Below are 68,882 nucleotides of genomic sequence, written 5' to 3'. Positions count from 1 at the left end.
AAAGAACTCAAAGCGAAGACAAAGACTCGAGGATGAAAATACCAACACAAATGGTGAAAATATCGAGGATGAAAATAGTAACATAAATGGTGAAAAAGACTTGAGAATGAAAATATAAGTGAAAATATCGATATGTAAATTTATAAAAATATTAATGCATACATTGATATCGTTGCATGTAATAGAAATTATGGATATTTGCTACAGATTGGTATATCAACTTATTCAGACTCAGTTAAAATTAGGGAATTTTTTTTTAAAAATAAATTCAAAAGTTTGAAATCTACAATAAGTTCAAGACAAAATTTCTATAGCGAATTGGTAGATATCGATATTCATTCATTTTTCCATATCTTGCTAATATAGGGTGAGATTTGCATTTAAATCTTTTTTACATTGATCCTAAATTTTTGGGATATTTCGATAGATGCAATTTCATGAATTTTTTAAGGGAATTTTAACGAAAAGCTTCTGGTACTATTCATTTTAACGAAAAATCACATTTTTACACTAAAAAGTCAATCATTGTACTATTCACTTTACTCTTTATTTTGTCCTTATCGTTAAAACTCAAAATTTTCAAGTTTTTTTCATTAATTTTCCTATTGTTAAAACATGGCTTGTCATGGACCGCTTCAAGTTGAAGACATTGAATTTTTAAGGAAATAATTAATTTACGTACGCACAACTCCCCTCCCTGTAAGTTAAGTAACCAACTAGCTAAATCCCATTCCCAACATTAATTTGTAGATCATGCTTATCACCTAGAACCATAGGCTTGGTCAACCACTTCGATAATATTTGTGGCTACAAAACTATTTAACTAAAGTCCAATAATTAACGTCAAATCATTTTGCTAATCCGGTCCAGCCGGCCAAATATAAACTAATTAGCTTCCTCAAATTAATATTTTGTACCTAAATATTTTGAAGACTAAAACTTAAAAAAGAACCGGCCAACTCCACTACTTGGAAACATTAAGGCTTACATTTCTATTTTGTGTTTGAACAAATAATATTATCTACATTAAGAAGTTGAGGGAGTGAGATAATCCTCACATTAAGCTGACCATAATAATGAGATTCAAATTATTCTTTAACGAAAATTGAATCTTAAGATCTCTCACTTACAAATAAAGAAGAATAATACTAAATATTAATATTAAGTGACAATTAAGATTTCTTTTATATCTTGATTATGATCAACATTAAAATGTAAAGACCAAACTCTGGAACGCTATCGGCTTCGTTGATCGCGGGTGCCGCTGCCACCCATAACCCTAACTCCACAATCACCTTTTGGCTGGTTGGCAACAACACAGCCCATCCTTCGTCCCTACGGTGTACAGACCTCACCCCAACACCTATGATAAAATTAGGGTCCCACATTCAGAGAGATTTTTTAATGTGTTAAGAATACAAATCGATACATCAAGTATCATAACACTAATATTTAAATATTTAATAAAAAATAATCACGAGATGGTGGCCAAGTAATAAAGGGCAGATTGCGAGACTTCTTCAAACTAAAAACTAGAGGTCTTGCATTCGAAACTTGTTGCAGGTGGGGAAGCCAGACTTTATTGCTGGAATCCTAAAAACTTTGGGAAAATTAATGAAAAATGTTTGAAAACTTACCGTTTTAACGATAAGAACAACTTAAAGGATAAAATAAATAGTATTAGGATTAACTTTTTAATATAAAAATGTAATTTTTTATTAAAATGAATCTAGAAGTTTTTCTTTAAAGTCCTTAAAAACTTTTTCCACGTCCCCACTCTACTTATGTAAGTTTTGCGGTAGTTTTCTACTTTCTACTTTCAGAAGGAGCCCAAGCAGGAGGAGGAGACACGTAGGTCCTACCACGGTGAAAGTAAAAGGAAATGGATTCTCTCCGAATTACTTCCATTTCCAAAAGTAATGGACACGAGTGGTCGACATCACTCCTTGAGATCCACGTCACTTCCCAACTTAATCCACCCTTTTGTATTAATTTAGATTAGGAGGGCGGCCGGGGCCTCTGTGGTTTAGGGTTTAAAAAGATTACTGGTACCACCCCACTACGCCACATACAATACAAGTCCACAACTACAAATACAGCTACAACTATATATTTTCAATTGATTGATACTGTTATTGCCTCTTTGAACAGTCGACTTCAAAAAAATGTCACGCCTGCCAGGACTTTCACGAATTTAAATTTAATTTTTCCGGTTCGTTTCTTTTTCTCCTTATACATGTCAAATATAGATTCATTACGTTATCGAGGTGTGAATTAAAAAATTTATTTAGTGAGATCATGCTAGAATGCGCTATTAAATTCGTAACTTATCTAAATAACGTGTCAGATATTTAATGAGAAATCATGACATATAGTTTACGCATTCAATATGTTTACATACATACATACATATATATATATATATATATATATATATAATGGATTAGAAAGAATGCAAGTTTCATGCTTGGATGCGAAATATTCTCCTACATGAGAAGGTCAAGAACGATATATATATATAATGGATTAGAAAGAATGCAAGTTTCATGCTTGGATGCGAAATATTCTCCTACATGAGAAGGTCAAGAACGTTACGATGATTTTTATGGAGCTGAGCTATTTTTTTCGTTCAAATTGTTTTTAGACTTGGAACCTCAACTTTCGTCAACCAGAAATTAGATGACAAAGAAAAATGAAAAAAAAATATTTAGGCACGGTGATTAATTAGTTTTTACATATCATCAACAAAACCCAATCGCTTTGTAGTTTACGTTTTTGAGATTATAATAATTAATCACAGGAAACTTTTGGTTTTTACGTTTTTGGTTCTGTTTTCTTTTGGTTTGATCTGGACGTTTCTACGTTCCTTATGCGACCACAAATCTCCGTTTCTCTAGATTCTTTCCCTGGTATTTTTCCAAAAGAGTTATGATTAAGTTCTGCTTATCCGTTTAATCACAGGAAAACTAATGAAAAGGGCTTGAAAACTTTGAGTTTTAATGATAAGGACAAAATAAAAGGTAAAGTGAATAGTACCAGGATTGACTTTTTAGTGTAAAAATATGATTTTTTATTAAAGTGAACAGTAACAGGTGCTTTTCGTTAAACTTCCCTTTAATCACCTTAATTAGGGGCGTCCAATGATTCAGTCAATACATAAATGTCCAAATACGAGTGCCAAATATTTGACTTCGGAATTGAGATTCTGAGACCTACACCACGCACCAGAATGCTGCATTAATTTATTCCGTGCCACGTGATTATTGCTCGATGTGTTGTTACTAGAAAGCCGCCAACTAAAACCACAATTCTGATCTCCACCTGCTTACTGAGAGTAGAAAGATAGTTTGTTTAAGAAAAAAAAAAAACAACGATTCCTGTTTCAAATTGTATTGTTTTCTGGTGGTGTAAAAACAAGAGAAAATTGTCCAACGCCATATGACGTCTTGGTCTAAGTTACATAGATAAAAATTTAAACATAACATTATATTATTAGATCGAATAATAACGTTCACGATGAATTCATTACATATATGTAAGTTCTTAACTCAGGAGTAAAAATAAATGCGAAATTGTTGTACATGCAGGGTGAAAGTGTGAAAACATGGGCATTGACTTGACATGAGAATAGCAGCAGCTCTAAGGTGTAATCATGTAAATGGCCGTGCACGGAGGAATGGGGATTGTGTCTACGATTTTTGCCGTAGGCATTTAGTTTTGTTGCAGTTTTACGGCGCTGTTGCTGTTTCCAAAGGGTGGTGGGAGAGACTGTTAGGCTTAGCTTGTGATTGATAAATTCTAAAAAAAACACTTTTAAGTTCTTTTGGAATCTAAAAAAATATTCTCTGAAAACGTTTTCAATCATTTTAATATCACTTATGTAGTTATAATTTGTCTATATTCAGTTCCTCACGTAATTTGTTTGTATTTTTTTCTTAGCACTTGCAACCATCTCAAGATAAAGCAAATGCATTCACAAACATTTTCGAAAAAGCACTTTTAATAAAAAAAAATTTATTAAATTCTAAAAGAATTTAAAATGCTTCATACAAACATCAAGTATATATCTTTTCATCTTCAGTGAATAAGTTTTGGGTAAGTCGGATAAATGTCAGCAACTGTGTCTCATTGTCTTGGAAAAACAATATCTAAAATGGAAGATATTTGTAACGCAAGCAAAACAACAAAGAAAACGCACGTCAACCAAAAAAATAAAAAAATCGAAAAAAGAAGAAGAGATAATTCCGCAAAGCAAAAAAGACAAGTAAAACAAAAGAAGAGTAACTGAACCTGTGCGAGTGCTGATTCATACGTTTGACCTTCGTTTGGCCGGGTCTTCTACGAGTGCGCAAATTTTGCTACCTGAGTTTGTTGAAACGATCACGTTCACCACCACACGCACACCCAACGCGTCCCTCTGACGCTTCTAAAAACAAAGAAATAATGGTTGTGTGGGGGTAAAAACTTAAAACCAACGCGCGAGTTTAGCGTTTTAACATCGGGTGAAATTTGAAAATAACGGAAGATTAACCAAGTTTAGATGTTTTTACCGGTAACAAAATTAACTGCCTATGTAATGACTCGGAAGATAAATATGTATTTTTAGGAGTGAAAAAAAAATACGAACAAACAGTTAGAAAAGAGATAGAGAGGGGAGAAGGCTCTCTCTCTCCTCTCATCGGGTTCGGGTCGGGTTTCGAATACTTTTAATTTTGTGCGTTTAACAGCGGAGAGGGACTGAAAAGCCAAAACGAACCGAGTCCCGACGGGGGACAGACGAACGGATCTGGGTCAACCCTGTTTGACCGTAAATAAAGTAAAGTCCAGGGGCGAGAAGTTGTAAAAAGGACGTTATGTTTTTTATTAAATGTGTGATTTAGTGGTCGCTTGAGAAATATATATTAATTTGTTGGAGAGCATTTGGCTGTGTGTCTCTTCCTCTTCGCTTTTCCCTCTCTCTTCGTATATAAGACCCTCACTCGGCTTTTTATTCATTTGTGAGAGAAAATTATGAGGACCAGGGGCGGCGTTTGTTATCCGACAGTAGGCGGAGGTGATGTGTGTTGTCAGAGGAAGAGGAAGAAGGAATTTTCCGGAGGAGAGCGGACGGTCTGCCGGAAAAGGAATAGATTCTCGCCGGGCACGACGACGACGACCTCGTCGGCTCCCGATTCGTTCGACGCTTTGCCGGACGACCTCCTCATTCTTATCCTCTCGAAACTCAGCGCCACCGCCAACTCGCCGGCCGATTTCATCAACGTCTTGATAACGTACGCTCTAATTTCCATTAATTTTTATTTAAATTTGATTAATTTGTGTAAGTTTGGAGGTTAATCGGTTAGTTAGAGAAACGTGGTTGGAGTGTGTTTTGAAATCCAACGGAACTGACGATTTGATTGGATGGATAATTAACAGATGCAAGCGGTTGAACGGCTTAGCTCTCCATTCTCCAGTGCTCTCCAAGGCTAATCCGAAAACGTTTATCCTGAAAGCCAAGAACTGGTCCGAGTCGGCTCACCGATTCCTCAAGCTCTGCGCCGACGCTGGCAATACCGAGGCCTGCTACACTCTTGGCATGGTCAGTTCACTCCGAAACCCCCATAATTCTCATTCAAATTTTGTTAATTTCATTTGATTACTTGTTTAATCACGTTTTTATGAACGTTTCGCGGCATTATTATTTATTAATTGTTCTTATTCGTTTGTCTCTGCAGATTCGCTTCTATTGTTTGCAAAACAGAGGAAGCGGAGCCTCGCTCATGGCCAAGGCGGCGATTGGCTCGCACGCGCAGGCGCTCTACTCTCTCGCCGTGATTCAGTTCAACGGCAGCGGAGGCTCCAAAAACGATAAGGACCTCCGGGCCGGAGTGGCGCTATGCGCGCGTGCCGCGTTTCTCGGCCACATCGACGCGCTGAGAGAGCTTGGGCACTGCCTCCAGGACGGTTACGGAGTTCGTCAGAACATAACGGAAGGGCGACGGTTTCTAGTGCAGGCCAACGCACGTGAACTCGCGGCGGTTTTATCCTCTGCGGCGGTTTCGGGAGTCCCCATGCGCCAGTTACTGACGTGGACTCCACTCCCTCACCCGCACCCTCATCCTCATCCGCAGCTGCGGCACCTGACGGGGACGGGCTGCCCGCTGCTCAGCGACTTCGGGTGCAACGTTCCCGCTCCGGAGGTGCATCCGGCGAACCGGTTTTTGGGAGAGTGGTTCGCTGCTCGGGACGGTTCGCCTGGATCGGGTTTGAGGCTTTGCTCGCACGTGGGATGTGGGAGGCCTGAGACGAGGAGACACGAGTTTCGTCGGTGTTCGGTGTGCGGGGCCGTCAATTACTGTTCACGCGCGTGCCAGGCGCTTGATTGGAAGCTAAGCCACAAGGCTGAGTGTACTGCCGTTGAGCGGTAGGGGGATGAGGAGGGTGAGGTTGCGGACGATGACGGAGCTGCCAATGGGGGTGATGACGTTATGGCCGAGAGTTAAGAATTAGACGGTGACGGTAACGGCAGGAAAATGTGAATTAAGACCGAACGGAAAAAGGAAAAGGGGAAACGGGGCCGTTTTGTGGAAATATATGTTAAGATAATCATGGCCGTTGGAAATTTTGTTCACCTTTTTTTATCACAGAGGAGGGTCTTTTGAAGGGAGCATTTTCTTTTTTCTGTTTTTTTTGTACTATAGAGCAACTTTAGCTTTAATTTCGGTAAAAAAAAATTCCAAATTTATGAAATTCAAATGTTCTTTCCTCTCTTGTTCTTTTTTCCGTACATTTTTTTCCCTATTTCCACACAAAATTCAAATGTTCTGGTTTCGTATGCAAGTTGGTGGCCACAGTCGAGACTAACTGGCTTAATCTGCGTATGCAAGATACATTTGGCTTAATCTACGTATGCAAGCATTGATTTTTTTCTTTCTAAATGATATTCACGTATGCAAAATACATAGTTGGTTTTTTAAATGATATTACACAATTGTCTTCTGGGTAGGTGCCAAATAGGTCATTTGTCTTTGGGAATGTTAAATTTTCAAATTCTTTAATTTACGAAGATGTAAATGAAATTTGTATGCATGCTATTTTAGCCAACTTAATTAAGTTTATACGTGCAGAATTTCCAGTCTTTGAGTAACTGGTCATGTGACATATACCATTTCTAAGTTTTGATATGAACACACAACAAATCTCATTTATGCTTAGAAAAAGTTTGAAAAATCTATTATTTGGGCATAGATTGGTAGAAAATGTGATTTTATGGGGGTGAGGAATTGGCTTGACTTTAAGGTAAAGTTAAAGATGTTCCTTATCTTGATGTCAAATAAAGAAAAGAGGAATGCCAGTTTTTTTATTATTATTATTTTTTTAATCTTTTCTTTCTGCTTTTTTTCACTATTTTTTCACATGTAAAATACACTTAAACATTAAGCTAAAAAATTAAGGAAAACTAAGGAAAAGGATTTGAAAACTTTGAGTTTTAACGATAAAAACAAAATAAAGGATAAAGTGAATAGTACTAAGATTGACTTTTTAGTGTAAAAATGTGATTTTTCATTAAAGTGAACAGTAACAGTAGGTTTTCGTTAAAGTTCCCAAAAAATTAATGTTCTTAAAAAATTAAAAACATAAAAAAAATTTTGAATAAAAGATATTATCTATATTAAGGGGAAAGAGTGCTAGCTTAGCCTTACAATGGATTACAAATAATGTTGTTTAAAATCGCTTTTGGCGATAATTGAACCTAATACCTCTCTCTTACAAGTGAAGAGGAATACAAATAGACCGTAAAACTAAATAACAAAACACAATAATATATTAAAACCCAAACAAAATCCAAATCGACATGGGTATTGCACGTAAATATCGGATAGATAGCCCAATTGACGACATGAGCATGCATTCATGTTTGAAGTCGTGATTGTTTGAGGTGAAAACTTGGGGTTTAGAGATAAGGATTTGGAAGTGGATGACAGGCTAAGTCCAGGAGGCGGAGGGATTGGCAGGCGGCGATGAAGGGGAGTCGAAGGTGGCGTCTGAGGGAAGGTTGAGGGTTTGGATTTGGAGACTGAAAGAGCGCAAGCAATGAGCAATTTGTGCGGCAGACACCAAAAGGATGTGTTGATCATCGCACTTGCTTTTAGGTGGTAAAACGGGGTCAGAACACACATTTAAGTGATTGGCAAAGAACAATAGGAAAGGAAAGTAAAAGTAACAAAAAGCTATTAGAATTACTATGTTGTTATATTGTTTTTTTAATAATATTTGGCTACCCAAAGATGAATAAAAGTTTCCGCTAAAAGATTTTTATTGTTGATTTTTATAACTTCGTGTTTATGATCAAAATCATTCATATTATAAATCACTCTATAAATATCATTTCTGAAAAGAAAAAAATCAATTAAAATTAAGGTCGTTTAGTTATCGAACTGTATAAAAACATATGAACGGAATTGGTAAAAGTATTACGAATCATCTATATATTTGCTACAATAAATTGACTAAAAGACTTATTTTTAATTTATTTTTTGCATATATGATCTTTACAGAGTGATTCATAATATGAACGGTTTTAATCATATGCATGAAACTCTGTGGTTCGAACACGAAGAATTTTGAGTACGAGTTCCTACTTATTCTTAAGTAGTCAAGTGTTGTTTTTTTTTTGGTACTATAATTAAGGAGGTGTTAGGTTTGACTTCAGTATATGACTACAAGTTAATAAGACTAACATATTGTGTGACTTAATTTAATCCGTTTTTAGATTGTTTTAGTGGGAAAAAATGAGAAGAAGAAAAGGGGAATAGAAGTAGTGGTAGTGGGGAAAAAAATGTGAAATTTGGAAGTGGTGGGCATTGTTGTTTTTAGGGAGGAGTCAATTATGTTCACAAAACCAAATCAAGTGGTGAAAATAACAACACAAAATTAAAACAGCATCTCTCTCCTGGTGGGAGCGCACTTGTTCTTCTCTTTAACACTTTTTATTTTATTTTCCTTTTTTCAGAGAAAATAAAATCATTGTTGTTGATATTATTAATTGGATAATGTTGAGGAAACTCTCTCAAAGTGAAATTTTTTATTGACACCTCTCAGTTTAACGTCAATTTATGTGGTAACATTATAAAATATTATGTTAAAAACATGACGTGACAGAGAATCTACAAATAATTTCAATTTTGAAAGAGTCGCTTTTAAAATTTATGTTATTCATTTGATGTTGAGTTATGGTGGTCCAAGCCCAAATCATTAAACACATTAGTTGTGATCAGATGGGCGTGAAATTATAGCTCAGCAGCTCCATTTACTCTTTACAAACCCAACTGCAACTGTAGCCCAAATATTTTGACTATTTTTCATTTTTCTACACCCAACCAGAATGTTGCCAATAGAGTTTGACCACAACTATTGTCTAGGTAGTGATATTTATTTTCAATCTGTAAATGAGAAATTTTAAGTTCGACTCACATTAAACTAACAATTTACACATCAGATCGAAGTGTGGAACGATGAATTTTAAACTAGGTGGGCTACGTAGTTTTCATAACATGGCTAGTTGAATGCTAACATTAATATTGACGCCAAAGCAAGAGAAATTGGAAAGTCTAAGCGTTAAAACTAAAAATTAGAGCGGCAAATGTTTTACTCAAAGATTGTGTTAATTGAGTAACCAAATATCTCTAAGACGCCCAGTGACATACAAACTTGAGTTGATAAAGAGTTATTGAGCTTAATTTGGGTGGGATATTAGGCTTAATTAGGATGCAGTTCGACTTTGGGTCTGATTGTCGACACAAAACTTGTAGCTAAAGTGGTTAAGAGTACTTACGCTTATACTTACAGTTTTGTTTCTTTAGTTGTAAATTGTAACTTGTAAGTCAATAGTCACATGTGTGGTTAAAGTCCTAGCTAAATGTTTGCTAGGCATTTAAGAGTAGCTGGTGAAAAACCAGAGAGCATACAGCTGCTCCAGTTTCTTGCTTTCCAAAGTGTAAGCAAAGCCCACAGAGTTCATTGCTTCCAACTCTGAATTTTGGTCTATAAAACAAGTACAACATGATGATGATGCATCACTGCACAAAACCCAGATCTTAAATTTGAACATTTAAATTTGTAGTTCATATTATTATTATTACCACTTTGCATTGGAATTTGGAAATCCAAAAAAATACAAATAAATTAAGAAAAAAGACAATGTTTAGTAAATGGATGTCAGATTTTGAAAATGTTTGTCTCAAATGGATCATGCGTAAAAACGTCACCATGTTTTTTTGTTTGAATGAGGATTTTTTTTTTTGGATTTTCTTTGTGAGAATCTTGAGAATCATTTAATTATATTCGTTCATCGTATATCGTGCGGTCATAAATCATTGTAAATCTTTTTATTTAAAATTAAATATAAACAGTACCTGACAAAAATTGATCGCACGATGTACGATGAAAATATGTGATTGGAGGATCTCTGTGATCCTCACAAAGAGGATCTGGAAAGGATCCTCATTCTTTTTGCTTCCAATTTTTGCTTTCTCTCTCGTTTATGCTTAATTAATTAAACTGGTTGGAGTTAAATTTGTACTGCTTTTTTTAGTAAATTGAAATTAAAGTTAGTGATGCAGGGGGCCAATTAGTTCTACAAAAAATGGCGCTCATTCAATGCCCTTCTGCCTACTCCAACTCCTGTCTTTGAGTTTTGACCGCCCAAATAAGCTAACAGCAGAAGCAGTTTTTGAAGGCTGTGTTGTTGGCTAAATAAGTGCTTTTGTGTTGTACAGCAATAAGGCAGCTAGTAGATTAGATAATAACTTCTGGGTATTATATGCACTAGAGAAGCTCAGCTCAAATTCTTCAAGTGCAAATTTGCTGACTCATATGGAGCTTTTAGTTCAGTTGATGAACAGTGTTCACCGTGCACTCGAAATTCTATATTCGATTTCTCTTCTTTCAATATTGTATGTATTAAAAAAAAAGCATATTACACAACATATGTGTTATCCTATTTGTCTACGAGTGTGTGATTAACAGCTTCAAATGTAGATCACTTTACCACTGGTGGAGAGAATTCGACTACCATTCTCCCTCCTTTGTACTAGTAAAAAAGTATTTTGTGAAATTATAACCGCCGTTCATTTTGTCCGCTCTTACTCTAAATTTGATTTGGACACTTATTGCGTTTTAAGATGTGTTGATTAGAGAATTTATGATCACCATTTTTAAGTCATGTTGATGCTTCCACCTTATCAATTATTGTTAGATGAATTTGAATCTCGAAATTCTTATAGCATATAAATTAAATGATAGCCACGCCACGGTAATTAATGAGATGGTGAGCAAAAATATTTCCTATGTTGATTTTCCACTTTTGACAAATTAGAGAAGACATTCCTAAAGTTTTTCGCTCAAAAATAATGAATTACGAATAACGTATTTTGACCAAATAAAATCAACGATTAGAATCACCAAATTTATTAATCTTGATTTGAAAATCAATCCTACAAAAAATATTCTAATTGTAGATCATTTAATCATCCAAACATATCAAATAAAACCTACAACATCAATTTATTCTACACATTTGAATGACTAGATGATCTCTGATTGAAATGAATTTTTGTAGAATATGAATGATCTTCAAATAAAGATTAAAAAAATTCAACAATGATGATTACAATTTTTTTTATACAGTCAATATACGTTATTCACAAGAAAAAATGAGCTCATCCTAGAAAAGTTTTAGGCTTCAAACCTGGTGCAAGTCCAATATCATCAAAATTGGGCCTTTAGTAAAAGAGAAAAAGAAAAAGGAAGTTGATAAGGCCTTGGTCCCAAATAAAAACGAAAGAAAAGCGGGTAAATATTGGCGGGCCCAAATTAAAGAGTTCCAGAGAAAAAGAAACTGCTTTGCTGCTTTTGACAGTTTGACACCAAAAATCGTTTGCCATGCACAGTGATTTACGCAGGAAAGCTCTAATCAACGAACAGGTAAGTTTCCCAATCGATTCTCCTTTTCAATTCTGTTGATAATTTTGTTAATTTTTTTATAATTCAGATTGATCGCAGCTTAGATAGGTTATTGAATCAATTTCTTTCCACATCAAGATTTTCCGATCAGTTTGGTTGCCGAGAAAATGCTAGAAAGAAAACGAAAATCTGCAGATTCTCAGTGCATCTGATTCTGAAATTATAATTCCCCTATTGAATCCCAATAGAATAATCTAATAGCTGAATCGATTTTCTATGAATATTTTGAATTTGTATAAACTAGGGTTTGTGGAACTCTGAACAGAGCTATGATTTTTAGGTTAACGTTGTTAAGGGGTGAGAGATGGCGTTTGTAATGGAGTTTGCTGAGAATCTGGTATTATGGAGGATCCTAAAGAGAGGGATAGGAAGTTCAGGGAGCACGTGTATGCGGTGAGAGACCGGTGCCAAAAGACCAAGGAGATGTGGGCGTTACCTCTCCGTCCCTACGGATTTTGGACCTTTGAGCGCCACAATTCGCAGCTCCGTTGGGATGCCCAGATTAGCCAGGTTGCAGGCCGGAGGGACCCCTATGATGATCTCCTCCAACACAGCTATGATCCCGTCACCCCCCAAAACTAATCGAGTGCGTATAAGGTTTGTTTTTTACTGTTTTGAAGCCATTCTGTGTTTCTATTGCATCGTTCGGACTGTGTGGAAGATTTGTATTGTTGTCAGTCGCCTCCGAGATAATGTAGGTTGGATATGTCTTCATGCTAATTGCTCCCATGCATGTCCTTAGGAGAGTTGATATTGGCGTTTGCGGTAGCTTTGTGCTATATGTTTGGGTCATTGCTGCAAGCTTCATGTTTTTAATTCTAAATTTAGCCGGTGAAAGTCTTTCAGTAAATTCATGGTTTGTATTGGGCATGGGCAGTACTGGTCTTGCATGCGTTTAGATTTATACGACCCTTCTCCTTTAGGTAAGGCACTGGTTCTGTTGGATTGAATCTTTTCATAGGTTAGGCTCCAACATTTCATCTGTTTATGCAAATTCGTGACCAATTTCGTTTATTAGAGCTGCTCGTCTTTTCCATGGTTATCGAGGAGCTCGCTCCCTTGTTATTTGGTGCAGGTCAAGCCGTCTGCAGAATTCAAGTAGAGGTTTCTGTTGCTGTTGGAATTTGGTGTTGTCGTAAAAATATTGTTCGGTTTTAGTCTGTTCGAATAAGAGTCCGTGCATCTTCGGTGTTGTGTGAGAAGTTGACATTTCGCGTGTTAATTCTACAAGTTTTCTATTTCTCGTTTTAGTCTTGGGGATTCCATTTGTTTTAGTTTTCCATTTCGCGTGCTAATTCTACGAATTTTACATTTCTCGGCCTTCTTTTATTGGGAGTTTTAACGGAAAGTCCTTTATTTTAACAAAAAATCATATTTTTACACTAAAAAATCAATTCTGACACGGTGGTCTATTTTTGTCCTCGTCGGTGCAACAATCTTTAACAAACTGAGACAAAAGTAGATGTAAATTTACATAGACGCTAACGAAGCTAAGTAGCTATCAACATTTCTTCAGTTCACCCACACCCGCGACTTTTCTTTAAAACAGGACAGCTAGTAGAATTAAAAGGCCAAACTTAAAACCACCAAAGGCAGACAGACATTCCTTCAATCAGAATCAGAAGAATCCGATTTGTGCTCGACATGTGCAGCCGCATCTTCTTTCTTCTCCGCCTCTCCCTTTTCGACTGCCTTGGACATCTCATCGATCGGAACCAAGGGTAGATAGCCGAAGATGGCATAGCCCTTACGGGTCAAGTCCTTTACGGTGTGGTTGTATTTGCCAGACCAGTGCGCAGCGGTTGGTGCAGCCTTCTGTGCCACTGTGTGGATGGAAGGGTACTTGTTGAGTCCGACCCACAACTTCACAGATTGGTTCAAGACAAAGTTCTTGTACTCAGTAGCTGCATAGTGAATAGCTGCGCGTGGACCGCCAGTTTCAGCCTCCCTTACAATTCTCTGCCCCTTTTCCGCTGCTTTCTGGATCAAGCAGTGCGCTTGGCTCGCAACCTGCTTAGCCACAGGAGGAGCATGCTTGTCGAACTTGTCCGTGGCTTCATCCACCTGTGAACAATGAATATAGCAAGCCTTGATCAACATCGATCATTCATGCATGTAAGGCATTCACAAGGGGCATAACACAACAAACGAGCATCATAAAACTGTTGAACATGTACACTATAACCTCATTAAACAAGTAGCTCACAAACCCAGTTAGCAAAAACACAAAGAAATCTAGTGATAAGAAGCATCAATTATCCATCGAGATGTAGAAATCGCGGTCTTTTTATCCAGCACAAGCCAAAAAACTAAGGAGGAGTTAATGAATCATGTTTCAGTCTCTTACTAAAATGGATTCCGACGGCCTTTTCGGCGTCAGGGTACAAAACCAGGTAGAACATACAACACCACAACTAAAAACCACCTTCATAGATCATAAGCAAAAGAAAATTCATGTATAACCACCACACAGCATTCAAATTTCACAAATTAATTAACTGTTAATTCACCAAATTAATTCGAGAATTTTCCCGATCTGAACAATTTCAGTTTCTTTTTTCTAATCAGGAAAAACACAAATAGAAGAGAAGAGAATACCTTGGCGTCGAGGAAAGCGAGGACGTCGTCAGGAACGCCCTTAAACTTCCGGTAAACGGGACCAACGACGGCGGTGACCGCGCCCTCCACAGTACCGACCGTCGATCTGAGCGGCCCGGAGTTCTGCTTGGCGTAATCGTACAGATTCGAAACGCACACCAGGGTCTGAATCGCCGCCACCCTCAGAAACCCTAGGTGCTTCAGTTCCTTCTCCTTGCCGATCTCTACTCCCTTCTGCAACAACACATCAGAAAGTTGCTATAGATCCAGGCAAATAAAACATAAAAACAAATCGAAAAAGATAAACAAAACGAAAATTGAGATGATCGGAAATTTAATTACATCGACGGTGGCCATCGTTTGCAGATTCTTTCTCTTCGCGGCGGTTTTTGAGATTCCGGGAAGTCGCGACTGAAAGGGGAAATGGCTTCGGAAGATCGTAAAATACGGATGGTTTTTGGTTCGAGAGTAAATTTATAGTGCAGCAGTTACGAAAGGAATCTTGTGCGTTCGGGCGATGGACGGTGGATCTCGGATCTGTTTTGTTTTGAGTGGGCCCACAGAGTCAGTCGACTCCGGATCCAATAGCGGGGAAGGGATGTTTGTGGAACTTTCGGGAAAGGAGCTTTGACGTATGGTTTCTCGTGGCGAGTAGCCTAGTAGCTTTGCCTCCACCAAGGTCGAGTTTGAGGCTGAAATGCTTTGTGTGGGCCTAGTCATTATATCTTACGTGGGGCCCACTACGAAACCGCTGGAGCTAAGTCTAGCGTACGCATTTTACGGGAGAGGTCCACGTTAAAGTAGTAGGTCCTAAATTTAGTACACAAAGAAATGATTTTTTAGCAGTATCCTTTAGATGTATTTTTATTCATTTATGAATGAAAAGTGGTCAAAAATAAATTTAAACTATATTATTTCAAAATTGTTGTGAGGTTTAGATTATCTTTTATCTTTATATAAATAATATCGTTTGTTTAAAAAAAAAATCTCTTAAAATGATTTTTTTTCCTAGGCATATTCTTATTTAATCTTAAACTTTGAAGAGAAAAAAAGAAAATATCATGTGTATAAATTAATTTTTTTTATTTTTTAGACAAAGATATAAATTATTTTCTTATCTGATAGAAAATAAATAAATTATTCCTTTAAAAAATTTAATCGGGGTTATTATATTATATATACTTGTGTTAATGATAATCCACTACGTACGTACTTTTATGATTGATTTTGATTTGTTATCATCCTTATTATAACAGGGGAGCTAAAAATATTCTGTGGGCCAATGCAAGGACAAATCTTGAACACAACCAAAAGAGACAATCGAGCAAAACGCACATCAGCGTTATATAGGCTAATCAACAATGCTTGACTACTCAAAGACAAGTAGAAACTTATACTTAAAATTTTTTGTGTTTAACTCACAAAGTTTTGTGTTTATGTTCAAAATCGTCTATATCATAAATCACATTGTAAAGATCATTTCTGTAAAAAATGATTTAAAATTAAGATCGTTTAGTTAATCTATTCTAGCAGATACATAGACCGTTCGTAATATTTTTACCAATTCCATTCATTTGTTTTTATATAATTACTAAACGACCTGAGTTTTATTTGATTTTTTACAAAGGAGATTTTTATAAAATAATTTATAATATGAACGGTTTTGATTATAAAAACGGTGTTTTATAATCGACAACGAATAATTTTGAGTAAGAACTCCTAATCCTTCTTTGAGTAAGCAGGTATTGTTCTATGCTAATTACCATGAAGCCATCCGATTCCACTCAATCATCGTCATATCCTTAAAGACCTTGGTTTAGGAAAATGCAAGTGTGGATGGGCAAAACCAATCCCCAGTTTACCACATTATACTCCTAATCACCGTAAAAATTTACACCTTAACTTTCCGCGAGTATCGGAAAGTCGAGTCCGGCGGACAGACAGCAAATGCTGGAAATTTTCAGACGGCTTGAGACTTCTGGCGCTTCAAGTACTGAAGAATTGGCTCCTTCACCTGTACAACAAGAAAAATGCCCAGAGTGCAATATATTAGAATCGTACCATTTTTTTTCACTAGCGTTTTGCTGGTGACAAAACTACAGCAGGCAATTTTATAGTGAGGATTTCGAATCATACGCACCGTGCTTGTTTTCCTCGACCGCTTGTCTTGGCTAGACCTCCCACTGCAGATCACTCTGTCCCCATCATCACAGTAATCAGTGTTACCATTTACCCTGCCGTTATCCTTTCCCGGCACGAAGCTCTCCCTTGAAGTCACCGGCTGCAGAATATCCAAACAGAATTTAAACTTGGTATGAACAGTCAAGTTGGAGGAAGAGAAGAATGACATGAAGTGGAAGGGTGGAGGATTAAATTAATAGACTCACCTCAGCCCTGCTTGTGGGAGTGTTTGGATGCTCCTTTGTCTTTGAAGCAGTCTGCTCACTCCTCATTGGACTGTATTGAGGTCCGTTCGATCTTAGTTTCATGCGTGTGAGATCTGATCCAATGGAGTGGAGGGCACCGCATATGGATGTGTCCCTGATGCTGCTTCCTGATAACAAAAGCATTTTTTAGGCCTTAAGTGCTTATTCAAAAAGTAACCAGAGACTTGAATTCATTATTATGTACTGAAAGCACTTATGTCTTTTACCCATTGTATGGAAATCTGGATGACTGGACTTGTTATTTGGTTCAGTGTTGTCAACATCCTGTTCAGTGTGAGAAATCCAAGCAAATGTGTAAGAGGAAAACAAATGGAAATAAATTTGAGACATGTTTACAGATATACCATTGCATCATTGTTCAGAGCTTTCTTCACTTCATTCAGCTTTTTCTCGGTGATCTTAGAACGGATCACACGCTTTCCTGGTTTAGAAAACAAACGAAAACACTAAGATATAATTTGATCCACATAAGCGGTAAGTACAAGGATTTTAGAAGGATAACTGCACACACCTAGCCTTCGGTTGCCTTTGGCTTCAAGAAAACCCTCTCGTGCCATTTTATCGATGAACTTGCGCACAGTAGTCTGATTTGCTTCTCCACCGAGCTTGTTCTGAAGCCTTGTAACCGTCACATACTGCATTGGGAGAGCATGATACAGCGCCTGAGACAAAAAGAGTCAGGTCAAATAAAATGCGACAAACTGAAACAGTATTATTAATTAGAAGTAGATTTTCAAAAGTACAGTACTTGGGGAGATCAGAGATTTGAGGACTCTGCAGAGAACAGAAAATTTTGAGACAGGAAATGCAATCACCTTTGTGTACATGAGATCATTAACCTTTAAAGTTTTGTCAGCAACTGGTACTTGAGCATCCGTTTCTTCTTTCACCATAGTGAACTCATAATCAGGCTTCTGCATCGAGGAAAAAGAGTTTGACTCAAAAGCAATAAAATATGGCCTCAGAATTGAAACAAAAAGGAGAACATAAAGCAAACCTTCGGCCTGTTGATAGTGTAAGTGTCCCCTGCAGGTTTTGATAGAATACCTTCTATGACAAGCTTGTCCATAATTTCTGTGATCCAGCCAAATAGGGTTGAAAAGTAGCAAATCTTGTTATAAAACCCACGAAATAAGTTAAAACAAACCAGCAGCTCTAAGTGCATTCTTCAGTTTACCTTCAGTCAGAACCTGCAGCATATAAGAATGGCGAGATGGAGTCCATGAGTATACTACAATATACCAACAGAGCAAGGTTTTTTGACACAGTTTTTCCTGTAGAGACTTGAGAAGTTGAAATACTTACCACTGAGATGTCCGGGAAATTTGAGAGAACATCAGTAAGTTCAACAGTGTCAAGGTGGAGGCTACTGATCCAGTCCTTTATCCGAGCCAATTGATGTTCATCTTGCACTGAATCCTGAGTGTTATCTACACATCATAAAAAAAAACCCGTTAGGTTAGCACTGCAGGAAAATTAATTTAGGAATTAAAGCCAAGAAATAGCCCATCATTCAGCAGAGTTTTCAAGTTCAAACTTGTTTGTGTGACTCTCACTGTGACATCGAAATTGGTCTGCTAACTTAGAAAAGTGTAATTCTTTTATTACCTTCATCAACCATGCTGTCATCTTCCTGTGGTGTGCTGTTATCTTTCTGTGGTTGTTGCTTATCTGTCAAGAAAGCCATTGTTACTTCCACTAACAACTCAGACCAACAGATAAGCAGGTGGGAATTACAGTACAAAGCCAAACCATACAATAGATTCAGAACCCTCACCTACTGGAGCAACTATATAATGATCGTCTTGTGATTGGTTAACCTGAAAGTAGTGCCAAACCATATCATGTTTCATGTGTAAACTATTTTGTAAAGAAAATAATGACATCAATTAGCACCATTAAGCTCATTGGAAGCTCTAAACCCAAACAAGCTATAAAATATTACCTCACTGTCAGAATCAGATCCCGAATAATCATCCCTTTGCATAGAATCAGCTCCTAAGCTCACTTCATCATCTTGAATATCATCATTTTCGTCCTCACAAGGATCAAGGATGCTTTTTACCTGTACACGTAACGAGTAAAACAAAGTGAAATCTGGACCACAAATCATGAATTTGAATATCAGACATTCCAAAAACATTCTCAATTCCCTACCTTCAGCGTTAATACAAGATGCTTGCTGTTTACATTCCCAACCTCCATTCTCAAAGGATTCTTGGTCCATGCATTACGAGCTTCTTCCTCAGAGCAGCCCCTGAAGAATGGAGGCTCATACTCCGCTGGCTGCAATGTCAAAAATATAACTGTCATCTTTTGGCAAACAAAGCATATTTGACAAAACGAGAAAGAAATTAAAAATGGTGTACCGTCACATCATCGTAGTATAGGAGCTTCATCAATATGGTTCGCTGAAACAGAAAGAGATTCAAACATCTTTAAATACCAGACCAACACAGAAACACTCTTCCAGGAATTGCAGAATGCATTAAAATTTGCAGGTAGCAAATTATAGGTTTACCTACCTCTTCTGGCATTTTATCAAGAGTTCTCATCAATTGAACCAATGTGCGGACCATTTTACACGCAGAGCTCCTGGAAAAATATAGTTCCAAAAATTCACAAATTCGCCAAACAGGATGGGAATAAAATCTGGAACGAATTTCGACCAAAGTTACCTCATCTGGTTGGGAGTTATTTCTGCTGTGGAGTTGCACTTGAATGTTCCACCCTCTTTTTTCTTGTTCCCAGAGCGACTTATATTCATTGAAACCTCCTGGCTTTCAGAATTTGAGTAACTGAAAGAAACTGCAGGTGAAGATCAATTAGAGCAAGTCAATTCTCCAAAACTGAGGCAAATTAAAATTAGACTAAAAAATTCACACTTCAAAATCAACCAGCATTGAACCTAATCAAATTTTGCAAGGTGATTTAGATGATTAATTTCGTGAATAGCTTACAAGTGTATTCCTCAATCATTGGTCCTTCAACTGTTTCGCACACGCAGAACAATAGCGTCTTCAGGTACTTCTTCTGCAATGCATCGTATACACCTACAAATGTTTGAAATTAACATAAAAACTAATAGCCAAACAAGAAATCGAAACCGAAACTGAAACCTCATTCAAAATTTCAAATCAACGAGATGAGATAAAATTAAAACATTAATGACCAGTGAGTTCAACCATCTATACCTTTCTCCATCCAATCAATAAGCCTGCGAGATTCCGCATCCATTGGCATGAGCTTTTTGATCTTCATCTCTGTCGAAGATTTCAAAATTCCAAAGAAAAATCATGAACCAACATTTGAAATTAAAACAAAAACTACAACAAATTGAGATTATTAAACAATTACCTAAAGCAGGAACAGACTTATCATTGAAGTACTTCTCCGGAAACAGGCCTCTGATGTAACTGATATTGAATATAGCAATACGAAGCAAGTTCCTCGTCTGAGCTCAGATCAAACGAAATTGAATGCTCAGAACCAGTTCATACAAGTATCGTAAAATTCATCATCACAATCGTACAAACATTGCGATTTAGATTTTATGAAATCTAACGCGTTTCTTCAATCAAATTTACTCATGCTAAGACATAATCCTACGTATATTAAATTTTTCTGAAAAATGAATAAAAAGCTTCATATCTTCACACAGATCGTCAATTACTTGTCAAAAACTCGTATCATCATCCTCAGTTTCCAGATATGGTCTATATTTGAAAATCCGTACAACGATTCTAACAGAACTTTTTCGGAGTTGTGCAATATTTCACAGCAAATTTCATCGAGAGAGAGAGAGATTCAATCACATATGAGAAGACATTTAATGAAACGAAAACCGATCAGATTTAGAAAACGAAATACTATCTATTGAGAAATTCAGAAGAATCACTAACAACTTCAAATTATCGCTACGATTATTCTTAGTAGATGAGCGATCGAAAATTACCAGAAGAAGCGAGTCCTGCTCGGTGATCTCTGCTTCCTTCACCTTCTGTGCGACGACCTGAAACGAAGAAGTTGCAGTGAGATTCAGAGAGATTTCAAGGATCGGTACTAGCAGATTGACGAAGATCGTCGAGTATAAAGGAATTGTTCAAGAGAGCTGAGAAGCTCACCATTGTTGCACTTTTCTCGGAGAGAAAAATGAAAATCGGAAGTTAGAGAGAGAGAGAGTAGAGAGAGAAAGTGAATGAGCGAATGAGAGCTTTGAGTTTGCTTATGAAGAAACTTGGTAACTGGACGAAAATTTGAATTATTACAAACGAGGAAAGTGGCGGGAGGCGGTGAAATTTGTAAGTTAACTTGCGACGGTTCACGAATCGCAGATCATGCAAAACGCGTCGCGCTGGGATAGAGAGTCGGTTGCTGAACACGTGTCCAAAAACGGAAATCGGAGTTTGTTACGGCCTCGGTTTTGGAGTCCAGGAGCGGTGCACGGAGACCGTGCCTGTATTAGTCCCTAATCACTAGTCGTTAATGATTAATTAGCCGCGATTTGATAACGAGCACGCCAATTCCAACGGTAACACCTGATTAGCTGATCCTTAATTACGCATCAGTTCCCACTTAACAAAGGCCTCGATTCTCCTACCAAGTCAAAGAGGTCTCAATTTTAATTCACGCATAACTTTTAAAAGGGCCAACTCTAAACGTATAACAGAAATTTGTTTGCCTAGATTACTCCCGTGTAAATCACTTTCGAAGTTGCTCGAGAATGCCTTTGTTTTCTTTTTGTTTCTTAACTACTTTTGAATTGTATGCATGTGAAATTAAGAACATGTGTGAACCGAAATGAAAATAGCACCGTAGTTACTTTTTAAGTTTACCTTTAAATTAATTTTCCCGCACAACAATTTTTCCACACCACAGCATTACCAAATAGCCGTAGTAATCCAAAACTTTTTGATGAAGCAGAAGCTGTACCAAATAATCAACCCCAAACGGACAGGTTTAATTTATTTTCTTATATCATTTCAAGTGAAAAATGGTACACAATTCTACTATATTCAAAAGAAAACCCAACTTCTTAGTGTCAAATAAACTTATATGGTAATGACTAATTAATTACTAGAGTTTTTTCTTCTTTTGCTACAACCATTTTCAAATAATGCAGAAAAGATGTTGACCGGACTAGTGTAGCAAATGGAAGTTCTTCCTTCACTCATTGTGGTTTTTTGGCAAATAGAGATCGCTTTCTTTGTGTGTGTGAATCACACAATCGGAGGTCGGGTATGAGACGCAGGTGACCACATACCCTTGCTCCATCTGCGTCTCATCCAAGATCACCGCCTCCGATTGATCCGCCAATCCCCAAACCAACAGCCCAGTACAAGTAGAGCAGGCACCGGACCTGCAGTGTCAGGCAACTTCAGCCCTGCGCTTTCAGCTGACTCAGGGATGCGAACCTCATCTGGAGCTTCAAACTCAATTCTCCTCACCATTTGGTCCCACCAGTTTCACTTTGCAAATTGCCATTGCAGATACAGAGACAGAATATTTCAACCCAAATGCATTAGAATTGTTCTTCACAGAACCAAGAGACAAACGGCGACTCTTAAGTCTTTAACAACGGCTGAGCCTCTGTCTGATGTTGCACTTCTCATTGAGCATAATGTCGAAAGCCAGAAGTCCATATTCTAACACTCGCCATCGGAACTCAGGTATCGGGTGGATTATCCGAGCAAAGTTCGAGCAAGGTCACGAGATGTTCATGATATAAACTGAAGAACACTTTTCACAAATTCTCTCTTCTTTCTTAATTAATCTCTCAACAAAAAGACTTTTCGAGCTAAAATACGAAGCCAAAGCTTCATAAATAAAAATTTAACAATCAACACAAAGAGCAAACAATATTCCACTACCCAACACTTCAAACATGTATAACACCGTTAAATTAGTAGGAAACTTATTTGTAAGCAAATTTTCTATCAAAAGTTTATGTGTCTTCCTTGCATTTGACCCATGTTACACCCCAATTGTATCTCCGTCTTTCTCAATGAAAGCACATAACTTCACAACAAACAGAACAGCGTTTCTGGTTCTAAAAGTACAGAAAATACACCCAGAAGAGCTTTCAAACCGTGAAACTGATCATTCACACTGAAGGCTTACCTTTCGAAAGGATCGCCTCTGTTTGAGTTAAGAGGATAAGCAGCTGCAGCTATTTTCTCCCTAAGGCTGAATTTGCTTGCAATTAGTGGCCGAACATCTTCTACTCCAACCAAGCTCTCCAAAAAAGGAAGTAAGAAGAGTAATTCTTTATCAGAACGATCATCAAACCAGCTCTCAATTGGAATTCCATTGTCTACTTGGAACCCGAATGCCTGAAATAAAGCCAACACACCAAAATGTTACACCTAGCAAAAACAAAGTTAATAGTATTGAAGAAAGGACAAACATAATCCTAGGGTTTCCTCCTGAGATTAGCATAATTTAAAGTTGTATTCGTGTTTCATATTTCACATTTCACTTGTCGCTGACAAAGTGATCCAGTGTCGTAAACGTTCATAAATGAAATCTGAGATCCGTGTAGTAAATGTTCATTAAATGAAATCTGATATATCCGGTTGAAACTGCTCCAAACATGGCTTCACCAAAAGCTTAGAAAGGACTGACTACATTTGATTCCACAAGAAGGCAAGGGAACCCACTAATGATGTACATTACAAGCAAAAAACTGAAGATTGACCATTGACTCGAAATATATAATGCTGATAAATTTTACCAGAAGACTAGATGGAGCTTCTTTCAACTCACTTTTATTCATCACCATATTAGGCTTATCCAGAACCTCACTGATCCAAGGAAAAACAAAGACACTCCAAAAAGTATGCCAAAATATGCTCCTAGACATATTAAATTCAATAAATCACCTTCAAGGGCTTAGGCACAGATAACTGCTAATGGCAGAGCGGGGAAGGTTGGAATAGCATACCTGTGGAGAGTTGTCGATTATGATAGTGTGTGCCAAATCACGACCAAGAACTGACAAATCTTTGAGGTAATTCCCCTCCACAAAAACACAGGAATCCCGAAAAACACGATGGCGAAATATCTTCCTTTTTGGGTCCAGCACATTTAGAAGTTGCTCTGCATAAATACTTTGACTAGCTGTAAATATTATGATCTCAAAAAGATTGGAAACTTTGTCCAGAAAATCTCTGAGATGAGGACGGCATCGGACATATACTGTATGCTTTTGGAGGTTAAAATTTACAGCAAAAGTGAAGTCTGCATCAGCACAAGGTTCTAGTGTGGAGTGTACCAAAGTTTCTGCCAGATCAAAGTCAGTCTTAGCATGCAAGTCTAACCAATAGTTCAAACAAAACATCAACAAGCAAGGAATGATAGAAATCAAGGACTAAATGTTGCATCATATAAACAATATAGTGAGATAAAAATGCATGCCTGTGTCCTAGAAAAAGACACATTTGGCACCCCTTATAAGGAAAAACGAATGCACAAAAGTGGAGTATAATTTAATCAGATCTTCCATCAGAATACAAACAGCTATGAGAAAATGCTCATGCACGGATCCCCCGTCCTACCATACAGCTACAATAATCAAGCAATAACAATTAAAATGAAGATAAATATTATCAACAAATGTTCTTTTTGACTCTCATCATAAAGATGACAAAAGCAAAACATGCTACAAGGAAGTTACTGTCTTCAGACACATCCAGATTATTTTGGCAGAAGAAACAGGCAAAAGATCAAACTCAATGCAACACCCTATCACATATCAACACTTAGTTTCTGAACCATGAACAGTCCATGAACAATGAGATATATAGTTACAAATTGTTCCTAAGGTGAGACTTGAGAGTCATGTGAATTAATGAATAAGGATATAAATACAACGGTTTGCCATTATTCTCACCATCCAAATCCAAAACAAGACTAGTAGGAGGACAACGCCGTGTCTGTTTAGGCAAAAGCATCGGCCGAAAAGTTGGAACAACTGCTGATAAGTCTGGTAAGTTCTTGATAAAAAAGTAAGGATCAAAGTCATCAACTTCCTCATACTCGTCATCATCTGTGTATAAATCAGTTGACATGGGCTCGTGACCATGTTCATCCACACATTCCAACTTGGAATTTTTCATGGCAAGATATATGGCTGAGACTTCAGAAGAAATAGTGGCTGGATCCACAACTGCATTAAAATGAGGATACACATTAGTTGTGCCACATATCACATAGTTTTTGTGCATTCTATTTTGCTCATACATTTTGTATCATTTCATTTGTATTACCAGGACATGTTATATTTACTGAAGAAAATGTGTTCTCACAGTAACTCCTCTCATCTCTAACCATGGATTCGGAAGTCTCTTGAACAACATGACCATTCAGCACATCAACCCTTGAGTACATTATTTCACAATCTTGATGATAACTGTGGTCTCCATTTCTAAAGAATTTAACAAAATCAACTAGGAAAACAAAAACCATGAGGTCACAACAGTCTCAAGAAAACCACAAAACTTTTCGGTAAGATTTTTTAACCATTAATAGAGAAGGAAAGAGACACGATTACATAATCATAAATGTGAAATACATATATAAAATATAAAAAATGTTTGTTCATCTACCTCCATTATCAGATTCCCCTTCGGCATGTTTAGATATGTGAAAGGCAGGAGAAAATATAGTTTCCGCTTTGCAATCAGTAGTTCCCTCTTTACAATCCTGCAGTATGATATGACATGGTCAATTCGAGAAATTTTTCAATACTGAATGCTCAGGCAACACTCTGTTTCGTTTCTTCTTCTTTTTGCTTTTGCTTTATAGGCAACGTAACCGAGCTGGGCATGACATAGCTAGTTAATTACCTTAATATCTATGCAATCATCACGCATAGCATCATGCCCCAAACAAGTGTCAGCAGTCCCATCACGCATTGAGTCATAATTCAAATCTGAATTGGTTGCAGTAAAAGGCCCCCCATTCTTTTTATGAGTGCCACCTGAAAGTTGTGGTATAAAGATGACAATTAAAAACAGTAATTGGATAGAACCTTGACGACAAAAAAACACGAAGAGAAATTGGAAGCCATTCTTCTGCCTCTATGGGTTAGAAAAAGTTTCAAAATTGCCACTATGGATACAAGTATGCTACCAAAAGAAATTTGTCAGGGGATGTCACCATTTAACATTTAGAAGTAAAATGTGCACTAAATATATTCCATACAAGTATGGGGAACATTTCCCGAGGTTATTGTGTAACGAATAAGAAGGTAACCTACCTATTCTCTGCTTCCTTGCTGAAGATGTAATTAGGTCAGCAACTTTCTTTTCCATAACTTGCACACTTTCATATGCTTTCTTCTGAGCTCTTGTAACCTTGGGACAAGCATGCTCTCTCGCAGCAGTTCTTCCGGAACTTCTTTTCTTCGTTTGCATTTTGACTTGAATTAAACAGCTTAATTTTGAGAATGCTGCAGGTGTGCCTACTTGACTTCAGAAGAAAGAATTCAAATTTCGGAAATCGGTTAACAAGTCAAGCATCCTACATTCATAATAACTTCCAATCCGAGGCTTAATCACTCTATACGGGCGAATCAACTATTTCTAATTCAAACATCTCAAGGTTTCAAAACTTGGGGTGAATGAAAAATGCAACCTTTTTTCAGCATTTGGTTCAAGAAAAATTTACCGCAAATCGAAAAACTCAACAAGAACCAAGAAATCAATCAGCAGCTAGAGTGCCCCCGAAACTAAGCTCAATTAGCAGAAAATTATGTAATTAATCATCAGTTCGAAGTAAAGCTTAAACCCTAAAACCCATTTTATCACAATCACAAAGCTAAATCATAAAACACAACCACATCAAATCAAATTAACTCACTCCATTCCACTTCTCACTAGCAAATAACACAAATTTCCCCACAAACCCAACATGCAAAACATCAAAACCAAACAAACCCTAAAATTCAGCTCAAGAAATGCACCTTACAAAAACCAGAGCTACAAACTCAAACTAAACCAAGAACCAAACACTCTCACTCCACATTACGTACCTGAGCTAAAATCAAATCGGAATACCAAACGCCGGAAGCTGCCGCCGCTATTCCGGTAACCAAACAGTGAATCAGCAGAGAGAAAGATCCCCGTCAGTGAAGCTTAAGCATTTATGAAAACCCTAATTTTGCTCTGCTAGTTGAAGCAGGGGATTTTGGATTAAGGCTTTCCCTCCAAGGGAAAAGAGAGGGAAAAGTCGGAGGGATCGAAAATTTTATTTTGTCTGAACAGAGGGATCTGGTGATAAATAATTCTCCCCGAAATTTTCTCTGAATTTTTGAAATTTTTTTATCGGTCGAGTACTTTCTTATGGGGTTCACAGGGGAAGGTTCCGTACTCGTCGTTGCGGGTGTGGAACGTACTCTCTGTTGGATGATTGACGCGTGGTGGGTTTGTGGGTTTGAACGGTGAGGATGCAGGTTGTTTGTTCGTTTTGGTGTGTAGTGAGGGACGTGCACGTGGGGAAGTTTTTGTTTTTTTTTTATGCTTTTCTTGCTGAAATTTCGAAGATGGAGACATATAGTATTATCGTTTTCCAGGTATTTGTCTTAATTTCATTTGCAGAGGTACGTCAATTTTTGGAATTTGTAAACTTTACTCTTGACTTTTGGATATTCCACCATGGCCCCTATCTTTTTGTGGTCTTTTAATTGGCATTTGGTCACTTTCTAACATTCATTTTTCATTGTCACTCAGTTGTTTAAGAATATTTATCTTTGCATTGGAGATTTTATATTCGTTTTTCCATTCTTCGTCGTCGCTTGTTAAAACAAGTTTAATATGAAGTAGGAGTAATGAGTTTTAATACTACTCATTATTAATAAGTCTTATATGAAACATGTTGATGTACAAAACTAGAGGGGTCTTGGAACAACGTAAATTTGATCGTGAATCTGCAAGAAAGTAAAGAACACAAGATGTATCGTGGTTCACCCCAATATTTGGGTTACATCCACACTGATATTGTATTTCTCTGAGAGGATTGTGAGGGAGAGAGTCTCTGTATGTGAGGATGAGCCTCTCTGAATGTGAGAGTGAGGCTACGGGGATCTCAGGCCTAAGAATTGGCATCCCCTAATGGGGAGAGTGATGGGTCATTTTATAGAATAAGAGCTCATCACTTATTACATATTTGCCCTTTCATCTATTACATAATTACATTTGGATCCTCCGAGTATTTATACGATGTCTAAATACGGATAACCTAAGTATGGCATAAACAAAACAAGATAAAAGAAAGATATTTTCATGTCAAGTGATGTAATATTTATAAAGATATTTTTATAACGACTTGTCAACAACTAACAATTAACAATATGATACAATCTAATATCAAACTCATTATAAATATATATTGTCTTCATTAGTGCAAATCCAACATTAGACTTCTTCTAATTAATTAGAAACCAGGCATCCATAGACCAATTAGTCATGAACTGTAGATGAATACTCTAACCAACTGATCTATAAACTCATGCCTAGGTCATTGGTTTAAAATATTATTTTAGTGCACTTCAAAGGAAATCAAACAAAACAAGATAATGAAGCAAAACATGAGACACGAAATCAACCTTAAAAATCACATGAAAAAAATTCTAGGTAGGCATCAAATTTTCAAGTACAAGATCATCTCCAAAGGAGTTAGCAAAATTTTTCTTTAAAAGTGTCTTTTGCTAACTCATTTGGCACTTTTATGCTACTTTACATTTGGTCACTTCAATCCACTCTTCAACTCCTCAAATTTTATTATTCCCTATAAGTATTAATATCTTAACTTTATCTTATCTTATGAGATCCAAATTATATTTTCATGCTCTTTATTAAACAATACTTTTGAATAAAATATATTGTATGACCCAATCTACTAACTTTCGAAAGTAGCAACTGACTGTGTAAATATACAAGGTCAGTTGTTAATTGAGTTTTTACCTCTTTTGCAGATGTATTTTTCATACCTGGCATAGCAAACAATTAAACCATCCAATATTAGTTTGATTTATCAGCTCATTTTAGCTCAAACCAAGGGTGAAGCCAACTAGAGTCTAGACTCTAGTACACCCTAAGTTTAAAACGACCAAAACTTTTGGTGTTAAAGTAAGAATGTTATGGAAAATTAAGTCTAATACCCCAACTATGGTCACTAAATTAATCCACCCCTATATAAATTTCTAGCTCCACCCTTGACTCATACTAAATCAAACCACACCATTTAACATTATTAATTTAGTTGTAAAAAAATTATTATTAATTTAGTCGTAGTTTATAAACATTAAAAAAAATTAAATGGATATATATTCCAAAAAAAATAAACTTAAATTGATATTGCCAATGAAGTTCTTATCCATTGTGTAAATATACCCTTGTATAAAATAAAAAACATATTATATAGTTCACTCAACTGAGCAAAGATAGTATGTTCGTGACCAATTGGCCAAAAAGAGAAGAAAGAAAAATATCCAAAGCTTTAATACAATTCAGCTGCATTTTTGTTTGGGTGACTTGTTGAGAATTCAAAAGTTGGAGGACTGTTGCGTAAAATATTGTTTTATAAAGTACCTCGTTGAGAGAATCTTTTTAAAATTTTGAAAGTTGAACCTCATCTTTTGGGAGGACTACGGAAGCTCCACCTACCCTCTAATTAAATTGATGCTTTTCCACGTGTTTGCAGCCACAACATGCAACTGAAGGGACCCATCAAACGGCGGCCCCCTTTCGTATTTGGGCTCAAATTTAGAGTTAAGGCCCAAAATGATATTGGATTTGGGTTTTGTATTTTTTTTTTTGGTATTAATTTTGTGGATTTTTAAGCCTGTCAAAATTTTAGGCATGTAAATTTAAAAGCTTCAAATTTAAATTTAAGACCTCAATTCAGAAAAGTGAGCTTTATATTGGTCGTGGGTTGAGATGGAATCGAACTCTTATGAAACATCATTTGTTCAATATTAAATCGAACAGTTGTTAACTGATTGGTATTTTGAAGAGATATGATTCATTTCGATTTTAAAAATTATGAATGAAAGGATTAGAGTTCGTTCAATACACAGAATGGCGAGTCCAATTAAATTGGACGAGTGGCAAGGTCGCTATTTAGTTGGCCTAAATATATTTCGAATTAGGGCACAAACCTTGGGTCGAAATCCAACTAAGGTCTAATTCAATATATATTGTACTCAAAGTCTCATTCATATTATCTAGGCCACCAAACAAGGCACTAACACACTAAGGGGGCGTTTGTTTGACCTCACTAAGTGGGATTGGATTAGACTGGATTAGGTGTTAGTGTAATCCCATGTTTGTTAGAGGGACTAGCTTTAGTGGGATTAAACCTCACTCGCCTCGACTACGGGGCTCTCTAGATAGTCTTAGCAAGACCCCCCGAATATCACCGGATTGCTAAGACCCTTCTTTTCTCTTGCATTGTCCCCTCGACTGCTTGCTCTGCTCGACTCCTCACCCTGGTCGACAACCTCGCTAGACCATCCCAGGACCACCGCCGCGTCCTCGTAAATCACGGCTTCCTCTACCACTTTCTCTTCTTAGTTGCTCCGCTCTCCCTGCTTCGCCGCTCTCATTTACTTCTTCCTCACTATCTCCCACATCAAAAACCCCAAAACATCCAACCCCAGAATTCGAAACAAAAAAACAGAAAAAAAATTCTACAAAATCATTGTGCCTCTAAAACCCAGTCGCTCTATCAACCATAGACCAGTCATTCCAGCACCTCCAAAATCTAAATCCCGCCATGGGCTCTGTTGATTGCACGATTTTTTCGTATTGCTTGGCTGTGAGAGGATAAACTTTTGTCGACGGTGACTGGAATGAGCACCAATACTTTATGTACTAAGAGGGAGAAATAGGAAGTGAAGATGTGAGAGAAAGTGAAGAGGGGCAGGTGTGTCTCTACAAAGTTGTGAGAGTGAGAGAGAGAGAGAGAGAGAGAGAGAGAGAGAAAGGGTTTCAGGGAAGGGTATTAGTTATCTTCCAGAAGGCAATGGAAGAAGCACGACTCAACAAAATGTAATGGCAGAAGATATTTTTATAATATAATAGTTATTTTGTTATTTTTATAATTTGAGAGTGAATGAAAAATAATAATAAAATATTGTGGATCTTAAAAATATTTTAATATGTAGTTTAGTCCGACATTGCACCAAATGCTTTACTAAACTAGTCCAGCTTAGTCTAGTTTAAGCTAGTCCAACTTAGTCCTTGCAACTAGTCCAGTCCGAGATAGTCCGATACAACAAACGCACCCTAAGGTGACTAACATGTGTAGAATTTAGTAGTGTTATTTGAAGTATTTTTACTGTATGTATATATATATGTGGGGCAAATCCGTGACACTTTGTTACACAACTTTTGACATGTTTTTGTGAGGCTCATTATGTGTATTTCAACTATCCGAAATCATAGATCCTCCTTGCATAAAAATTACACAAATACAAAATCATTAATACATACATTTGTAATGAAGAAAATAATGAATACAATTCTACAAAGAAACCCCAAACCCTTAGTCCAACGGTCATATGGTTTCAGATTTGGGTATTTTTTATAAACTTTCTTTGAGGGAAGTCCTAAAAGATAGATGGTTCAAATCGTTAAATAGATTACGAAGGAGGCCCTACAAAAATGTGTCAAAACCTGTATAAAAAAATAGTGTCACGGATCCGCTTCATGTATATAAATTACAATGTTATATGGTATTTTGGGGACTGTAAAAGCACTACCCTAAGATATAAACTATTATCCCTCATTTGCATGCAGAAAATTAATGAATTTTTTGTTCAATTGTTGTTGTCTTTCTGTTCTGTTAATGGAAGAAAAACAACCCCACGTACGCACCCAAATGCTACAATTGCAAAAAAGTGATCATCATCTAATTAAGAAACGAATTAAGTACTCCTCGCTTAATCACAACTTAGAAAAACCTCACAATTAATGTCCAAGTTATTAATTAGTTCCTCTTATGGAATGAATCAATATAGCCAAGCAAGTTATTGTATACGTAAGTAGCTTGTAGTTCACTTACGAAAAAAAAAAACATTGTACTAAAACGTGTGTTAAAAATTGTGTGAAAAAAATGGTGCCATAAATCCGCCTCATACTATATATATTAAGAGCATATTGCTCCTTTACACCAAACTTTACTAGAATGCGCGCATGCATGGTTACCTACCCCTTAGATATGCATATCCTTAATTAGTTAGTTCCTTACACATTAGAAATCAACTTGACGAATATAACTACGTTAAGTAAACTTCTGAGTTCAATATTCTTCTATAGTTTATTTACATTTATGAATGGATCAATAAGAGAGTATTTTAAGCATATGCGTACACATCTCAAAAATTGCTAGATAATGGTTGTCGCATAGGGCAACTCACTAGCAGGGTTGAAACCTCTGACATTTAAGTATCATCTTCTTGTGAGTTGCCATACTCAAAATCTTACCAGCGTTCTCACTGTCAAGAAATCACATTGAAGATAAGTTGTTGTGCTTAAAATTGCGGACGAGTACTTCAAGTTACAACCCTAAGAGGATATGAGAAAGTAAGAAATATGCCACTCTATTCCATGTAGAGACACCTTCAAACATTGAACCAATTTAGCAATATCCACGTGTCGAAGAAGCTTAATTAAAAATGGAAAACATATGAACTTGAACAAACGTGACATGTATGGGGGGTCCCAATTGAATTTGTGGAGCATCAACATATGGCAATTTTAAGTTATATGCAATGTGTGGGAAAGCAAACGTGGGTTAAAGCGATTCGCCCTTGAACAAAAGCTAAAGATTTGGATCTTAAAAAGCCAAAACTTTAGGACATGCCTTGAAATATCTTTACCATTATGTACAAGTTTAAGGAATATGGGTTGGTCCACACGACATATTCTCTGCATGATCCATCTATATCCATCAACTAAATGCATACCACTTGAAAACCCTAATGACTAATTGCAGCAAGTTTTCGTGGGGCTTCGAATCTCTCTCTCTCATAGAAAGAAGAGACATTTTTGTTTTGATCAGCTAGTGGTTTACAATCTTTAGTCATCAATTCGTACGAATCAAAGCAGATTAATTAAGGCTTGATTAATTAGCAAAAATATAATGCCTTTGGGGCTAAGATTTGATTCATAGGCATGATTTTAACTAATGTCATAATTCTCGAGATTTCATAGAGGAGGGCCAACGACCAACTATTAATTGGTCAAACATCAAATATTGTTCCTTAATCCCATGCTAACCAAACACATGCATGATGCTTTTATAACAAAAAATCTCAGTTCAAATAGAAGTTGAAACACTCAATTTAAGTTATACTTTATTCTGTCATGTTTTTGAAGTGAGACTTTTTACATTTTTCGAAGTAGTTTTATGTTATATAAAAGTAGTTTTATGCATGATTAATTAACAAAATACATTTGTTTAACAATGTAATTAACAACCTCACAATCACAGCACATTCTGAGTTTGATTCCTGACTCTGGTGAATCATACGATAGTGGCAAGAGGAAAGCTGAAATGTCTCTATGAGTCTTCTCGGACCCAGAATGATGGATGCCAGCCAGCAACTAGTCTCCTTTTTCGGAAAAAAAAAATAACCTCACAATCAAAATACATATAAATGTGAGAATTCCATCAATGTCACTAGGTGGATTGTTGTTTCCAATTGCTATTGATAAGGACAAGCAAAACGAGCATGTTCGGTATTGTTGTCCATACAACAATATAATGAATCACACTAAATTAAGATTGCATTGGTGCAGATGTTGGTGGATAATAATTTGCAACGAGGACAACTCAAAAACTCATCACTAGCTGTTCTTCCTTTTTAGGTTGATGGATTTTAAAGACTCTTTCTCAACTCCACTATAAACTGTTTTGAAAACGATTTTGATGTAATCTGTTTTTGAAAACAATTTACACCAAAAGAAAATTTGCAAGGTGGCTCGATTAGATGGTAAATTAATTAATTAAAGAGGAGATCTAATTAAGTGGAAGCTTTAATTAGTTATTCGACTTTAAGTTTTGGTGAGATATAATTAGGTGAAAGTAAAGATTCGTGATCTTTCATACTAATTGTCATATAAAGTTTAATTATAATTAATTAGAATCGAAATGACAAGACTACTGAACCAAAGCCATGCATGGATTTACAGTTTAGATCGTATCATCTACATATTGCTTACGTACGTAACTACTTGGTCTTAATTAATTAAACAATGGTTAGTGGATATGGTGGATTTGACCCGTATGTAGTCAATGTCATGTATGATTGTTAATGATGTAATTAATCTTTAAAAACCAAGATTCGGTTTCTCACCTTAACTTGCTTAACCTATTGATTAATAATTCGTTAAATTTATAAGATAAATATAATTCGTAATCATGTGGGGGAGTGCGTTGCCGCTGCTGCTGGTCCAATTGAGAGGGTTCACACTGCGATGCATGCTGAATTTTTTGCAACTCGAAGAGTTGCACTACTGGCTCACACCCGAGGTACGTTGGAGGGAAAGTTTCAATTCGATGGAGACGTTGCGTTGATGTTGGCTGCCATGGAGGGGCGAGGGGAAGATACATCTATTTTCGGTCCTATAATTAATAACTTGCGATACCTTCTCTGGCGTGGCTGAATTCAGTGGTTAGTCATGTCTAGCGGGAAGGGAACTCGGCAGCTCATCGCCTTGCTCGGATGGGGATTACCAGTGCGCATAAGGTTGTGTGGTTTGAAGAGCCCCCAGATTTAATTCAAGATAGTATTCTAGAGGAGGGATTGTAAACTTACTTTATTGTTAATTTGAGGATAGATCTCTTATTGTGCGGGACACTCTTTTCCTTCGATCGGGTTGAAATTCCTAGCAAGGTTTTTATTGAGGCCCATCATGCACACTATCCTCAGTTTGTACGAATTCTGATTTGCTTAATGAATATCATACATTTGTTCAAAAAAGAAAAGAAAAGGTCTCATGTAATATATAAATTAATAATTTTTTTTATTTCTTTACACCTTTGATATGAGAAGTCAATCACTACTGTTGTATGTATGCTATGTTGTGTTACTATGACTTTTGTTTATTTAAATCGAGTTTTAGTTTGGTTAAATTTTCATAAAATGAAAGAATAATGCTAGGGTGATCAAATTTTTAAACTAAATGATGTGGATGTATAAATAAACAAAGTACATCTATTTTTGAAACAAATAAGTAGATTCATGAATTTTACTTTGTTAAACGAATATCTAGAATTGTTAGTTTGTAAAACAAGAAACATATACAATGTACAAATATTTAAAAAAGAAGAAGGAAAACCTCGATAAATTAATTATTATTTATTCAATAATTAATAGTTTATTAATTTATCGATTCTAAATTAATAGATTTTTTTTATCACAGTGCTGTTAATTTATAGAAGTTTAACGGTACTGTCTTTAATACTTGGTTGGAGAAAGTATTCTCATATTCAATTTACAGTTTGTAGTAAAATTGATACTTAATTACAATTGACTGTTGTAGTGACGTAGTTATTATGGCGCATGCACTTGCACGTGTGCTTTATTGTATGGAGAATAATTTTTCTTTTGTGAAATAGTATGCAAATTATGTGTAATAATACAATTAATTTCAATCAGACTTTTTCAAACACCAATGACATAAACTATTTGTGAACTTATGTCAAATTAAAGTTGTTTATTGACATAGACTAAATTTTATAAAGCGGTATGAATATATAGGCGGCCAACACGGCTTAATTTGAGTCTTGGTGAATGTGAATTACACGATATTAAATAGGAAGAAGCAAAAATTTATTTCTTAGTCTTTTCAATCTCAAAAAGATGAACTGTCACGACAAAGCCACCAACTAATCTTCTTTTTATAAAGAAAAAGAGAATATATAGTCGGTAATAAAGTAACACGTTGAACATTTATGCAAAAGTTCAATCCACAAGCTTTTATAAATAGTCAAAACATTATTTTACAGTGTTCATGAGCCAAAGATTTACTTACGTACTTTTCATATGTTGGATTTGAGAGTTCTTTCCTAGTACCCCATTTTACTGGCCCCAGATACACTATGCAAACCACGCCTTACCTACTTCCATCACTACTCACACCATTCTACAATTTTTCATCAGTGCAATGCATATATATTTTCACTAATTATTCATAACCACTAGCTTAGCTAGCTTCTTTAGTTCATAATGGATTGCGTGGGACAACGTGGCATGTGAGTGGTTTCTTCATTTCGAGAGAGAGCTTCAAACACTCCGAAAGGTCAATAGGCTCCGCCGGTAACCACCTGAATTGATGCAAAAACCTAGCAAGCCACAAGTGCACTGTAGCTAAACCCAACGCTTTACCCGGGCATACTCTTCGACCCGACCCAAATGGTGCAAGCCTGAGATCCGAGCCCATTATTGACACGTCCTCCTCAATGAACCTTTCAGGCCTAAACACCATTGGATCCTTCCAAATGGATGGGTCGTGGGTTATGGCCCACATGTTCACCATCGCAGTTGTGCCAGCTGGGATAAAAACTTTGTCCACGTGAACATCATGGATTGCCAGACGGGCCCATGATAGCAGTGGGCCCGGAGGGTGCATTCGGAGAACTTCCTTGACTATGGCTTGTAGATACGGCAGGTTCGGAAGGTCGGAGTCTCGCACGTGCCTCTTGTTCCCCACGTGTGTGTCAAGTTCTTGTTGTGCTTTGGCTTGGATGTCTTGGTGTAAGACTATCCTTGCCATAATCCATTCAAGAAGTATTGCAACCGTGTCTGTCCCTCGAAATATCATTTCCTGGATAATGTCACAAAACCAAAAGACAAAAGGCTTCGTTAATTATGCACATAAAATCTTATGGTGGTACTAGGAGCTAGCAGATCAAAACTATTAGGGAAACAAATCTTAATTATATTAATTTAACCTCATATTAGCACTTCCAGCAGAGCTAGCAAAGCACCAAGAATATAGAAAGGAGATCAACGTGTATAGCATAAAAGAGAGATAGCTCATATTCTCATATAAAACTCGTATGGAATATGATTTAATCATAGTAAATAATTTGTGAAAGGTTCCCCATCATATTATTGGGGTCATTTTTTATTTGAACTTGATGGTAACGGAGTCCAAATCAATTTTCTTGATTATGTATTGACATATATTTGATTCAATAATTAAAAATAAGTGATAAAAGACTATTGAATCAAATTTAGTAGTCAAATATGTGTCAATGTTGAGACATACATATTCAAGAAAAACCGACTCTAAATAGAACAATAATATAATTTAGAATCTTCTGGTCAAATGCCATGTTAGCTAGCTAGGGTATGGTCTTATTATGTCATCAATCATGACTAAATAGCTTTTGCTGCTAAGATTCGACTCCATTCAGTCAGCAGGATTTTGGATTCTCACATTTCATAAAGTCATCCGATCTATAGGGAAAATTATCCCCCATAATTATTGATCTGTCACTTAAAAACAATTTTTCACATTTTGAAAAAAAAAAAAAAAAACTCAACAATTATTCACATGCATATAGACAATCGTTAATTTGAAAGTTGATAAGTTTTAGTGTATGCAGATCAACGTTAACAGTTATTCACACATATAAATTTGTTATATATATCCAATTTTATGAATTTTTGTTTACTGAAGATGTCATCAATATTATATGATGCATACGACATTATATAAAGTGTGTGTATATATATATATATATAAATAGTTGCATATATATTGAGAAAATATAGTGAATTATATTAAGAACAATTTAAAATTGACAGATTTTTTATTGCTTACCCATAAAACAGCCACCGTGTCTGAATCACTTAGTTTATCTTCTTCCGGCAGAGCTAGCAAAGCACTGAGAAAGTCACTGCCGCCACCAAAATCTCCTGCTCTTTTTCTTTCCCTCACAATTTGCCCCACCACAGACTTCACCTCAGCCGCCAATTTGTGACACTTCCTCTTCACACCATAAAAGTCCAAAAACCTCAAGGGAAAATAATCCTCCAAATTAAACCTATAAATCAAGTCGTACCCTTCTTTGACTAGCAACATTAGCGTTCGATTCGTGCTAACCTCCTTCTCTAAACCTAAATAATTAGTGCCAAATACACTCTGGATTATGTTATCCAAAGAACCCTTCTGCAATATTGCTTTCAATCCCACAACCCTATTTTCCTTCATCTCATCCCAAATTTTCACCACCATTTCATCAGCCACCTGTTGCCTTAGGGTTTCTAGGCCTCCGATTCTCCTTGGTGAAAACATATGCACAGCTGCTATGCTGCGCAGGTGGCGCCAATATGTTCCTGAAGGAGCAAACCCTATGGCGCGTTCAAACATTAGCAACTTAGCTGAGTGCTTGATTGGGCGGTCGGAAAACGACGAGCCTCCGAGGATTTGCCTAGCAGTGTCCGGATGGCTGCTGATGACGACACGCGTAGTGCCTAAGCTGAATGCCATGAGCCTGGTTGCCTTGAGGGATGTTGCCATACTGGAGAGTTTTTGATGGGCAAGAGAACCCATTTGATGGGGTAGGAACCCTAGTATAGGCCACCCAGCTGGTCCTCGGAGGCTAGACTCATTTTGAGAGTTTTGGTCATGATTATAACATGACCATGCAAAACCTCCGGGAACGAGCCAGTGGCCCAGAGAGATGAGGAAAAGGTTGAAGAATGAGAGGAGGAAGAGAGTGAGAGTGAGAGTGAGAGAGTTTGAGTACAACGTCGTAGCTCCAAACCAAAAGACTATGATTAAAAGGGTTGCTAGCATGAAGAGTTTCATAACTATTTGAAGTTAAGTGGGGGAATTCTAAAAGCCAGTGGAATTACCTAGAAATGGACATTTGTCATGAAGATGGAATGTGGGTTGATTTGTATATATAGTATGTGGAAAGTTCACTAGGGTTAAGGGTCTAGGTTAGTTTGTTAACCATGGTTAAGCATACTCAAACTAAGGACCATTTCTATCTTTGTTAAGATTTAAAATGGAATATTTTTTTTTATATATTATTCATCTTAAAAAATGTTACTCGACCTTATTGAATTCTTTCAATTGTTATATATTATGTTATTCATACCTTGTTGTTGGTGTACCATAAATGTGAAAACATATCAACAATCTTGTCCACTCACGTGTATAACACGTAGAATGATAATAATACTCGACGGTTTATTCAGTGCACATAAGGATTTTGTGCCATCAACAATATACAAATTGAAAAGATTAAATTATAGAAAGTGAATTTATGTCAGTTCAAGAATCTTACGTGAAACCCACATTTGGAAGCATATCCCACCTCCAAATCAAAATCACAATCACGAATCCAAGCCTTTTGTTTTTGTAGATTTTCCGAAACCAACTTGACGTTTGAAGATCCAAGAAGACCATAAACGACCATATACATTTTCTGTTCAATGTATTCATTCAGGGCAACGAGTATGTGTTTGAAGATATATTTGTTCCAACACAAAATATGTATTAATTGTTCTCATGAAAAATGATAAAGTTTTATTAAATGTGACAATTATATAGTGTTATTATGTTGTTTATCTTATATTATAATATGGGTGTGTTGATATGTTTGCGCTTGATGAGTAATTATCAGTTTTTGTGATGGAGTTGTATGTGCTTTTTTTGTGATGGAGTTGTATGTGCTTAAGGTCAAAATCACAATCACGAATCCAAGCCTTTTGTTTTTGTAGATTTTCCGGAAACAACTTGATGTCTGAAGATCCAAGAAGACCATCAGCGACCATACATTTTCTGTTCAATGTATTCATTCAGGGCAACGAGCATGTGTTTGAAGACATATTTGTTCCAACATAAAATATCTATTGTTCTCATGAAACAAAATAAAGTTTTAAATGTGACAGTCATATAGTGTTATTGTGTTGTTTCAGTCATATAGTGTTGTTGTGTTGTTTATCTCGTATTATAATATGGATGTGTCAATATGTTTGTGCCTGATGAGTAATTATCAGTTTTTGTGATGGAGTTGTATGTGCTTAAGGTTGAATTGAAATTTTACATTGGTATATTGGTATATGATATTTGAGATTATATTGTTAAAAGCTTTTGTAAATATCATTCAGTAGAACGATAAAGTTAGTGGATTAAATATTAGTTTGTTAGGAGAGGAGAATTAGAATGGATTGAACTCGCACCAAAGTGCATAGGTGTGGTTGTTTTCCGCCACTACGGTAAACCACCATTGATTGTAAATATCATTAGTTTTTATGCCAAAAGAGTGTATATCTTGGTGGTACATAGCTTTGCTTGCTTTACGGTGTGATCGAGAGGGTTACTTTGCTAGTCAGAAGATGGTTATATGTGGCGTCTAAATAATGTTAATTTAGTATTTGTTGATTTTCCATCAAATTTGTAAGGAGTTGACAATTTTTTCCTTGAATGTTAATTTTAGTCAATCATCCCTCTTAAACTTTTATAATTCGTCATTTTTTCTCCCTTGTAAGGAAATTGACACTTTCTTACAAGTTCCGGGGGTGAGAAATCGGCTAACACCTCATATGATAAACTAGATTTTGCAGTTGTTAGTAGAGTGGTACTCGTTTTTTCCTCGTTCGGAGGCTTTTTACCAAACAAGGTTCTCCCAAAGGCCTCCTTCGGTTTTCACAAGTACTCGCAACATGTCACATAGGAAATTTGTCGTGAAACGCCAAAGCACACCAAGAAACAGCCGGCTGTCACATTGGAAAATATTGTTGAACCCATTTACCATGTGAAAATAAAAGCCAAAGTCCATAGAGTAGGCAAAAGCAGCTGGACCGCATCAACTCCAATATGACCATTATCCACAACCCCGCCACAAGTTTGTGGTAACAATTTTTTCTGCTTAGTTTAAACTTAAACCCAACTAAATTAAATTATATAAACGGTCGCTTCAAATTTCAACCTTTGATTTGACGGCTGTGTTTGTGGTTGTGTGCTGGGTCTCGGGGGAGTTGGATTATCTCCCCTATTTTTTTCCTCCCGCTCCCTCTTCTTCTATTTGAACAGTTACGGTTAAGTCACGTCAACATCTTATATTAATTTTTTATAACAAGAGAAAAACAAAATGTAATTGTATTAAGATACGTAAATTGCAAAATAACAAGAGAATATATCAATAAATATCTAGTTATACTTAAAAAAATGTAATTGTATTAAGATAAGTAAATTGCAAAATAAAATGAAATATTATAAAGTATTAGAATTAGAACATATTGAAATAATGGGAGCAAATATATTGAGTGTTCATCTAAGTATTCAATACGTTTCTTCCAATTTATTGAAAAATTAAAATCAAGATTTGTTTTCTATTTAATTGAGAGTCGCAACCTAGACAGGTGCTAGGCATGTCTAAATGTCAATTCTTAATTTCAAACACTTACAAATTAATTAACACGATACCCAACCGTCTACTACCTAAGTGAGACCTAGGTGGCTCTAGCTAGGAGTTTTCCAAACTGTGAGATAGAAATGGATCCCCTCCTAAGCAAATGGTGAGGATCCTCACACAACACGGGTTATTGAATTTTGATCCAACAGCCCGTGTTGTGTGGTCATGAGGATACCCAACATTTGCTCAGGAGAGGATCCAATTCCCTGTGAGATGACACCTCTTGCGAAGTATTATTATTTTAATCCCATTCGATAATAGGGGCAACTCTGCCAAATTCTCTCTCCTATATCCCAGCATAGCAGCATAAGACCTTAGTTGATACCAAAATTATGTTCTGGGCCAAAAGTAAAATTGTGGGCAGTGAAAGATGGTAGGGAGCTGGATTGGTAATTCAAGTACAATTTCAACCCTTTCTTGGTCTGAGCCCAGCATTTAACCTGATAAGGATGACCACAGGCCCTTTTAGGAAAAGAATTCTCATTTTACTCAAAAAATGAAAATTGGTTATGGAATCTATTTCACATCCAATTTCCTGTATTGTGAGTCTCGATCATCTTTGTAAAAATCAATTCAATCAAAAATCATTTACCCATTTAATAATCAAGATAAAAATTTCAATATTTCTCTTTCAACACTTTGTTCGTCAAATTTTTTGAACTCCATTATATGCCTCGAATATTTCCAATTTAGCCAATACTTTGAAATACGATCCTTAAGGTGCAACTTGAAAAATAAACAATTCAAGTCGTTAAAGTTAAATATGGTAGTGCGCTCCACAACTAATCCCATTTTTATAAACAAAAAATAATAAAAATAAGGTCACCCTTCCCTTAAAAGCCTGCCGGATGACCAATCCAAGTATCCAACCCATGATCATGTTGCTATTTATCTTTTGACAATCAAGCATCTGACATTCTTTTTCCGAGACATATTATGATGTTAGACTATTAATCTATAAATCTCGCCCTTAGAGGAACAGCTCGTATGATCAGTGATTCAGATCAACAGTCTCAAAACGCACGTAAAAAAATACGCGCGACGCAACAAATTGATGCAATTTCAATTCCACTGCAGCCAAAGCATTGGGTACAAGCATGATATGTTCCTGTTCCCGCAAAATACAGGTGCAGAAAAAGCAAGTTTTCATAGATCATTTTGTTGAAAGAGACACAGAGTAGACAGAAAAGACTACAAGAGATATCCATCCATCCCTCCCACACTTTAATTCCCCAAGTTCATCAATGAGCAATATATTGGCTTCCAAATCCAAATATAATAACCAACCTATCCAGCAAGATGTCTATTACGCAAAGATCCACTGTCAAGTATAATATCAGCTATGACTCTGTCACACACTGCAGTTCCGTCATACGTAGCGGACCCCACGAAACCACATACTAATTAAATTAATTAACAAGTAAAACCATCTTTAGACTTTAATATCCAAAGCCAAAAGCTTTGCCCTCCCTTTGCCAACCAAAAACACAGAATATAACGCATTTGCTATCAAAATACATACAAACCTGTACTAACCAAACCAGTTTTCGAGAGGATTTAGCCTACGCGAGCATCCAATACTTGATTTATCAATCAATTTGGAGGTTGCTCTCAATCCTAAAGCACCCGATATCATTGGAGCCTATCACCAATGCTGCACATCAAACTATAAACTATAGAGGAGGCAAAGCAAATGACCATAAAGTAAACCAAATTGAAATCCCACAACGCCGAAGGAAGATGCATGGCGCCTGTCCTCCTGCAAAGTCTCATTAAACTTTGAAATTATTAAAGATCATGAGGACTCTACTTTGCACAAAGCATGAAAGGCAGATGCTAAACAAATCAATAAAAACTTTTGCAACCTAATATCTCCTTATTGGTGAAAAGAGCCATTATAATGGCCTATGAGGAGTGTTTAAAAAGAATTAAATCTCAGACAGAGACCACCAATTGGTGTTCAACCAACGGGGATTGACCAAAGAGGACCCTATTTTAAAACAAAAAACACACATACACAAAAAGTAGGGAGTCTTTGCGACAGACTATATTTTCCATAGTCCTATAAGGCTCTCCCCAATACTACCAGACCCTTCTGGGAGGATCGAAAGAATAAACAAACCCTAAAAAAAGGCAACCAAAGTGGAATGCCTAGTTAACTATTTCTGCTTTTAACATTATCAAAGTATTTTCCTAGCATCCACCCAACAACCAGCCTGGATATATTAGGGACTAATAACATATTATGGTATTGAGAGCATCTTTTGCTTCCACTAATAGCAAGGCATCCAACGTGAAAATGCCACCTTACCCACTACTTCACACCAATAAGAGAAAGTGGCGGCAGATACTAACCAGGGATGAAGTTTTTTATTAATTAAACATGATGATGCATCCTACATTCTGCAAATCTTCCCTGTTGGCATTGTTCTAAAAATTCCCGCCTAGGCGCTAGGAAGCTGGCCCCCGATTAGTCTCTAGGCGTTTGAAAAAGGCCGCCTAGACCCACTTAAGCGTCTACCTAGGTCGCGACTCCCACTTCGACAGAAAATCAATAACTTTCATTTTGCATTTTATTTTTTCAATAAAATGTAAAAGACTTGTTGAATATTTGGATAAACACTCATTATATGTTTGTTCCCCATGTTTTCAATATGCTCTAATACTTTATAATCTATATGTCATTTTATTATGCAATTTATGTATTCCAATACAATTATGTGTCTTTTTAAGTATAAATAGGTGCTTATTTAAACAATATACAATAAATTTACTGGAATCCGCCTAGTCTGCCTAGGCCCCAGCTTGCCGCACAACTAGAGTCTAGCATCTTTTAGAACCTTGCCTATTGGCACCCCGCTTCAATCACTCAACCCAGTTCTTTCAAAGACTTCTTACCAGTCAATCTATTAAGCTTCTGAACATGACTCCTATTTGGTATGCCGATCTTTCAAGTGAGCTAAAAGAATAATCTACTCTATGCTAATATGTTTGGTTCAGAGAGTTTGATTCTACTTAATTTTTCTCACCAAAAAAGGAAAACAACTTCATCTCTATCATCACAACTGCAAGCAAATAGCCTTCAAAATATTAGATGATTTTGACCTTCGATAAACAATTTAAACAACTTTAAGGCCACAAAATACATACCAAAGAAGGGGAACCAAGGAAAAGAAAAGAAAAAAGAAAGGTGTTAGGTTTACAAAGATTTTTATAATCAGCCTAACAATAAGCTAAAATTTCCCAAGCCTAGAACAAAGCACTACAACTGCAAACTTATGAGGACAAGAACATGAAAGTTTCACAAAGAGTGGTGCTCAGAATGTTCTAATTATAGTTTAGACTAAGAGAATCATTACTTTGAAGGTCAATGATTGTTAATATAAAAGACTGAATATTTATATAGAATATTTACTAAAAGAAGAAAGAAGCTGCATTCCCAACAAATTTGTTCCTACAGTGACCAAACCATGAGCCAAAAGAAAGAGCCCCAGAAATAAAGTAGGCCTCAACAGATTATCCACTGTTTTATTTCTAAGGATTTTGCATCACTACTTTTCTTAGACATCACTTCCCGTACCAGATACGCCCTAATAATTCTTATCTCGAGTAGAGAGTTATTATTAATGCAGTCCAGAGTGCAGTCAACTCAATTGTTAAGGATACTTGAGTGTTGAGACAATAGATTTATAGCTCAGAAATGATTGAGATTTGCAAGTAAAAGAACGGATTATGAAGCTAACTTAAGTTTTCAAGCACACAAAATATTTCTACCTGTAATTTTAGCTCCCAGGGCTTGGTCTTCCACATAATGAACCAAATAACTGGTAAGAAAAGCATAAGAACTTTATTTCCATGGAAGTGGGAGATTTCTATTGGTTACATAGAGGTGGCAAATCAACCCTGGGTTAATACCCATTAAGACCCATTTAGTTTGATTTCACCTTACACCATCATCACCACTACCAATCTCACCTCTATATTATGGGGGTGTCAAATTAAGCGGGTCTTAACGGGTACCCATTAACCCAATGGGTTGATTTGCCACCTCCAGGTACAATGATCAAAGTGAACATTATAGTATGTGCCCACATAGGAGTTTACCATGTAAAACATGAGAGGCGTACTCTTAGCCTATAGGAAGAGTTTCAGACCAAAATAATGGCTTGAGATAATAACTGACCAATATTATACTTCACCTCATTAAAGACGTTTAACTGAATCCCTTTATATTCACCACTTGTAAGTGTCAGCCTCCCTACGTGTGTTTTAACATGTTGATTTTTTTTTTTCTAAGAGAACATCTAATGATTCATGCAGAGGAACATTTCATTGTGAAAGATTATAATGAATATTTTAAAGCGCATTATCTTCCATGAAAAAAAAATATTTGAAAAAATAAAAACATGATTTCCATTAGTTCCAACTTCTTTTAAAAAATCTGACTTAGGTCTATCATGATTGGGTCAAGCTCATCATAAGGAAGTAACAAAGTATTTACCAATTTATATGCTTTGGGCACTTAACATGGATGATATATTAACAATTAGTTAATAATTATTTTTTTGAGAAGAATTAGTTAATAATTATAGATTAGTGGAAATCCAAAATGTCCAACACCAGATTGCTAGAGCCTTGTTGGTAAAACTATATTAGCAGCAGAAAATTCAACTGGAAATTTGGGATACAGATACATGTTTTCACTCCGCTTTTACGTTGCAGTAACCGAAGAAGAGAACTGGAAGCTCGTGGTTAACCCTGGGGGTAATAAGACAAGATAAACCATAGAATTATTTCTCAAATGGTTCTCTTTAAGGAGGTTTCCACTAATACAGTCACCGCTTCACTAATGGCAAAAACATAAGACAATGGAGGGAGGGAAAGACAGTAGTTGGTTGCGGAAAAGTGGTCATGCTGTAAATTTTTTCATAAAAAATCATCTCAAATTTTGGGCAGAGATTGTCTGTGGAGGGTTTAGAGCACACATTCAAAGACACAGGCAATTTTCTTTTGTCTTGTTTGTGTATAGGTTATGACTTAAGAGAGATGGTGATTTATCAGATTAAGGGTATTTTGTTACAGTGAAGTTGGCTAGAGTTACATCCTTTATAAGGTTGGCTAATTTAGAACTAAAAATAAAAGAAAGAATTCTAGACTAGACCTCTTAGGATACAGATATATCATACAACCAAAATACAGAGAAATCCTGAGAAAACCTCTACTAGACCTCTTAGGATACAGATATATCATACAACCAAAATACAGAGAAATCCTGAGAAAACCTCTAGAGCGTACCAAAGAGCAAGACAAAGCAAGTAGTTCGATGGGATCATATGCAAACAAACCAGCATAGACTATCCAATATTTGCAGGAGAGAAAACAATAATTCATATAAAAAATGTTGTTCCTAATTATCACAGCAACATAGAAAAAGTTATGGCCAAAATCAACATGTATCAGCATATTACATGATTTACTTGAATTACTACAACTCAGCCAGATGAATATCTTAAAGAAAATATTAACCTTCAACCAAATGCACTGGCAGGGTTACTTCATTCTTACGATATATAATAAAGCTTATCTTTGGGGTGGCGGTGGCATGTGGGATTTCGCCATTCCAACCCATGCAACAATGCCAACAGCAAGGATAACCCATCCCAATATGTCATACTTCAGATCACTGCTCTTCTTGGTCTTGGAACTCTGGAATAAATAACAATTTTATTAGAAGTTCAATGAAAACAAATGAAGTTTTCTTGCATCTATACACTGAAAAGCATTTGTGACAAACAAATTATTTGAATACCAATATCAAATACAGCCAGCTGCCAACCAAACACAGAAACATTTGTGACAAACAAACATGTTGGAACAGAATGCACTTAGAATAAAGGATTAATTTGATAATCTAACCTTTGTACTGGATGAAGAAGGAGCAGGTCCCCCACCCAGAGTTTGTTGACCCAACGGTCCAAGCCCTTGCTTATGGATCTCCATATGCAATTCTGGTGCCTATGAATACATGACCAACAATTACCTCTGTTGCACTTGCAATGTAGATTCAAATTAATGCAGTTACATAAAAAGGATATTAAACTACCTATGATAACAACCTCTTAAAATAATTAGTTGGTACTGAACTCGATAGAAGGTCCTAAAATTATCCAATTTACAGAACACGATTGCTTCTTACTACAAACATAAGGACACAAGACATTTCCTGATAAATGATATTGACCTTCAAAACATTCGCCCTGATACCTACGCTATAGTTAGTTAACCGGTGCCTCGCATCTGCCCGCCAATAGTTGTTGTGCATGGTACCAGTTATATCTATAACATGAGAAAATCCTTCCCAATTATTATCCCCTTCATATGGGATGACTGAACTCAGGTCCCAGGGCTGTTTGTTCTTTTTTGGTTTTTTAGGCCTTTGGCCACAATATACCAAATCATATTTATACAAAGTGAAATAAAACTTCTTCTGCCCACTCATACCCATAACCATTTAGATATATCCATGTCTGGCTGCAATTTAGCATCTGTGACCCTTAATCTGAAGGTTGTCATAGCCCAAAGCAGATCATTTCAGAATTGTTTTCAAGTTTGAATTATCGTAAGTCTACAAAGCCCCCACCTTTTAACTTTAGTACCTACTAAATTCCTCTTTCCACTATATTACCTACTAAATATCTAAGGTAGCCAATAAATCTTCGAGGTCAATCTACGAACGTTTCACAATACAATATTATAACATCACCAACAGAACAGCCTGCAAGTGGAATAACAGTAGCAATACCTTAGCTGTGACTTCTAAGGACTTCTGATAAAGCTCATTACCCGGGTCCTACAAAATCAAACCCACTGTCAATCCTCTCTTGGAGATTAGAATAATCAAGTATAATACAATTTGAAAATTCGGATATGCAATAATATAACCTCATCCGCCGCCCTCTGGAAAAACCCAGTGGCCTTATCTAAATAAGGCCTTGCCTCGTCGAGATCAGGGGTGAGAAATGCAAAAGAGGTGTGGGCATTTCCTAGGCACCACAGCGCATCGTGCTTCGTGGGATTTATCTGCAAAGCCTCCTCCAGCTTCGAAATGCAATCTAATCAAAATTTCACGTTCAATTGAATACTCATTACAGAACACAAATTCCAATCGAAAAAAACACCATCACAACTACTAATTAGGGTTTATGAAAGCAAAATAATAATAAATTACCAGTAATCATGCTCTTCGAATCGGCAATGCTCTGAAACTGCGACAGTTCGAGGAGCGCTCCTCCCCATTTCGTCAAATTCTGCAGTAAAAAACGACACGGTTAATGCGCACCGGGTTAAAATTTGACAGAGATAGAGAGAGAGAGAGAGAGAGAGAGAGAGAGAGAGAGAGAGAGTACGAACATCGGCGTCGAGAGGGTTCTTAGCGTAGTTAACTTCGGCGGTTTTGCGGGTGTGTTCGAAGAGCAAGAGGCGATCGAAGTCTTCCTGAGAGAACTGCATGGCGGCTGATTCAGGTGGAAGAAGGCGATTTTTGGAGCGAAATAGGTTACCGTGATTCACCTCAGAGGAGGGAGTTAGGGTTTGTGCGTTTGTTTTTTTTTTTTTTTTTTTTTTAATTTGAAGGGGGATGAAGAAAAGTATAGAACTCTGAGCTCGCGCGACACACTACGCCAGGATTTCGCGGTCGACACGTGTGTAATCTGTCACTTGGCCTTGGGCACGCGGATCACGTGACCGTTCTCCTTCCAAGTTAGGAAACTTAGTACATTTCGGCTGATTTGGTATTGCTGAAATTATTTTTAAAACAACTTTTTAAAAAGTTGGCATTAAAATTGTGTTTGGTAAATAAAAAATGCTTTTTTTTTATTATCAAAATCATGAGTTCAAAACAGCAAAAAGCAGAAGCAGCTCTACACTTGCTTCTAAAAACAACATTTTTTTTTCACATCACAGCAATCTCAAACTAGCCCTTCAACGTGAGATATGGAAGAGGATACTCTCTGAATCCACTTTGTCAGGATCCTAGGGATCCACACATCCTAACCATACATCGTACATCGTGCGCCCAGCTTTTATCTAGTATTATTTGTGTTTAATTTTAAATAAAAGAAAATGTCAAATGATTTATGACCGCACGATGCACGATAAATGATTAAGATGAGAGGATCCCTATGATCCCCACAATTTGGATACGGATGGGATCCAAATCCGTGAGATATATCACTAAGGATGACATTAAATCTTCTGCACTCAAAATAGGTGTGATCTTTATATGGCCTTAATAATTGTTTGAATCATATTAAATTTATGACAACAAAATTTAAAATAATAAACACGTATTAGACACTTATTAGGGTCACATGGATGTCACATCCATTTTGAGCGCATAAGATTTGATCTCACTAGGATAACTCAATTTCGATTCAAAAAGTTTTGAAATATTATGTCTTTTAAATTTAAAATTGAAATGTTAAAATTAAAAAATATATATATATCCAAAACGAATTTAATGAATTTAAATGTTTCGAATCATATCTGAAATTTTTTGAAACTTGTCTAACTCTATATATACACAACAACTTCGTTTGGCACGCCGAATCAAAGTATCTTTTAAGAAGATGTCAAAAAGGCCACATCAGCAATAACAATAAAAAATAATACAAGCATTTTCCAACTGAAATGTTAATTCCTATATGGCATGACATATAATGACAACAAAGATGGTTGTTGTCAAATTTGACATCAGCTTCAAATAATTTTTAATTAATTATGAAATGTTATTTATTTATTTATTGGTTTAAAGCATTGCCTTTTCATTTCCCTTCTTTACCAATGCAATGTTTAAATTAGTTAATTTCCTTTCATTAACTAGCTCTTTCTCCATCGTTTTCTTGCAAGTTACTTCATCATCTTCCAAGGCCATCATCTTCCAAGGCCATCATCTCAACTAGTATTCTGTCTTTTCTCTCTCTCTCTCTCTCTCTCTCTCTCTCTTGATGAAGAAGGAATTGAGGTTTGTGTGTGCGGTTGTGTATGGTTGTTATAGGAAATGAGATGCAATAAATGTCTGAAGTAAGGGGAAAATTCCTACAAGCAATAACTCTCTGAATGAACTCCTTGCACACAATTGGTGCCCTCATAAAATATAGGGCAACATGGATGTTGGTTTAAAAATCGAAGAGGCAGCACCACTTTCCGGATTTCGAAGAGGCACCACTTTCCACACGCAACATCAGCTCCTCGGGTACCACATATAACTTTGCCAAAGATCTCTGACAAAGTTTAGACACATAAATTTTGAAGGTCCAGCTACCATACTATTACCCACAAAGGTAAAGGAACAACACCACTGCTTGATAACTAGAAAGTTCCAATGTGTGTCAACCTGCGTGCTCTGTGGCAAGGCAGATTGGCAAAAATGTCCAACCTTTACTCACATTCGAGAAAACACTCCCAACAAGATTGCTTTCTCAAAAATCGAAGAGGCTCTGTTCTCTGAATCTCGAGAGCCAGATCCCCGACATGATTGCTTATTCGAAAACCAAAGAGGCACCGCTCTCCGAACTTCGAAAGCCATATTTCCTTGGATAAAGCTTGTCTGCAATCTTTACACGCAACATCAGCTTTATAGATACCACATACCACTTTTTCAAAGTGCTCTGACAAAGTTAAAACATGTGAAGCTTGCAGCTCCCACTACATTGCTATGACCAAGAAGGGTAAATGAATAGCATTATTACTTGCTCAAAAATCGAAGAGGCACCGCCCTTTGAATCTCGAGAGCCAGACTCCCAACATGATTACTTTCTTAAAAATCGAAGAGGCACCACTCTCCGAATCTCAAGAGCCAGACTCCCAACTGGATTGCTTTCTCAAAAATCGAAGAGGCACCGCTCTCCGAATCTCGAGAGTCATATCCCTGACATGATTGCTTGTTCGAAAACCGAATAGGCATCGCTCTCTAAACTTTGAGAGCCAGATTTCCTTGATAAAGCTTGTCTGCAATTTTCACACGTAACATCAGCTTTCCAGATACCACATACCATATACCACATACCACTTTTTCAAAGTGCTCTGACAAAGTTAAAACACGTGAAACTTGCAGCTCCCATTACATTGCTACGACCAAGAAGGGTAAAAGAATAGCATTACTACTTGTTGTTAGGAAGACTCCTATATATGTCGACCTCTATCCTCCACGGACAGGCAGACCTGCAAAAATGCTCAACCCTTCCTCATATCTGAGAGGGCACTCCCGACGAAGCCTCTTGAAATACTCAGCTTTCTCCCCCTAATAATACCTATGCAAACCAGCCACACCATAGCAAGAGTATCTCATATCACCAGGGTCAAAAGCAAGAATATCCCATATCATATTTTTTCTCTGTCTTTTCCTTTGCCTTTGCTCTTACCTGCAAGACAAGGAGAAAGAGAGCAATCAGTCAGCACTTGGAATCAAGCTTCCAGTCAAGAACTGACTGCCTGGAACCCCTTGCCTGATTACTTACCTGGCATTACTCTCGAGTACTCGTCTTCAACATTTTATGCTTCTAGAAAAGATACCACATCTGCATGAAGAACAGATAGGGCAAGTAAGAAAGATACAAGGAAGCATGTGGAGACAAACGCAACAGAACACATGCCGATTCATCTATTACTTCGTCAACAGCAAAAGTATCCCATATCATCAAGGTCGAATGCACTCTTGATTTGATGGACTTGTTTTGACCATCAAATTCTTGAGTCGGCCTTATACTCTGGAGGAAACCAGAAAACCCTCCAGCCAAGTTCAAGAATAATCTTGTGGAAAGTTACTTTTTCAAAAGCAAAAGTATCTCATATCATCTCTTATCCATTTGCTTCTCCTTATCCTTGTTGCTGTTTACGACACAAGGAGAAGGAGAACAATCAACCGGAAGCCGAAGCCGAACCTCCGACCCAGGTTGCTTGCTTGGAAGTCTGATTGCTTACCTTGTCTGTTACCTCTTTCGGCAAATCTCTTAGCTTGGCGGCTTGGGGGACTCCTACTATAGGGTTTTGTATCACACTTGACCAAGCCCGAAACTACAAGTAAGCTTCAAGTGAAATTGATACATTACCTTATGCATCTTCATCGGTTAAAGATACCACCCCTGGATGGAGGAAAAATATTTATAGAGAAGATGCCACATCTACGTATGAGACAGATAAGGCAAGTGAAAATGATACCACACTTCGGTATTTAGAAGTTTCGTGATTACTCAATGACTTGGATCTTGCAAGTCCCTAACCGAGGAGCTTCCCTCACTCGGGAACTTAGGGGAGCACTGTTTGTACCATACTTGACCAATCCCAAAACTGCTGAGCACCGGTCAACGTTATACCGTCAAGGACCCAGAAGAGTTTCCCTACAACCAGGAGGCCAATCACAGTGCGATACGTGTCTACATCAGAAGCCAATCATAGCGCGACACGTGTCAACATCAGAAGCCAATCACAACATGACATGTGTCAATGTCAGAATGAAACTATAAACTCTCTTCTATAAATAGAGATCATTATTGCACAATATTTCCTAATGTCATTTGTACTAAATCATTCACTTGTACTCACTAAAGGAGAGTTTGAACCTATGTACTTGTGCAAACCCTTCACAATTAATGAGAACTCTTCTACTACGTGGACGTAGCCAATCTGGGTGAACCACGTACATCTTGTGTTTGCTTCCATGTCTCTATCCATTTACATACTTACCCACACTAGTGACCGGAGCAATCTAACGAAGGTCACAAACTTAATACTTTATGTTGTACCAAAGTCCTCACTAATTTTGTGTATCAACACGATTAATTGACGAAAGAATCAAAATTTGATGTGGACTTGATTCACACCCAATTGGATTTAATCAAATAATTTTTTTATTTAATTAAATAAATCAATCAACTTCATCCTTAATTGAAACTTTTCGTCCTAATCACAACATCCTGTCATATTATATGGGGACTAAAAAAAATTAATTTTGTTAATGAGTAATTCATCCATCTAAAAAACCTTTTTCATTTATTCCAGTCCTTACTAACTCTTTGTTTGGTTATTTCGGTCCTTACTACACTCATCGCGCACTTGTATCACTACCTAAGCTTTGCTTAGCTCCTAAACTTACCACGAACTTGAATCATCGAGTGGCTGCTAAAGCAAGCTAAGCTTCACAAAGCACCAAAACTAGTTAATTGTTTATTATTATGATTTCATGAAAAAGCAACAAAAACAAACTTTTGGCGGAAACGAAATTTCACATGGCCGGTACAAAACGTTATTATACCCAAATAGCCATGGATTAAAGTTCCAAAGAACTATGAACTGGTCACGGCGCAGTGGCACACAAAGTAATATAACCTGTAATGCAAGTGCAATATCGTCTATCAAATATGATAAACAGAATGTTTCCCGCCAATTCAAAACCCTAAAACATCATTTTCTCCCTTTCGAATACACATTCCCGAATCCCCACCTTAGCATCGCCGCCACCAATGGCAGAAGAAGAGATCGCAGCACGAGTGGAAGAGAACCCAGCAGGAGAAGAAGAGAACCCAGCACAAGAAGAAGAAGAGAACCCAGCAGGAGAAGAAGAGAACCCAGCACGAGACGCAGAAGATAACCCAGCAGACGAAGAAGAGAATCCAGCAGTCGAAGAAGGGAGCCCAGCAGCAGAAGAAGAAAACCTAGCAGGAGAAGAAGAAAGCCCAGAACAAGAAGAAGAAGAGAACCCAGCAGGAGAAGAGGAGAACCCAGCACAAGAAGAAGAAGAAGAGAACCCAGCGCGAGAAAAAGAGAAGCCGGCAAAGGGAAAAGGGAAGGTAGGAGAAGAAGAAGGGAATGGGAATCGGATCCGACCCGAATTCCCAAACGGTCGGATCAAGAGGATAATGAAGCTGGACAGGGGCATCAACAAGATCAACTCGGAAGCCTTACTCCTCGTCTCGTACTCCGCCCAGCTTTTCCTCGAATTCCTGGCGGAGCGGTCAGCGGAGGTCGCGACGGAGAGGAAGCGCAAGGTCGTGAAGCTCGAGCACATGCGAGTCGCGGTCAAGAGGCACCGCCCGACATGCGATTTCCTAATTGATGAGCTTCCCGTGCCCTCTCAGCCGTCCGATCATCCGGCAACCGACCGGAGTCAAGGTCACTCTGTCGCCAGTAGTTCAGCTCCAGCTAAACGAGACCGGAGCCGCACCGCTGCCGCTAGACCAGCTCCAGCCGGCACTTGTCGGATCGATGGTTTCTTTCACAAGCTGACAAAAAAAGCCCCGATTCAGACAGAAGAAACCCCAATCGAGACCGACGAAGCACCAATCGAGACCGACGAAGCACCAGTCGAGACCGACGATGCCCCAATTGAGGTCGACGAAGCACCAATCTAGAGTGACGAAGCACCAATCTAGAGTGACGATGCACCAATTGAGATCGACGAAGCACCAATCGAGACCGACGATGCCCCAATTGAGAGCGACGATGTCCCAATTGAGAGCGATGATGTCCCAATTGAGAGCGATGATGCCGCAATTGAGAGCGACGAAGCTTCTAATTGAGACCCACGGAGCCCCAATTGAGATCCACGAGTCATAATCTCAGGTCTTTGTTGGTCGAAAAATGAAACATTTTGTTTGGTCAGGTTGTCTAATGGTGAGAAATCCATGGAAACAGGGAGTCTGATTCCAATTTTTGTAATTATTTATCTAATTATCCAGTGCATTTGATATTTTGATCTTGGTGGATATTGATTACAATGTGCTGTGTGCAAGTTTTTCTATCAGTCTTATATGATATTTGAATCGGTTTGCTTCTTGTCATCATCATCGATGAGAAGTGGGGTACCGAAACTGGAAGGAGATATTTCATCTCTTAGTTTTGTTCATGAGAAATGATTGAGTTTCTTCTTGTTTTTCTATGTATATGATATCGAAAACAGAGCAAATAGATTAGATTAGTGCATGAGCAACAGGGACAAACCTTTGTTGAAGACTGTCAAAGAGACGAGAAAAGCACAAGGCATGCCCTACATTGCTCACATATTTCGCAATAGACTCGTAAGTTATGAGGTATAACTATCAATGCTGTTCAATGGGGATGGGGAAAAACTCTACCATTCTGCTCCCATGTATGTTTGTGTGTAGTTCAAAACATAATTCTTTACTTTCTGGCTTGTGTTCATATGACTTTGATTTGCTTTCTCTTTTCTTTTCATTTACAATTTGGAAGGTTACAGAAAATATGCTTAATATTTTACTTTTTCTAACTGCAGTACATGGTAGTAATAAGAAAACAATCTTAGAACTTATTTATTTGCATTTGCAATTACAGATGTCTAAAAGCTCTAGACATTTCTGCTGGTACAGGGGTAATTTTTAAATACAGGCTCTTTTGCTGAAACGCTAAACTGAACTTATTTTTCTGCATGATCTGTTAGGTATTTCCGCGCTACTAGCTCTCGCACTCTTCTGCTCTTTGTCCTCCCGTAGGACAAGACGATTGACAACTCAGACACAATAATCAGGGAGATTGTGGGCCAGAAAATGTTGATACCACCGAAGCTGTTTCATCTCTAAGGTGAGAAACAAGGCCAGGTCGAGCGAACAACTTTTGTCTATGTGCCTTTTTACCTTCCTTTATAAAGGAGATGCCTTGAGTGGCTGAGTTTATGCTGTGTGGCCCCAATTGCTGAAGGCCCAGTGAAAGCCTTCTGTTTAGAGGCATGGCGTTGCTAAAACCTCCGTTCACACTCCTGATTGAAGTTCGCCTTGTACTGGTGCTTGGCCTGGTTATGAACAAATTTTCTTGCTCGACCACTACTTGGCTTTGGACCTTCTTCATTTCCTGTGAGGGAAAGCTTGCCTCATCATGTTGGTAAGAAAATCCAAAAACACAGGCCAGAGGACCATTGTGGAATGAGAAATTGTTATATCGGGTTGCATGCGACTAGATGTCTTACTGGAAAACTACAGACATATGAATGAAGACACAACACTTTCGTGAACCTTTCATTGTATTGTAAAATAAAACTAACCCGTTGTCTTTGCTTGTCCTCCTCCTTTTCTTGCCTTAGCACATTATACTCTTCCAACATTGCTAGGAGAGGTACCTGCATGACATGTTTTTCATGAACCGTATTTGACTGCACTACCAGTCTACCAGAGAGAGAAAGCATGGAATATTTTTTAAGACACCCATCGATACAGTGCAAAGAAGGAAGATACCGTGATACTCTGTTGAAGTACAAAACTGTGAGACATTCATAGAATCCTGGAACAAATAGTTCCATGATTCCTTGTCAACCTTAATCCATATATTTCCAGCTTTTGTTATCTTCTTATCACATCGATCAGTGGTTGCTTTTTTAAGATAATAGTTATGAAACAAAAGGTGGCATTTAACATTTGTATGTGCATTCATCTAATGAGGTCCCACTAGTCCAAAAATTAAGAAAAATATATAATTGTTTGAGTGGAAAAAGGTCTCCCAAAAACACCAGTCTTCGGATTCAGATTCTAAATTCCAATTATTCCTTCTTCTGAGTGATTTTTCTTTGATTATGGAAATTTGTTGAACTTGAACTTCTCTACTCTAGTTTCAATACAGTATAACATAGTGTATTAAATTGTATCGGTCAGGACTCGGATGCTATTCACAAATCAGGGATTCAGAATTAAATAGGAGAAGATTGTTTTATAATATTGCGGAGCTGTAAGTTACGTACCTCATCATACAGGAAAGTTTTCTTTCTTTCTTCTTCCCAACTCTTAGTATTTGCTATTAGCAAATCCACCAAAGCTGCGTGTTGTGACATTGTGAGAAAACTTATCTTTATTGGATGCCATTAACGGTATGATGCAAAAGCATAGCACATACATTAAAGTTTTTTGTTTTCCTTTGTTTGATGTTTTGGAAGAATACTGAAACTCATCCAGCTAATGATATTCTTATTATTTTATTATCATTGCATATTGCAGCAAAGTTTACTGATTGTATGTACACTCTGAGTTGTGGACCTCGTGTATACGACAATCCTGCTTCTGTTGTGTGTGAATGCGTATAGCTAAGAAAACGGTTCTTGATTTTACCTGGGATTTTGTTGACTAATACTCGGGCACGTTCTGCACGTTTCAGGTTCTTGTGTGCACCTCTGCTGACTGAGTACCGGTTCTCGTCCTAAAAGACATGTTTGATTAGTAAAAGTGAAGTCTATGTGTGTACTTATAAAGGTACGAGCCTACTACAAATGTAGATCCATATACTGACTCTACTATATTCTTCCAACCAACGCTCCTCATCACGTGCTAGCACCCACTTCTCCACCTTTTCCATAATAGTCATTCTGCTAGAAGCTTCTTCTTTTGCTCTTGATATCTGTTGATCCATGCTCGTTAGGAGATCTGCATGGTCGATCTCCCCTGTTGTACATCTAGGTCAGTTAACTGTCTACTTTATCCATAAACAAACAAATTAAGACAGTTTTTTTTTATGAAAAATATGAAAATCGCACCCGAGTTGATGAGGTTAATTAGATTATCAATCTCTGATTGCGAAGGAATCTCCATGTGTGATTTATTGCGTATCTCTTTGAGCTCATTCTGTTTCTTGAAAAATAGTTCTTTCATCTTGCTTGCTTTTAATTGATCCAGTCTCTTGACTTCAGCCTCAGCCTTTAAAATGAATTTGAATGATGTTATTTCTCTTTCCGAATTCCGATACATTGAATTGCCATCAAAATTTTATACTTGCCTGTTGTATTATATGTAGGGTTAGGCTTCCTGGATCTGATACTTCTGCTGATGAAAGTGATAATAAGCCAGTAACATGGGAAAACGATTGACGATCTTTGTAGGGTGTGTCCATGAGATCCCACAAGTTTGTCAATGCTTTGCCAAGATGGTGAAGCTGAAAATGTATATGCAGAAATAATCATACTGATGCCTTATGTAACCAGTGAGTTTGCATCTTTCCCAGAAGAGTAGATTTGTATGTTGAAAATGTATAATTTAGGCTACTTAGTCAGTTCTATGAATTTCTTTCTGTAATTGTATCCCAGTGTATAACTAAAGAATCGTTAGTGAGAACTGATACAACTGCACAAGTAATTGTCACCTTTTCGAGTCGCCTTTGCTTTTCTTCCCCAAGGGATTCCACTGTGCTGTTAAGTTTAGCCAAAATACTGTTGCTTATATTTTTGGCTATCCCACATAATTCATTCAAGCTTGGATGAACCTTGGTGATAACCATTGAGGCGTCTGTTCCTAATATCAAAGACAAATTGTGGACTGCATCTATATATTTTTCGACCCTCATGAGCCTTTCATTCTGCAAGACAAACATAGAACTTAAAAGGAGATTTGAATTTTCATTAGAAGTACATATGTTTTCGTTGTCCACGAAACAGTTTCTGAACTACATTATGGTACCTTCTCGTTGTGGAGTCTTTGTAGCTCTGTTTGGTACTCCTCTAGTTTCTTTGGTGAAAGATCATTCTCATTCACCATGACATTCGATGATAAGTCTTCGTACTCTGACTGACCTGCTATTTCTGCAGAAATTTTCTGAATTTGCCCTTGTACTGCTCGGAACTTATTCACCCTATCTTCTTTCCTCAATCTCATCTCCCTCAATGCCGGCGTGAGTGAATCCAACTGTTCTTTCAGTGTTCCCACCATTTTTTCTGGCTGATGAGATGATAAAAAAATCAGCCCAAGAAAGTAAGAGTTCTTATATTTTCTCAGTATTCACATTTGTATTCCAATCCAATATTAGCATGCATGCGATGATTAATAGCCATATTAATTTACCGAGTTAACAGGGATTGATGGATAATGTACCCGTCCAGGGAGAGACCGTTCGCCAAGGGACAGAAGAAGATGGGTAAATTCAGCCTCCGCTTCAGCCAACTCCTGGTGCAGTCGAGCTCTCGAGGTATTCGCAGTATCAACCTTCTTCCTATAAACCTCCAGACACTCCTGCTCCAAATCCAGCAGCACCTTCTCCCTTTCAAACTGATCTTGTCCAACTTCATTCCAAATCTTCTGTTTCATGTAAATTCAGAAAAACAAAAGTTTCAGAACGAGAACCATTCAAATGCATTAGTTATCCGATAAATGTAGAACGAAACCTTGCCTGCAATTCCTGAAGCAAGTATCCGCACGAAGTTTCCAAAAGCGTGGAGCTTCGCATTCCAATCGGCGTCTGAAACGAACCCATCTGAATGTTTTTCTTCTCTGTGTTCTCCATTGATCAGAACAAAGCCAAGTTAAGGGCGGTGTGGAAAGAGGAAGAAAGTGGGAAGTTCCTTGATAAGGCAGAGTGTGATATGGTGGACCTCTTGGGTGTGAGTTTTGCTTAAAAGACAAGTGTGGAAAAAGGTAGGTAATTTCCAAGCTTTGAGTTCAAGGATCTGCACCTTCTTCAGCTTTTGTGACTTTTGCTCTTTCTTTCTTTTTTTTTTCCCTCTTTGATTATTTGAATTTAAACTTGAGGAGAAATTGTTGCAGTTAGGGTTTCTTATTCAAAGATGTGCACGCCTGTTCTTGCACCGCACTGACCAAGCTTTGACTTAATTCCTAAGCAATATCAAATCCATGTGGATTGGGGAAGAAGGATATGGTTTTGCCTTTTCACTGTTTTAGTCTGTTTAGCTTCTATACCTTGTATTAGGAACATTTGATCAACAGCAAATGTTTTGATTGGCCCATTAATGTTTTGATTGATCTTTAGTTATTTTTTTGTTAACGAGAAAGTCATTCGAACTTCAGACATTTTCCTGACATTTGAGAGAAGGTACCACAAAACTCATTTAAAATGCTTATCCAGTTTCTTCGGAAATTGCAAGATCTTTGGCGCCAGAAGAAGTTGACCCGTATCATCTGGACTTGGTTTTAATTTCTCTATATGTTTTTTGTATTATTTCTACACAATAAATGTCTTTATTCATTAGAAAGCGCCGTCATTTAGCCCTTCTAAATACCATCTCAACAAACTTCAAGATCCAATTAAGAATGCTCACATAAAAATCACTTATACTCATAAACACTTTCAGTATAATTTTTTTTTCTATAAGAAGCACATTAAAAAGTTTATTAAAATTCAAAGTGCTCGTACTTCACTAAGAAAGCACTCCAAAGTCTTTAAAACCAAGAAATTATTATTATTATTATTATTATTATTATTATTATTATTTGCAGAATGTTATCACATGTGTTTTTTATTATTTGAAAGCGCTTAGCCATTCCCAAATAGGTCTAGTTGGTAGTGATTGATTCATTATTAATCATACACTAATCTTCGATTAATTGTGGGTTTTTGGTTTGGTAACTCATCGTCAATACGACTAGAGACAAATCAGTAGGTAACATTTGTCTCTCTAATTTGGATGAGAAATATAATTTCACTAACCTGCATTAGGAGTGAGATTAAATTATTAATAGGATTAGCACCTGACTTACAGCCAATTAGCAAAACCAGTCTAACAATCTTTTGGCTTGTAAAGAGGATAAGATACCTGAAGTGGCTCTTTCCAAAGGAGACAAAGTTGAAATTGAAACTGAGTTTTGCACTATAGCTAATTCAAGATCTGGTCAAATAAAAAAAGAGAAAAGTAGATCCGTTAGACATATTTTGAAAAGCACAACAACAAGACATTAGGATTACAGATTGAATAAATCAAGTGAAAATATAAAAAATTAACTTATCTCTTGAATTCCAAACCCTAACCTTAAATCCTAAATCGGAGTTAAGACTATATTATTCTAATCATATTGGGCTGTAATATTAGTCAAATATTAAGTCACTTAGATAATAAGTTACTCGAGAATCAAGTGACTTAATTGAAAAGTCATTGATACTCACACTAATCTTTACAAGAGCAACCCAATCTATCTTCATATTACGCAAAGTGGACTTGTCAGCTTTCAAGCCTAGAGAGTATGGGAAACTAAATTTGAGGAGTATTTTGTTCTACTCCACTTGAAATTTGGTTTTCTTTTATGGTGGATAAGTAGAGGGGAAAACCCTACAAAATAGCACTTCATCTCTATTTTGGAAAAGAAGTTGCATGAAAAAAGCTCACAGTTATTGTGACGTTTTGGGCCATTTTTACAAGGTTATGTTGAAAGAGTCTTACGCATGACCTTGTATTAGTGGTTCGAGACTCCTTGCTGATAGTAAACATGTTCCTTGTAACTCTCTTCCTCCTATTTTAGATAGATATTGCCGTATTATTTGAATTATATCATCATTTGAGTGTCTCACTGATCACGTAAGTGGATATATTCCCGATCACACCCAAAATGTCCCCACTATTATAAGTTTAACAAAAGAAAATTGAGATATAGGTATCCAGAGAAAATGATCATTAGAAAACAGGGCAAAAGCAAGCCCAAATGGGAAACAACCATAAAGGTGAACATTGCACTCAAAATCTTTTCATTTTTCAAAGAATCAAAGCAGCCAAATTATGCATGTCAGCTGCAAAGGGACAACTTATTTATCTCACAGCTTTACAGCAAATTTATATCGGATTTCCGTAAGCCTAACGCCTCAAGGCTTACGCCTCAATGCCTCAAGATTTGTGAGACATTGAACGCCTTGCTTTACGCCTTCACCTTTATAAACACTGGTTGTGAGTCCTGTGATTCCTTGTTACAACTTTCTACGTTTACAAGTAATCTGCTGTATTGTCCTGTTGAATACATCTAAGCTTTCACTTCTGAATAATATAACGAAACAAGCAGTTAATTTCCTTTCCTGGACCCTTCAAGACAAAATAATTTCAGTCGACATACAATTTTGTATACGAGCAAGTATGCAGTGAAACTGTCGCAACTGTCCCTATTGATATTGCTTACTCCGAGTGAGGGAGGTAGAAATTGTACAATTTTTCGGTTAGTCATGGATTTTAAAAGGAACGAAAGAGTATGCGCTTGCAGAGCTTCTAGGTTGGTTCCCATCAACAAAGAAGGCTGTAAGAAGGCATGTCTTCAATCCGCAAAACATCATCCATTAGCAGCTCCCTCTCCAGTTGAGCTCGCGTCGATTTCAAAACATCCTGCAACACATTCAAATAGAATCAAAACCCTTTGAAGTTTGTAATCCAACATATGTAGCCCTGCGCGGTACGTATATGTATAATCTTGGGGAGTATGATTCATGAATGGTATGCAGATCAAGGATATTCTCACATTGAACTCCATGTATGTAGCATTTCTCTCGAGCCACTGTTTGTCCATAACCATGAATGCAACGCAGTACAGCAAGTCGAAGGTCCATTCATTTTCTGCAGTAACATTAGAGAATGAGAAGGTCTCTGTTAGGCAACCATCAACCTTTTTTTGGTGCTGTTGTTCAGTAAGATTTAAACTCGGATGTTATCTTACCTAACAACATTTGTAAGAAAACTGTTCTTATGAAAGTCCTGGGTTTTCCTGCCGCATAAACAAGCATGAGTTATCAGTCCAAAGCTTGCGCTAGAGAAATCGAAAACCTGTCATTTGAAAAACCGACAACATTTTATATCCTAAGTTCGAAACTTGGAACAAAAGGAGCTCCTTTGACACTTACTGGCATCAAGGTCAAGCATTTGCATGATCATAAACGTGATGTTGACACCAGCAACAGCGAAAGGATATTCCCAAGCAGCTCGCTTTCCTCTCTGCTTTTTCAATAGACACTGGAAAGATGCCTGCAACAACATAAATAAACATATTTAGACAGCATAAGTTAACATGGTTGGAACATTAAGTATATACCAGTAGAGCGCATTAGCCCTCCAATATACATACATAACACATGCATATCAAGCTCCGTAGTTTTTTGTTAGGTTGGGAGTATGCGAAACCTATTTCTTGATGTTTCAAACTTTCTAGTTACATATCGAGGTTGGAATCTTACTGAAAATGTCTTTGCAAAGAACAGCAGGTTCTCCAAAGAAATGAATCCAGCTCCTCTGTCAGGTAATCCAAGCTAAGCAAGTAAGAGAATGACAACACAAATTGACAGAAGAAATTAACCCGAAAGTTGCAGAACAATAGACAAATAAATGTAAACAAAACCTGAAATCGGTAGACGGATCTCTTCCTTGCCATCCCATCTCTTTCCATTGATCAGATATCAAACCCTTAAGCTCTTGTCCAGGAAATGTAGCGTACCATAAAGCTCTCAGCGCTTCCTGTCCTCATCAAATTTTCGTAACAACTAAGTTTAAGAAAAAAAGACAAACAATTACCAAAGAAAGCATTTGACTGTATAATTGAACCTTAACTCATGCCATTTTTAAAGTTGACATTCGTGTCCCATCTGTATCATGTGTCCATGGACACTAAGTTGTAATGCTTAAACTCAAATTTCTGCCTACATATAAAAAGGTCGGGAACATATATATACATCTCGAAATGAAAATTTCACCTGGTGATCCGGCCTAGTAGCATCAAAGTAAACCTTCATTCTTTGCTTCAATCGTCCCATTCTTTCTTCCTGCAAGTTTTCGAACAAATCTGTAAAATATAGTGAAAGAGTAAAATGATAGATCATCATGGCAAGAACTAAAGAAACAGAAGAACAAACTCGACTTCATACTCCACTCAGTTACCAAAAACATGATTCTAAATGGCAATCCGGCATTCTCTGTCTTTGTCATCAGCTCTTAACGAATGATTGGTGGTTTAATTAACTTAAATACTTACCTGAAGGGGTGTCAAGTTCATACAAATCCGCTGATAATTTCCCTTTCGCTTGAAGCAAACGCAAGTGAGACCCTTACCGATCCATTTAGGCGAACCACAAGTTTCATCATCTGCATACAACCAAAAAAACCAAGAGAATTCCCCAATGAAAACAGTGTACTAATGGAACATGATCGATTACACAACGTCGTTAATTGCTGCCAGAAACACAAAGAAAGTACAGCACACAAAATCTTAGCAACCTGGAGGCAGTAGCACACGATCCACAAGAAAGCATTTCATAACAGCAAATGTTGCAGTGGATTTCCACAGATTTTTGCTTCTTCCGAATTAATTTCCAAACAATCAAGATCATCGTAATATAGCCAAACACCATTATTGTATCATGATTGAAACAAACAGAAAAGAACGCGGAGATTTTTTGAAATCCTTATCATCCAAACACTCCCATCTACCAAGTTCGAGTAAATCTGACACTCCAAATTATAATAATATTTGTCTCTGGATGCATTTCTTTTATGTATGTGCAGTGTCATGTCGTGAAGTAGACGGTGTATGTAGTGAAGTGGACGAGACATATTCGATAAGACTGTCGGACTAAACTAACTTTAATACAAGGGCAATGCTAAGGGGTTCCGTTAAAGTAAGACTCATCATAGATTCTGTCATCTCACAATTTAACATAAACTCTCGTGTTATATTATAAAATATTGTGCAAAAAATATGAGATGCACTTTTGAGCGAATCTCTTTAGCATTTCTCTTAATGTAAAGTCTGAACACTCATAACGTATGAGATTGAGTGAAACTACAAATATCTCATATTTTTACCAAGTTTGTATTCTATATTATTGACCAAAAAAAAAGTTTGTATTCTATATTTGGAGTGTGTAGTGTTGTGTTAAGCCCGACAAACATACGAACACGCGCCGATCTGCGACATTAAACAGCATCCTACCACGTGGGAGACATATGCTGGCCATGTGAGAGTACTTGATCCAATATGGTCGGAATGCTTATCATATATGGACCTTGGATTCTTTTTCTACATATGTCGTATAACTATTCTATACTGGCATGTATAGTACGCATATATATTACTTGTCAGAAAATACTAGATAAGAATCAGATACATGTCAATCACGACTCACAATTAGCCACATAAGTAATTCTCAATTAGATATTTTCGTATATTCGTCAAACTGTGATTTGCTAGTTTTCTTTTTGGTGCACAGAACAAGAAAACGCATTGCTAAATTAATCAATTTTTCTGGGAAATGAATCAAATTTATCAGCATATATATTGAAGAAGTTTAAGTAAGAGTGCTAGAAAAAGATAGATAACAACCTGCAGAAATGGAAGCAGAAGTGTGTGTGGGAGGAGCGCAGCGGGAGATGGTAGAGGATGAGGAGGAATTAGGGGGAGGAGAGAGAGTTTGAGGACTACTGGTACTCCCAACAACTCTCATCATCTCGATCTTCGGAGGTTCCAATCCGAAGCCAGTTTTAATTAGGTAATCTTTATATATGGAGAGAGTAGACGGTCAAGGACGCAAAAGTCCAAGTTGAGTGAAACCACATGGCAGGCTGTCCAATTAGGTTAAAAGGACTGACAAAAATTACACTACAAAAAGCAGTGGAATCTGAGATGCCTTTGATGACAAATGTTATATGCAGTCTGATGGTTGTTGCCCACTTGCCAACAAGAAGAATCTAGATTGTCGGCAAAATTTTCATTGTGATCGGAACACGAATAGTACATCACGTACTTTTATATAAGTAGTGAAAAATTTTATTTTTTAAATTGTTAACTTTTTAATACACATATCCACCATTTATAGAGTGACACGAAGTGTACCATCCCGTATTCCGATTATATTAAAAAATCTCTCTAGATTGTCACCCACGCTAGCTTCAACACTCGGAAATAAAAGAGTAAATTGAGCAATGATCCCTTAATTTTAACTAAATTGTAGCAATGATTATTCAACTAAAAATCCATTAACATTGGTTCCTTAACTCATCAAAACGTGTAGCTATGGTCACTTAATTAAAAATCCATTACCATTGGTCCCTTAACTTTAATTCAACTGGAGAAATGGTCCTTCAACTTTAACCCAATTGTAGCAATGGTCATTCCAATATAACTCATTTTGACAAAATTTCGACGACTTTGACTAAAATAACCATAGCTACACATTTTGATGAGTTGAGGGACCCCAATTGTAGCAATGGTCCTTCCAACATAACTTATTTTGACAAAATTTTAACGAAGTTGACGAAAATGAACATAACTATACATTTTGATGAGTTGAGAGACCAATGGTAATGAATTTTTAGTTAAGAGATTATTGCTCCAATTTGATTAAAGTTGAGGGACAATTTATACAATATACTCGATATAAAAACTACCACTACTTATAGGACTAGTTTAGTAATTATGTGTTTCAAAAAATTTGATTTTGTTGTGTTGTGAACATATGTGCTTTGTTTGTTTGTCTTATTTTTTTTTTTGGTAAAAGTGCTTTTAACAAAAAAAAAAAAGTGTAAGTGTTTGCTTAACTTATATATAAATTGTTGTAAATATGTTAAATGATTAAAAAGAATAAAGTATTGAACGTAATACAATAATTCCAAAGAGAATAACGAAGGGGTAAAAATTGTAATTTTGTAAAATATGCAGAGGTATACTTATCATTAGAAATTTTCATTAAATATGCCTTGTTCATTACGCTTTGAAAAAAAAGATTTTTTTTAGAAGTATGGTACATCTTGGTTTTGCTTTTCTATTGACATTGATAGCAGTTTTAGGAAAACCTTTATTTTGTTTGTTTTACCAAACACATTTGGTGTTACAATTTTTTTAATAAATTGCTTTTTTAAGAAGCACCACAACCCCAAACTATCCTGTAATCAGTAATAATTTTAGCACGACATGATTGTCTGACTCAAAAGTGATAAAAATTAAATGAGTTCAAGTTGTTCATAATCGTAGTCTAGTAATAATTGTGTCGGTTGATTCAACACGATTAATAAACAGTTTGTATTTCGAGTCAACCTAAATGTTAATAACATTTAAAAAAATTTGTCAATCCTTGTAAATAAGCTTGTAATAAATTTCGAGCCAACCTAATTGACTATATGAAAAATAAATTAAAAGAGTAATAAATTTATTAGAAAACTTTATTTTAATCCTTGACAAAGATGACTTTTAGATTTAAACCATGAGTAAAAATATGATTTTAGTCCCTTGATACATTAATAACTTCATTTATTAATTTTATTTTGATTTTTTAATGATTTCTCTTTTTCTTCCTAATTTTTAATGTATTAATTTTATTTCATTTTCATTTTCATTTTCATTTCATGTATTGTAATATATTTTGTTGTAAACATTTAGATAAACTAATTTTTGTTATACAATATATTTCGATTTACTTTGTCTTCTTCATTTAGGTACATTAAATTCATTATAATATATTTCGATGCATACATTTAAATACACACATTTCGGTACATACATTTTGATACAAAACATTTAGGTACATTAATTCAATATAATACGTACATTTCGGTATACACATTTTGACACACCCCGACTGGAGTCGAGGCGTGCTGGTCGTCACTGGCTTCGGATTCTATTGGAACTTCGAAGTTAAGCGAGTTCGGGTGAAAGCATTCTTAGGATGGGTGACCCACTAGGAAGTTCTCGTGTGAGTTCCTATAAACAAAACCGTAAGGACATGGCCAGGGCCCAAAGCGAACAATATCGTGCTATGGCGAAGTCGAGACTGGGATGTGACAGAATGGTATCAGAGCCACTCTACCGTTTGGTGCAAATGTGTCAACGACGACGCCAGGTTCCCCTTAAGTGTGGTGGATTGTAACATCCCACATCGACCAACGGATATGGGGTGATGTGCCTTATATGTACATGCCCACCTCCATATAGCGCGAGACCTTTTGGGGATTCACTGACTTTAGATTCCATTGGAACTCCGAAGTTAAGTGAGTTCGAGTGAGAGCATTCCTAGGATGGGTGACCCACTGGGAAGTTCTCGTGTGAGTTCTAAAAAACAAAACCGTGAGGGTGTGACTGGAGCCCAAAGCGAACAATATCGTGCTACGGCGAAGTCTAGGCTGGGATGTGACACATTGAGGTACATTAATTTAATATAATACATTTCTATCATAGCCCGTCTCGAGATATAATTTTGACAGCGTGAGATTACTTATTTACCCTTGGACGTTTTGTGTGGTTATGTGGGTGGAGTTTTATTTGGACAAATTCTAAGATTTTTCCTAAGTTTTGGAACACTTAGGACTTAAAATGTTTACTTTGGTTGGTTGGTGACCCACATGGACCACACACACACACACACAAAAGTACCTTTCTCTTTCTTCTCTCATGTGCTCTCTCATTCAGACTCACTCTCTCTCCTTTCTCCCGTACAAATTAACAATAAAACTAGTGGAAAGTTGTAGATCGAGGGTTTAAAGGACACCATCGTGTTCCTGAGGTTCATACGAGTTGAATGGTACCATTTTTAGGCAAGAACTTCTTCGAAAACTCGTGAAAACCCTAACCCGATTTATGTCACTATTCATACAATCGTAAAATCATGTGTTTTTGGGGATTTCAAGCTTAAAGGTAGCTTAAGGAGGTCCTCACGAGGCTCGGA

General features: G+C 36.9%; 9 protein-coding genes and 2 long non-coding RNA genes across 16 annotated transcripts; 4 read left to right on the top strand and 7 right to left on the bottom strand.

The window, feature by feature from the left end:
- The first annotated feature begins 4,896 nt into the window (after positions 1-4,896).
- On the top strand, positions 4,897-6,745 carry LOC103452144 (F-box protein At1g67340-like). The gene is made up of 3 exons (XM_070811080.1): positions 4,897-5,270; positions 5,416-5,578; positions 5,715-6,745. The coding sequence occupies exons 1-3, from the start codon at positions 5,011-5,013 to the stop codon at positions 6,405-6,407; spliced, it is 1,116 nt and encodes a 371-aa protein (XP_070667181.1). The 5' UTR covers positions 4,897-5,010; the 3' UTR covers positions 6,408-6,745.
- Positions 6,746-11,824: 5,079 nt separating this feature from the next.
- Positions 11,825-13,314, top strand: LOC103452143 (uncharacterized). The gene is made up of 3 exons (XR_531750.4): positions 11,825-11,964; positions 12,284-12,600; positions 13,079-13,314. It is a non-coding gene; the product is annotated as an uncharacterized lncRNA (long non-coding RNA).
- A 25-nt stretch (positions 13,315-13,339) lies between these two features.
- On the bottom strand, positions 13,340-15,285 carry LOC103452142 (REF/SRPP-like protein At1g67360). Its single transcript, XM_008391641.4, has 3 exons — positions 14,944-15,285; positions 14,602-14,835; positions 13,340-14,067 (listed from the first exon to the last, which is right to left on the bottom strand). Exons 1-3 carry the CDS (start codon positions 14,956-14,958, stop codon positions 13,612-13,614), a joined length of 705 nt encoding a protein of 234 aa, XP_008389863.1. The 5' UTR covers positions 14,959-15,285; the 3' UTR covers positions 13,340-13,611.
- Positions 15,286-16,360: 1,075 nt separating this feature from the next.
- LOC103452141 (meiosis-specific protein ASY1) lies at positions 16,361-21,356 on the bottom strand. Its single transcript, XM_008391639.4, has 22 exons — positions 21,173-21,356; positions 21,004-21,060; positions 20,406-20,502; positions 20,243-20,311; positions 20,009-20,101; positions 19,727-19,856; positions 19,574-19,643; positions 19,418-19,459; positions 19,206-19,334; positions 18,994-19,113; positions 18,826-18,868; positions 18,657-18,719; positions 18,354-18,478; positions 18,226-18,238; positions 18,046-18,122; positions 17,864-17,962; positions 17,560-17,710; positions 17,393-17,469; positions 17,255-17,312; positions 16,989-17,155; positions 16,742-16,882; positions 16,361-16,615 (listed from the first exon to the last, which is right to left on the bottom strand). Exons 1-22 carry the CDS (start codon positions 21,173-21,175, stop codon positions 16,562-16,564), a joined length of 1,878 nt encoding a protein of 625 aa, XP_008389861.2. The 5' UTR covers positions 21,176-21,356; the 3' UTR covers positions 16,361-16,561.
- A 1,594-nt stretch (positions 21,357-22,950) lies between these two features.
- On the bottom strand, positions 22,951-27,579 carry LOC103452140 (uncharacterized). 4 transcript variants are annotated; one of them, XM_008391636.4, is made up of 8 exons: positions 27,082-27,363; positions 26,308-26,514; positions 25,895-26,028; positions 25,655-25,751; positions 25,316-25,495; positions 24,940-25,215; positions 23,992-24,329; positions 22,951-23,380 (listed from the first exon to the last, which is right to left on the bottom strand). In XM_008391636.4, exons 2-8 carry the CDS (start codon positions 26,462-26,464, stop codon positions 23,165-23,167), a joined length of 1,398 nt encoding a protein of 465 aa, XP_008389858.1. In that variant the 5' UTR covers positions 26,465-26,514; positions 27,082-27,363; the 3' UTR covers positions 22,951-23,164. The 4 variants fall into 4 exon arrangements, with proteins under 4 accessions (XP_008389858.1, XP_008389857.1, XP_070667180.1 ...); XM_008391635.4 differs by having other exon boundaries at positions 26,308-26,519; positions 27,082-27,360; XM_070811079.1 differs by lacking the exon at positions 25,316-25,495 and having other exon boundaries at positions 26,308-26,519; positions 27,082-27,579.
- Positions 27,580-36,008: 8,429 nt separating this feature from the next.
- On the bottom strand, positions 36,009-38,946 carry LOC103452139 (cytochrome P450 78A5-like). Its single transcript, XM_008391634.4, has 2 exons — positions 37,889-38,946; positions 36,009-36,883 (listed from the first exon to the last, which is right to left on the bottom strand). The coding sequence occupies exons 1-2, from the start codon at positions 38,876-38,878 to the stop codon at positions 36,281-36,283; spliced, it is 1,593 nt and encodes a 530-aa protein (XP_008389856.1). The 5' UTR covers positions 38,879-38,946; the 3' UTR covers positions 36,009-36,280.
- Positions 38,947-46,859: 7,913 nt separating this feature from the next.
- LOC103452137 (mitochondrial import receptor subunit TOM20-like) lies at positions 46,860-49,190 on the bottom strand. The gene is made up of 6 exons (XM_008391633.4): positions 48,906-49,190; positions 48,724-48,802; positions 48,438-48,607; positions 48,298-48,345; positions 47,412-47,510; positions 46,860-47,201 (listed from the first exon to the last, which is right to left on the bottom strand). Exons 1-6 carry the CDS (start codon positions 49,002-49,004, stop codon positions 47,076-47,078), a joined length of 621 nt encoding a protein of 206 aa, XP_008389855.2. The 5' UTR covers positions 49,005-49,190; the 3' UTR covers positions 46,860-47,075.
- Positions 49,191-53,762: 4,572 nt separating this feature from the next.
- Positions 53,763-55,255, top strand: LOC139190677 (uncharacterized). Its single transcript, XM_070811078.1, has one exon. It carries the CDS (start codon positions 54,014-54,016, stop codon positions 54,899-54,901), a length of 888 nt encoding a protein of 295 aa, XP_070667179.1. The 5' UTR covers positions 53,763-54,013; the 3' UTR covers positions 54,902-55,255.
- A 485-nt stretch (positions 55,256-55,740) lies between these two features.
- Positions 55,741-59,781, bottom strand: LOC103452133 (65-kDa microtubule-associated protein 8-like). 2 transcript variants are annotated; one of them, XM_008391627.4, is made up of 11 exons: positions 59,643-59,781; positions 59,318-59,551; positions 58,937-59,194; positions 58,623-58,835; positions 58,260-58,415; positions 58,021-58,180; positions 57,777-57,928; positions 57,599-57,686; positions 57,235-57,308; positions 56,545-56,619; positions 55,741-56,354 (listed from the first exon to the last, which is right to left on the bottom strand). In XM_008391627.4, exons 1-11 carry the CDS (start codon positions 59,754-59,756, stop codon positions 56,031-56,033), a joined length of 1,848 nt encoding a protein of 615 aa, XP_008389849.1. In that variant the 5' UTR covers positions 59,757-59,781; the 3' UTR covers positions 55,741-56,030. The 2 variants fall into 2 exon arrangements, with proteins under 2 accessions (XP_008389849.1, XP_008389850.1); XM_008391628.4 differs by having other exon boundaries at positions 59,348-59,551.
- LOC114820627 (uncharacterized) lies at positions 56,354-60,241 on the top strand. The gene is made up of 5 exons (XR_003768058.2): positions 56,354-57,739; positions 58,278-58,463; positions 59,065-59,227; positions 59,329-59,887; positions 60,017-60,241. It is a non-coding gene; the product is annotated as an uncharacterized lncRNA (long non-coding RNA).
- A 1,998-nt stretch (positions 60,242-62,239) lies between these two features.
- On the bottom strand, positions 62,240-65,762 carry LOC103452134 (uncharacterized). Of its 2 annotated transcripts, none has more exons than XM_008391629.4 (9): positions 65,549-65,762; positions 64,202-64,311; positions 63,924-63,992; positions 63,572-63,687; positions 63,411-63,465; positions 63,081-63,201; positions 62,897-62,944; positions 62,702-62,796; positions 62,240-62,568 (listed from the first exon to the last, which is right to left on the bottom strand). In XM_008391629.4, exons 1-9 carry the CDS (start codon positions 65,670-65,672, stop codon positions 62,470-62,472), a joined length of 837 nt encoding a protein of 278 aa, XP_008389851.1. In that variant the 5' UTR covers positions 65,673-65,762; the 3' UTR covers positions 62,240-62,469. The 2 variants fall into 2 exon arrangements, with proteins under 2 accessions (XP_008389851.1, XP_008389852.1); XM_008391630.4 differs by lacking the exon at positions 65,549-65,762 and adding an exon at positions 64,444-64,686.
- Positions 65,763-68,882: the final 3,120 nt, after the last annotated feature.

This window comes from Malus domestica, chromosome 13, assembly GCF_042453785.1.
Source record: "Malus domestica chromosome 13, GDT2T_hap1".
Classification (NCBI taxonomy): domain Eukaryota; kingdom Viridiplantae; phylum Streptophyta; class Magnoliopsida; order Rosales; family Rosaceae; genus Malus; species Malus domestica.
This window is presented reverse-complemented; position numbering and strand designations above follow the sequence as displayed.

Excerpts from the sequence above, each read along its gene's own strand:
- LOC103452144 (XM_070811080.1), top strand. The coding sequence starts at position 5,011 with ATGAGGACCAGGGGCGGCGTTTGTTATCCGACAGTAGGCGGAGGTGAT. Across the intron at positions 5,271-5,415 it reads TTCATCAACGTCTTGATAAC|ATGCAAGCGGTTGAACGGCT; the intron begins GTACGCTCTAAT and ends GATAATTAACAG. Across the intron at positions 5,579-5,714 it reads CCTGCTACACTCTTGGCATG|ATTCGCTTCTATTGTTTGCA; the intron begins GTCAGTTCACTC and ends TTGTCTCTGCAG.
- LOC103452142 (XM_008391641.4), bottom strand. Across the intron at positions 14,068-14,601 it reads TCGCTTTCCTCGACGCCAAG|GTGGATGAAGCCACGGACAA; the intron begins GTATTCTCTTCT and ends CATTGTTCACAG.
- LOC103452141 (XM_008391639.4), bottom strand. Across the intron at positions 18,479-18,656 it reads TGACAGCATGGTTGATGAAG|ATAACACTCAGGATTCAGTG; the intron begins GTAATAAAAGAA and ends TATGATGTGTAG. Across the intron at positions 16,883-16,988 it reads CTCCCACAAGCAGGGCTGAG|CCGGTGACTTCAAGGGAGAG; the intron begins GTGAGTCTATTA and ends GATATTCTGCAG.
- LOC103452140 (XM_008391636.4), bottom strand. The coding sequence starts at position 26,464 with ATGCAAACGAAGAAAAGAAGTTCCGGAAGAACTGCTGCGAGAGAGCAT. Across the intron at positions 25,216-25,315 it reads AGTAAATATAACATGTCCTG|TTGTGGATCCAGCCACTATT; the intron begins GTAATACAAATG and ends ATTTTAATGCAG. Across the intron at positions 24,330-24,939 it reads TCTTGTTTTGGATTTGGATG|AAACTTTGGTACACTCCACA; the intron begins GTGAGAATAATG and ends TTGATCTGGCAG.
- LOC103452139 (XM_008391634.4), bottom strand. The coding sequence starts at position 38,878 with ATGAAACTCTTCATGCTAGCAACCCTTTTAATCATAGTCTTTTGGTTT. Across the intron at positions 36,884-37,888 it reads ACACGGTGGCTGTTTTATGG|GAAATGATATTTCGAGGGAC; the intron begins GTAAGCAATAAA and ends GACATTATCCAG.
- LOC103452137 (XM_008391633.4), bottom strand. The coding sequence starts at position 49,004 with ATGCAGTTCTCTCAGGAAGACTTCGATCGCCTCTTGCTCTTCGAACAC. Across the intron at positions 48,346-48,437 it reads TCCAGAGGGCGGCGGATGAG|GACCCGGGTAATGAGCTTTA; the intron begins GTTATATTATTG and ends TTGATTTTGTAG. Across the intron at positions 47,511-48,297 it reads CCTTAGAAGTCACAGCTAAG|GCACCAGAATTGCATATGGA; the intron begins GTATTGCTACTG and ends ATGTATTCATAG.
- LOC139190677 (XM_070811078.1), top strand. The coding sequence starts at position 54,014 with ATGGCAGAAGAAGAGATCGCAGCACGAGTGGAAGAGAACCCAGCAGGA.
- LOC103452133 (XM_008391627.4), bottom strand. The coding sequence starts at position 59,756 with ATGGAGAACACAGAGAAGAAAAACATTCAGATGGGTTCGTTTCAGACG. Across the intron at positions 57,687-57,776 it reads GGTTGGAAGAATATAGTAGA|GACGAGAACCGGTACTCAGT; the intron begins GTCAGTATATGG and ends CATGTCTTTTAG. Across the intron at positions 56,620-57,234 it reads AAACTTTCCTGTATGATGAG|GTACCTCTCCTAGCAATGTT; the intron begins GTACGTAACTTA and ends CATGTCATGCAG.
- LOC103452134 (XM_008391629.4), bottom strand. The coding sequence starts at position 65,672 with ATGATGAGAGTTGTTGGGAGTACCAGTAGTCCTCAAACTCTCTCTCCT. Across the intron at positions 64,312-65,548 it reads TTCTGCTTCCATTTCTGCAG|ATGATGAAACTTGTGGTTCG; the intron begins GTTGTTATCTAT and ends GGTTGTATGCAG. Across the intron at positions 63,466-63,571 it reads GATCCGTCTACCGATTTCAG|AGGAGCTGGATTCATTTCTT; the intron begins GTTTTGTTTACA and ends ATTACCTGACAG.